Source organism: Pongo abelii, chromosome 17, assembly GCF_028885655.2.
Source record: "Pongo abelii isolate AG06213 chromosome 17, NHGRI_mPonAbe1-v2.0_pri, whole genome shotgun sequence".
NCBI lineage: Eukaryota > Metazoa > Chordata > Mammalia > Primates > Hominidae > Pongo > Pongo abelii.
The window spans coordinates 46006362-46078450 of NC_072002.2; the positions used below are offsets into that span (position 1 = coordinate 46006362).

The window sequence follows — 72089 nt, forward strand, 5'->3', positions numbered from 1 at the left end:
TATTTAAAAATTATGGTACACATATAGCTAGAATAATTTGCAACCATAAACAAAAAAAGCTTCCTGTATTCTTTTATTGAATCTCATCCAAGATAATATTAAGTGAAACCAAGATACAGAATTGAGTATATGGATACAACCATTCATATAGAAGGAGGAAGGAGCGAGGGTATTGTATACACAACACACACACACACATATACACACACGTATTCTCTGGAAGAATATATAAGGAATTGGTAATATTGGGTAATATTGATTCTGGAGAATAAGAATATATTTTTGTAACTTTAGAGCTTGGTACCATATATCATGAAAACAAATCAATTGTGAGTGGAATTAAAAGGCACACCACATAACATTTATAAAGAAAGGATGCAGAATCCTGGGTGGCTGCTCACATTACAATGAGTCTTCCTCAGTAGTGCTCTCGGGTTTGTGATTGTTCTGCCCTCTAGAGGCGGCTTTGAGAAGTGCTTGAGATGAACGTCTCTGTGACCCCCTCATCAGCTTGGTCTAGGAGCACAGGCCTGAAGTGGGTGCTCACAGGATGGTTTTCCTCTGGCTACTTGCCTTCATTTCATCTGCCAACAGTGGTTCCGGTAATGTTGGCAGTCAGTGGCTATCACGGTGGGAAGAATCAGAACTTGAATAAACCACAGCGCTACTATGATCCCGTTCTTAGAGGCAGAATCACACACAATAAAAGAGATTTTGAGGTCTTCAGTCACTAATGAAATACCAAGACCTCTTTATTACTCAATTTGGGTCAAAAAATATCAACTAGAAAAGAAAGTTGGGAATGATTATTCACGTATATTTATGAGTGTAGCCTCTGACGTATAAATGAATTACATACTAATCATGGGGTTGGATTTTAAATCTTGGCATACTCAAAATGTACAGAAAAGACATGTTTTCACTGCAGGCTGCAGCTGAATAATGAAATATGAAAAATACATTTTTGAACTATTTAATTTTTTGAAATTTAAACATATAATTTAGCAATATAGCATCCATATTTCCACCATCACACAATGTTAATATTTTTCTTATTGGCTTCTAATTTCTTTTTTAATTATTATTTTATAATAGATCCCTTTTATTGAGAGCTCACTGTTTGCAAAGCAGTCTACATTTATTATCCCATGAAATCCTCAAACAACCCTAAAAGGTAGGTGTCAGTACCACCGCACTTTGTGATTGTGCCAGACAATCAGTAATAAGATAGGTAAGAATGGCTATGGGGGAAGTCAACTGGGTTCTAGTTATAGTCGCATTTCCGAAAATTATTTAACATGCTGACTTGAACAACCTAAGCGTCTTCTCCATGTGTGCACACAGGGTAGACCTCTGAAGAGTGGCGCTGTAGCTTCTAGGGTAAAGGCTGTGTTAAGTCAAGGCAGGATGACAGTTCAGCTTCCTCCCAGGCTAGTGCAAAAGGCTATTCACTAGGATTAAAGCCTTCTCTCCCAGACTGAATTGCTCACCCCCCAAAACCCCTCCTACAGAAAATTTGGAGTCCCCGTTTATTCCCTGGTAGCCCCTGCCTAATAAGGTGGTGAATTAATTACCAAACATGCAACAAAGGATATCAAAGGTTTGGCGAAAATGGCAACATTTTGGAATAAATGACCGTAACGTGTGCTCTGCCTGCCACCCTAACTAGCGTACATTTTGCAGGTCAGTGGCTTTCCCTATGGCCAAGAGGAGGAAAAGCATCTGTCGGATTTCAGCTTGGAGGAGGAAGGGTTCAGGCTGCCAGAACTGGACTGGCACTTCTGAATATCCCGAGGCAAGGTCCCATAACTTCCTCGGGAAGCTCTACCGCACCCCCACCCACCCCCCCCGCCCCCCCCGCCCGCCCCGCCCCCCCCGCCCCCCCCGCCCCCCCCGCCCGCCCCGCCGCCCCCCCCCGCCCGCCCCGCCCCCACGCCCCCCCGCCCCCCTTCCCGCCCCCCCCGCCCCCCCCCGCACCAGGCTGCTGGAGTCTTGGGACCGCAGACCCCGCGGCCCAAATTCTTCCTCGCAGAGGGGAGGGGAGGGGTGTTCCGGCGGAGCGGGGCGGAAGGGAGGCTTGGGCCGAATTGTGGGATAAGATTGCCCTGGTGACGCGGAGCGGATCTGGACCCGAGCCTAATAAAGGCTGCGTAAATAAAGGTGTCGTTAATAAAGGACGGGACGGGGCGCGCGGTTGCCAGGGGCGCCAGCGTCTCGGGGCTGCCCTAATGGCTCCCGCTCAGTGCGCGGCGCCAGCGCTTGTCTTGTCCCGGCTGCGTCTCTGGGCCCCACGAGCCCCTCCTCACATGGCAACTATTGTGGCTACTAGTCCAGGCGGCTTAGCCTCTGGAGGGGGTCCAGGACCCGCTCCAGCTGACCTCTGACTCCCTGGGGCCAACTGAGCCCTGGTCTTCCCTCTCCTCCGATCTCCCACGCGAATCGCCGCCATGAGCTAACTCCCCACCCCCGGGCAGACCCTGGGGAGCTTTGATTACCTGGGGTCTTCTGCTTCCTCCCAGATGTCAGCCCCGCTTCAGGAATCGACTGAGACTTTGGCTCAGAGTTTGGTTCCATTCCTGGACACGGATTCAGCTGGAGAGCTGCCCCGGGGCCAGAGCAGTTCGCTGCTGCACACCGGGATCTGAATGGCAAGCTGACTCGGTGCAGAAGTCTCCCAGAGGTGGTTGCAATGCTAGACTGGGATCAGAAGCAGGCCCTAACTCGGCCTCTTCGCCTCAAAAGTAAGTTTCTAACTGTAGATCTAGATCAGGCTGCAGATCATCAGGCATATGAAATACTTGTTCCACCTCCAGATAGAAATCAAAAGCAAGGAACTTTACTGTTTCGCCCAAGAACCGGAAGAAAGATCTAGCTCAGCATCAAAGGCTTGCCAAGGTTGTTGTTGGAACTCCATACCGATTTGTATCAAAACCTCAGCGTCAGAAACAAACTCTGCAGGATGGGTATTTAGATTCAAGTATGGATATACTGTATCTGGGTAGCCTGCCTCCAGAACTCCAGGTGAACTCAGATGAGCCTCCAGGGCCTCCTGAGCAAGTTGGACTTTCTCAGTTCCATCTAGAGCCTGAAACTCAAAATCCAGAAACCATTGAAGAGATCCACTCCTCTACTCCAGCAAGAAGCTGCAGCGCAGCTTCCACAGCTCCCTGGGGTGGTAGAACCTTCTTCAACCAAAGCTGGAGGCCCCAGCTCTGCCTTCACAGTCCCTTGAGGGGGTCCACTCTTCAACAGAGCAGGAGGCTCCAGCACAGCAGCTACCTGCCTTTGAAGAGATCCTAGCTCCACCACTGATACATCATGAGGTACATGTTCCATTGAAAAGTTGGAGTGAAGTTCAGCACTCACACTTGCCCAGTGTCACAGTCAAACCTGTGGACATGGAGCTTACGGTAACTCCAGAGCCAGGTAAGGAACTTACAACAAGCCAGGAACAGGCCCCAGCTCAGCCTCCAGAACACCCCAAAGAGGTGGGCTCTTCCTCAACCCAATTATAGGCCCCAGCTCAGACACCAGAGCACCCTAAGGAGATGAAACCCTTTGCAACCCAGCAAGGGACCCCAGCTGAGCCTCCAGGTCCTCTTGCGGAGCCTGAACTTTCCCTCAGTCAACAGGAGAAGCCTTCTAAGTTTCCCAGGGAGGTTGAACCTTCTGAGACCCAGCAGGAGGTCCCAGCTCAGCCTTCAGGTCCTCTATGGGGAGTGCAGATCAAACTCCACCGAATCATGAGGTGACAATTCACCCTCCAGGTGAAGATCAAGCTCATTATAACTTGCCCAGTGTTACAGTGAAATCTGTGAATGTGGAGGTTACCATAACTTCAGAGCCTACCAAGGACACTGAATCTTCTCCAGCCCAGCAGGAGGCCCCAACCCAGCCTCCAGAGGAGATGGAAACTTCTGCAACCCAAGAGGAGGCCCCAACTGAGCCTCCAGGTCCCTCCTGTGGAGCCTGAACTTTCCCCACAAGTGAGCAGGAGCAGCCAGATAAGACTTCTGAGTTTTCCAGGGAGGTTGAACTTCTGAGACCCAGCAGGAGGCCCCAGCTCAGCCTCCAGAACATCATGAAGTCACAGTTTCACATCCAGGTCACCATCAAGCTCAGCATTCAGATGTGCCCAATGTCACTATTAAGCCTCCAGATATGCAGCTCACCATAGCAACAGAGCCTACTGCAGAGGTGGGAACTTCTCCAACCCACCAGGAGGCTACAGCTCAGCTCTCAGGGCCAGTTAATAATGTAGAACCATCTGCCACCCAGCACAGGGCCCACTTCTGCCTCCAGAGTCATCGGAAGAAGCTGGACCTTTACCAGTTCAACAGGAGACGTCAGTCCAATCTCCAGAACCTATTAAGGATGAGAACCCCTCTCCAACCCAGTAGGAGGCTGCAGCTAAGCATCCACAGACCTCGGAGGAGGTTGAATCTTCTCCAACCCAGCAAGAGGCCCCAGCTCAGCTTTCAGAGCTCCCTAATGAACTTGTAGTTCAACCTCCAGACCATCATGAGGTAACAGTCTCTCCTCTAAGTCATGATCAAGTTCTGCCTCCAACATTACACAATGTCACTGTTAAACCTGTGGATCACATGGTTACCATGACTCGAGTTCACTAATCAGGTTGAAATTTTAACCCAATAGGGGGCCCCAGCTCAGTCCTTAATGTCCCCTGAGCAGTTTCAACATTTGAAAGACTAGCAAGAGATTATAATTCGGCAGCTAAATACCCCTGAAAATGATGAACTTCCTCCATCAAGAGCCCACAACTCAGCCTCCAATTCAGCTCTCCTCTGACTTTGTAAGTTCGTTGAATGATGAGATGGTATTTTCACCCCTAAATCTGTCTTCAATATTCGGAAGTAATTCAACTTTACCTAATACCACAGTTAAAAATGTGGATATGGCGGTTACTATACCTACAGCAGTCACTATGGAGGTTGAACCTTCTCCAGTCCAGCAGGACAACCCTTTTATTCCCACTGAGCAGGCTGACTTTTCTCTAACCCAGCCTGATCCCCCTTCCTCACCTCTGGATTCTCCTGAAAGGATTGAATCTCCAGCCCAGCAAGAGGCCCCAGCTCAGACTCCAGACCCCCCGAAGGAGGTAGAACCTTCTCTGGTCCAGCAGAGTTCCCAGCTGAGCCACCAGAGCCCCCTAAGGAGGTTGAACCATCTGCAACCCAGCAGGAAGCCTCAGGTCATCCTCCAAAGTCCACTGAAGAGGTCAGTCCTCCACTGCAGCAGGAGATACCAGCTCAGCCATCAGAGCCACCTGAGAAGGTCAAACCATCTGCAGTCGTAAAGCAGGCCCCAACTCAGCTTTTAGAGCCACATTCAAAGTAATTAACTGGCATTATCTGTCCAAGAGATTGGATGGATAGGAAGTTAAACTTCTGGGAGATGCCTCATTATTTGTACCAGTGGCTCCACATTGTTTCTTGATTAATTGTGCAGACTGAGAAGCTGACAGCTAGTTTTTCCAATTCAAGAATCATCATGGGGATGTTCTCAATTGTTGTAAGTGGGACTTGTGTTGTTTCCATGTCGAGATATTTTAATGCCAGTAAGTTAAACAGATAATAATCTTCAATAGTTGTCAGAGGATTGCAATTGAGAATTGTTAGTGGTGAAGGTTCGAGATAGAAGCTCTTCTTGCTGTCCCTCCTGCTGCTCCCTTGCATAGCACTGATGCTGGAAGTTTCTGAGAGCAGTCTGCAGGTGCTGAACATCATACTTACACTGGTCAACCCGAAGTTTGGCATTCTGCCTTTTGTTAGGGGGCTCCTTGCTGGACAAAATCTCCAGACGTTCTAGATGGCTGAATATCTGGTCTGTGCTTGCTTGGATTTCACCTTCTACTAAGTGCACAGACTGCTTGTCTGCCGTCTCCAAGTGTCCCATGTTAGAATGGATCTCATGGACCTGCTTGTGCATTTGCTGGTTCAGGGGCTCCACGTCACCGGCCCAGCTGGCCCCAACTCCAGCTCTGGCTTCCTTGGAATATGTCCTCACAGCCCCGCTTCTAATTTATTTTTTTAAATTAAGATGCATTGGTTTTTGCTGATCAAAAATTCTGACATATGGCTGGGCGCGGTGGCTCATGCCTGTAATCCCAGCACTTTGGGAGGCCGAGACGGGCGGATCACGAGGTCAGGAGATCGAGACCATCCTGGCTAACATGGTGAAACCCCGTCTCTACTAAAAATACAAAAAATTAGCCGGGCGTATTGGCGGGCGCCTGTAGTCCCAGCTACTTGGGAGGCTGAGGCAGGAGAATGGCGTGAACCCAGGAGGCAGAGCTTGCAGTGAGCCGAGATCGCGCCACTGCACTCCAGCCTGGGGGACAAAGCGAGACTCCGTCTCAAAAAAAAAAAAAAAAAAAAAATTTCTGACATATTACTGACAATTTCAAAAACAGGAAAAGTCTGATAGTATTAGTAGGGTTGACTAAAACAATATGAAATTGACTAAAATAAGTGGACTGTTTTGCAATTAAAAATTTTAAGTCAATGCAAATATTTATAACTTTTAAGTCTCTAAATGATAACCAAAGAGCTTATTTAATCCTGTTTTAAATGATGTTAAATTCTTTGCAGATTATTACATAGGATATATTTTAGTAATGATTTAAAGGAGGAAGAAGCAGCCTATTTTATGTTCATTTTAAGTGTTTCTAATAATCATCATTGAACGGTATTAAGTAGCCAGGAGCAGAGATACTGGGGTTATGGTGCTCTGTAAATCAAGTTAATGACATGCCCTTTGATTTTCCAGAACATAAGCTCTCATTGCTAATACCCCTCCCTCTAACCATTGCTGTTCATCAAAGTTCTTTCCTAGATGTTGTGTCCTCTACAAACTCTCAGTGATGGTTGTTGCATTCTCCTGGTTCAGTGGTCACTTGCATGCTGGTGACACTGGACTCCAGGCTTGCTGGAGCTTCCAATATGGGTATCCCTGGGAGTATCAAACTCAATGTGTCTCTGCACTCCAGCCTCGGCTACAGGCTGGAATTTTGTCTCTAAAAAACAGAACAAAACAACAAACTCCGTGTGTCTAAAAGTGAAATCACTGTCATTCCCCCAAAATTGTTCCTTCATTCACTATCACCCACTTAGTCAACCAGGCACTGGGTTCCGTGCTATTCTCCTTCCTTGCCTTCATATCAAATGCTTCACACCTGTCCAATTTTTCTACCTAAAATGTCAAATTATCCTGTCCTAGATCGGACCCTAGACACCTCTTACCTGCACTATTTCAATCATTTCCTGATTTCTTAACTCTTCCTCCTGTCTTCAGTCTTTGCTCCCTCTGCATTCATCCACAACATAACCAGAAGGATGGATCCAAAATGCAGTTCTGGAGACAAACTATCACTTCTGGTCACACAACTTGGTATATGAAAAAGCATGAAGCCAAATAACCCTACTATATCTTCTGATTTATTAAATATACGTGTATTTCAATATATGGAGAAGTTTGTAGTATATAAGCAGAAGTTTCTAAGACAGTTTTCTACATACCATTACCTGATGCATAAATGTCTCTCACCTGGACAGAGATGTCCTATTCAGGAGTTCACCTCCACATTGAACAACTCCAGACTCACTGAATTCTGAGGGGTGCCAACAGTTCCCTTAGAATCGGCAGCACAGCAGTACTGCCTGGAGGCCCCCTCTTCTGTGCCAGAATTGCGCCTTCCCATCATGTTTACTTTCCTTTTCCTTCCACTGCTGAGAACACTGGGGCTCTCTGCCTGCTCCTGATATTCTGGGGACTCTTGTGTGATTCCCTACTACCACTTAGGTCACCAGGATCCACCAGGACCCTCTTTAACTGCACAGGGCTCCCTCTGATGCCACAAGAACTCTAGGAACCTCACTGCTGCTGTGGAGACCCTATAAAAACAGCAGAACCAGAGTGGGCTGTATAAGGAGCTGTGATTTGGCCCCACTTAGTGGAACCCAGAATTAATTTCCTCCCAGAAATAATGCGGTCATTCTGGTTATGGTTTGTACTACTGCTACTACCACCATTAAATTCAGAGGTGCTGGCGGGGCGCAGTGGCTCATGCCTATAATCCCAGCACTTTGGGAGGCTGAGGCAGGTGGATCACCCGAGGTCAGGAGTTCGAGACCAGCCTGGCCAACATGGTGAAACCCTGTCTCTACTAAAAAATACAAAAATTAGCCAGGCATGGTGGTGCATGCCTGTAGTCCGAGCTACTCGGGAGGCTGAGGCAGGAGAATTGCTTGAACCCAAAAGGCAGAGGTTGCAGTGAGCCAAGATCATGCCATTGCATTCCAGCCTGGGCGAAAAGAGTAAGACTCCATCTCAAATAAATAAATAAATAAATAAATAAATAAATAAATAAATTCAGAGGTGCTAAATAGGACTTTGGGTTCATTCTAAAAAATTAAACTACTACAGAAGCACTATGGGCTGTGGGAAAATGTGCGCTGAACTGACTTACCAGGGACCGTTTGGAGTGTGGTCGACCAATATTTGAGCCCAAATAAATGAATCTTAGAATCAGGTTAATGTTAACTTGATTTTTTTAAAAGTCCACTGGAGGCACTATAATACATGAACTATAATATCCATCTTTTTTGCATTATTCATTTTATTTTACTTTATTTTTTAAGTTCAGGGGTACAAGTTCAGGTGTGTCACAAAGGTAAACTTGTGTCATGGGGGTTTGCTGTACAGATTATTTCATCACCCAGGTATTAAGCCTAGTACCCATTAGTTGTTTTTCCTGTTCCTCTCCCTCCTTTCACCCTCCTACTTCCAATAGGCCCCACCCATCTATGTGCCCATGAGTTCTTATCATTTAGTTCCCACTTATAAGTGAGAACATGTGGTATTTGGTTTTCTGTTCCTGCATTAGTTTGCTAAGGATAATGGCCTCCAGCTCCATTCATGTCCCTGCAAAGGACATGATCTTGTTCTTTTTTATGGCTGCATAGTATTCCATGGTGTATATGTACCACATTTTCTTTGTCCAGTCTATCATTGATGGATATTTAGGTTGATTCCATGTCTTTGCTATATAATATCCATCTTTACCAGTACATGTATTCTCAGATGTTTTCTCTAGCACTCCAGAGCAATGGACACGGCTTGCTTGTGTAGGTCATCGTATTCATGTCATAGGACACACCCTGAGATGCAATTTCCAATATTTTGAGGGAGTAGCATAAATAAAGCTGACTATCTGAAGTCATTTTGTAATGTTATTCCTCTTGCACCTTTACTCCAGCCTCACTGGCTTTCTTGCCATTGCTCATAAACACCAAGGTTGTGCCCACCTTAGTGTATTCCTATTGTTTGGCATGCACATCTCAAGATTTTGCTTGACTCTCCCATAGCTGCTTTTGTTCTGTTTGCAGAAAAACCACAGCTGAGTGCCCAATTTAAAATAGCCTCCTCCTGCCCAACCCATCTAATCCCTTTGTTCTGCTATATTTTTCTTTAAAACATATATTTATTGTGAATATATAGGTTATTTGTTATTTGCTCCTTCAACTATTATGTGAGACCTATGAGGATAAAGAATTTCTCCATCTCCTTCACTGCTGAAAGTGTCCAGCATGGCATATAGTAGACATGCAATGTATATATATTTTGAAGGAATTAATGAATAAATTTGTCAGTCTTAGTATTTCATCTTCTCTCTTTTCTCGGTCAGAATTGTTACAATTCATCTCTTCCAAGTGCAGTGCAGTGCAAAGAACAGTGCAGTGGTTAGAACAGACCTCTAAATTTGGCTAGAATTCTGGCCTCAGCACTTACTAGCTTTATGGTCTTGGACAAACTATCTCACCTCTCTAAGTCTCCATTCCCCTTCTATTGTATAGAGATAACCAAAGAATTTTCCTCCCAGGATGTGATCATTTTTAAGTGAATTCATACATTGAAATATGAATTATACATATAAAGTTCCCAATGTGGTACCTGCATATTGTTTAAGTATTATTAAACTCATGGTTTCATTGGTTCTAGCGTATATTTGTGTGTGTGTGTGTGCGTGCGCACTCACACACACAGTAGTTTGCTCCTTAAATAATACATTTCTACTTATCTTTTAAAATGTACTTCTTGTTAGTATGTTGGGGTGGTTGTTAATATTCTAGATTCTATATTCATAGGTGCCATTTGCTCTACATTTTCAGCTTTGTCCTCTGAATGCTAATCTTGCTCAAATGTCTCATTATTTTCCATTTATTGCCTATTTTAATAAATAAAAGGTCAGGAATTTTCCCAAGTGTGGTTGGTAGAATATCAGTTGCTTTTTTTAAAAGAGGGGAAAAAAACATTCCTAGGGCCTCACTATTGAACAAGAGCCTCCTGGGGTGGGGCTCAGGAGCATGCATTTTAAACAATGTCTAGAGGAGCCTTATATGCCCTAGAATTTGAGGAGCACCAAAGGAGGCTTCTGGGTATTGGCTGCTGGTGCAGATTTGCTCAGTTTCTGTAGGTTAGTGCACCACGGAATGAAGCCCTACTCTCTCCTCTTCCTCATGCCATCTTTCCTCTGCAGAGGGCTGCCTGCCAGAGTTATCTGTGCTGTTTGCACCAGGTGAGCCCAGGGGACCATGCCATAACCTGCTTCACTATATGTTGGCCTTGATTGGTATTCCTGAAGTCTTTTGGGCATTTCTCTTCCACTGCTCCCTTGGTTTAGAGGAGGAAAAACTGGCTCCTTTGATTAAAGGAGAAGAAAAAATTGTTTGGCTGAGGAGCTCCTTTTACTTCCAACACTGTTTGGTGGATAAATCTACCCTCCAGCTCTGTCAGTCTTGGCATCTTCCATGAAGAAAAAAACTCCAGGGAATTTCCTATCTTTGCCAAAGCTGTGCGTCTAGCCCTTGTGCCTCTTAGGTGAGAGGAATTAGCAGGAGACCTCAGTATTACCCCCACTTGCCTCCTACCACCCAGCAATGTACTAAACGTCTGTCCGGCTGCCAGTTGACTGCTGAAGTCTTTCATTTTTGTTCAAATTGTGCTTTACTCCTTGTGGTTTATTGTCTACTCTTCAGCACTTTGTTGGCTTCATCCCAGGTATAATTTTCTGCTTTGTTATTGCTTCTTTGGAGAATTTTCAATGACTATAGGGGAAATATTTATTTGATCTCTGTTAACACTACCATCTTTCTCCAGACAGCAGTTTTTAGAAGATAAATCTCCAGATGGAATCATTTCATTGCTGTTTATTTATTCTTATCTCAAAGAACTAGTTACTGACCAAAAGAGGAAAGAGCTATGCAGCCTCCATTACAGTCTCCAGAGACCTTAGGAGTCTCTGGAAGGAGTTGTTGCTGCCGGGAAGGAGCAGGAGGGCTCAGGTCAGAAGGCATGCTGCAGACCACCTGTGAGTGATTCACGTCCAAAAAAATTTCTGTCTCCAAACCTGAAACTCACATGGAAGGGCTTTTGCCTGCAAAGACCATCTGAGAGCAGCCCTGCTGGTTAGTGAAAGGTTTTGGGACAGGCAGATTTAGAGCTGTTAGTAAATTTGGGAGAGTCTTAGACTCCGGTCAATATTGACATCAGGTAGTCTTATTCATAACGTAATTATTACCCTTTTGAGAAATAAAAAAAATCTTGAGACAAATGAAAATGGAAACACAACATACCAAAATTTAAAGGATACAGCAAAAGCAGTTCTGAGAAGGAAGTTTATAGCAAATAAAAGCCTACATTAAGAAGAAATAAGATCTCAAATAAAAAACCTAATTTTATACCTCAAAGAACTAGAAAAAAAGAAAAGACTAATCCCAAAGTCAGCAGAAGGAAGGAAATAATATCAAAGCAGAAATAAATGAAAGACAGAGTAGAAAAACAATAGAAAAGATCAATGAAACTAAGAGTTAATTTTTTAAAAAAGATAAGCACAATGGACAAACTTTTAGCTAGACTAAGAGAAAAGAGAGAAAGTGCAAATAAATAAAATTATAAATGGAAGAAGATACATTACAACTGATACCACAGAAATAAAAAAGGATCATAAAGACCAGGCACAGTGGCTCACATTGGCAATCTCAGCACTTTGGGAGGTCAAGGTGGGCAGATCGCTTGAACTCAGGAGTTCGAGACCAGCCTGGGCAACATGGCAAAACCTCATCTCTACAAAAACTATAAAAAAATTAGTCGGGCATGGTGGTGCTCCCCTGTGGTCCCAGCTACTCAGGAGGCTGAAGTGGGAGGATCACTTGAGCCCAGGAGGTGGAGGTTGCAGTGAGCTGAGATCACACCACTGCACTCTAGCCCCTGTGCCAAAAAGAAAAAAAAAGAAAAAAAAGGATCATAAGTGACGACTGTTAACAATTATATGCCAACAAGTTGGAAAACCTAGAAGAAATGGATAGATTCCTAGAAACATAAAACCTAGCAAGTCTGAATCAAGAAGAAACAGAAAATCTGAACAGATCTATAATGAGCTAAGAAATTGAATGAGTAATCAAAAACGTCTCAACAAAGACAAGCCCAGGACCCAACAGCTTCACTGGTGAATTCTACCAAACATTTAAGGAAGAATTAATGCTAATCTTTCTCAAACTCTTCCAGAAAATTGAAGGAAAGAGAAAACTTCCAAACTCACTTTAGGAGGCCATTATTACTCTGACGCCAAAGCCAATAAAGACACTGCAAAAAAAATTACAGACCAATATCCCTGATAAACATAGATATAAAAATCCTCAACAAAATACTAACCAAATTCAACAACATATTAAAAGAATCATATGCCATAATCAAGTGAGATTTATCCCAGAGAAAGGGTGGTTCAACATGCAAATACGTAAGATCACATGAACAGAATAAAGAAAAAAATTATATGACCATTTCAAAGATATATAAAAAGCATTTGACAAAGTTTAATATCCTTTCATAACAAAAACTCTCAACAGATCAAGTACAAAGGAATATACCTCAACATAATCAAGGCCATATATGACAAGCCCACAGCTAATATCTCCCTTAATGGTGAAAACCTGAAAGCTTTTCTTCTAAGATTAGGAATCGGGTGAGAATGCCCACTGTTACCACTTCTGTTTAATATAGTACTGGGAGTCCTGGCAAGAACAATTAGGCAAGAAAAAGAAATAAAAGGAAGCCAAGTTGGAAAAAAAGAAGCAAAATTATCTCTATTTATAGATGATATGATCGCATATACAGAAAATCCTAAAGACTCCACCAAAAAAACCTGTTAGAATAGACAAATTTAGTATAGTTAAAGGATACAAAATCAACATAGAAAAATTAGCAGTGTTCCTATATACTAACAACAGACTACCCAAAAAAGAAATCAAGAAAACAATTCCATTTACACTATATCCAAAAAAAAAAAAAATACTTAGGAGTAAATTTAACCAAGGAGATGAAAGACCTGTACATTGAAAACTATAAAACACTGATGAAAGGATGAAGAAGACACAAATAAATGGAAAGATATCCCATGTACATGAATTGGAAGAATTAATATCGCTAAAATGATCATTGGCACCAAAACAATCTACAGATTCAATGCAATGCCTATCAAAATTCCATGACATTTTTCCCAGAAATAGAAAAAGAATCCTAAAATTTGTATGAAACCACAAAAGACTCCAAATAGTCAAAGAAATGTTGAGCAAAAGGAAGAAAGCTGGAGGTCTCATACTACCTGATTTCGAATTATACTACAAAGCTATAGTAATCAATACAACGTAGTACTGGCATAAAAACAAATGCATAGACTAAAGGAACATAATAGAGACCCCAGAAATAAGTTTATGCATTTATGTTCAGTTGATCTTCAACAAAGGTACCAAGAACATACAATGTTCAAGAAAGCACAGTCTCTTCAATAATCGGTACTGGGAAAACTGGATGTCCACATGCAAAAGAAGGAACTTAGACCCTTGTCTCACCCATAAAGAAAAATCAACTCAAAATGAAATAAAGACTTAAATGTAAGACCTGAAATTATAAAACTACTAAAAGAAAACATAAGGGAAAAGCTCCAAGACATTGGTCTGGGAGATGATATTTTGGTCATATGTGACCCTTGATGCACAGGCAACATAGTGAAAAGAGAAATGGGATTGCATCACAATTAAAAGCTTCTGTACAGAATAGGAAACAATCAACAGAGTGAAAAAGCAACCTATGAAAGGGGAGGAAATATTTACAAACTGTATACCTGACAAGAGGTTAATATCCAAGATACATAAGGAACTGAAACAACTCAATATTAAAAAGACAAATAATTCAATTTTAAAACAGGCAAAATACCTGAATAGATATTTCTCAAAAGAAGACATTTACAAATGGCCAACAGATATATGAAAAAATGTTCAACATCACTAATGATCAGAGAAATGTAAATTAAAACCACAAAGAGATATCACCTCACACTGGTTAGTATAGCTATCATCAAAAAGACAAAAAATAGTAAGTGTGGGTAAGGGTGTGGAGAAGACAGGACCCATGCACACTGTTGGTGGGAAAGTAACTTGGCACAGCCATTATGGAAGACAGTATGGAGCTTCCTCAAAAAAGTAAAAATAGAACTACCATATGATCCAGCAATTCCATTTCTGGGTATATATTCAAAGTAAATGAAATCATTATGTCAAAGAGATATCTTCATTCCCTTGTTCATTGGAGCATTATTCACAATAGCCAAGATATGGAATCAACCTAAGTGTCTGTCAAGAGATAAATGGATAAAGAAAACGGGATATATCTATGCAATGGAATACCATTCAGCCTTAGAAAAGAAAATTCCTGGCCGGGTGCGGTGGCTCACGTCTGTAATCCCAGCACTTTGGGAGGCCGAGGTGGGCGGATCATGAGGTCAGGAGACAGAGACCACCGGGTGAAACCCCATCTCTACTAAAAATACCAAAAATTAGCCGGGCGTGGTGGCGGGCGCCTGTAGTCCCAGCTACTTGGGAGGCTGAGGCAGGAGAATGGCATGAACCCAGGAGGAGGAGCTTGCAGTGAGCGGAGATCATGCCACTGCACTCCAGCCTGGGTGACAGAGTGAGACTCCCGTCTCAGAAAAAAAAAAAAAAAAGCAAAAAGAAGGAATTCCTGTTATTTGCAGCAACACGAATGAACCTGGAGGACATTATGCTAAGTCAAATAGGCCAGGCACAGAAAGACAAATACTGCATAATCTCACTTATATGTAGAATCCAAGAAAGTTCAAATCATAGAAGTGGAGAGTAGAATGTTGGTGGCCAGATGCTGGGGCAGAGTGGGGCTGGGATAGGAATGAGGAAATGTTGGTCAAAGAGTACGAATTTTCAGTTAGACAGAGGGATTAAGTTCTGGGGATCTCTTGTACAGCACGGTGACTATAGTTAATAATAATGTATTGTCTACTTGAAAATTGCTAAGAGAATAGATTTTATAATGTTCTCACCACAAACTAAGTATGTGAAGTGATAGATATGTTAATTAGCTTGGTTTAATGGTGTCACAGTGTATACATATATCAAAATATCACATTGTACACCTTGAATATATATAACTTTATTTGTCAACTGTATCTTAATGAAGCTGGGGAAAAAATCAATAAAAAGTAAACACACACACAGGACAACTGAAGATCACTTTTTATTTTGTAGAGACAGAGTCTGGTTGTGCTGCCCAGGTTGGTTTCAATCTCCTGGCCTAAGTGATCTTCCTGCCTTGGCCTCCCAAAGTGCTGAGATTACAGGTGTGTGCCACCACGCCCAGCGGACTATCACTTTTACTTAGGAATATAGGTCAGAAATATTTTTTTAACCAGCAAATCAAATCAAACAATATATTAAAGAATCAATTTAACAAAACAGGATTTAATTTAGGAATTCAAGAATAGTTCGAGCACTGGAAGAGCATGATTTAATATTTTAAGAACTGGAAAGAGAATAAAAACATGATCATAATAACTGAAGCTACAAATTCAACCAGACATTTTTGCATTCTTTAAAACTCATTTAAGATAAAGAGAAGCTTCCAAACATGTTGAAGTTTATTTTCTAGAAATCAATCGTAAACATTTCAAATAAACACAAATTATTTTCATTAAAATAGAAAAAAGAAGAATGCTGTCTACGGCCCCTAATGGTCAACAGTCATTGCAGGGAGTATAACAGATAATGTGGCTACTGCCCCTAATGGTCAACAGTCATTGCAGGGAGTATAACAGATAATGTGGTTACTGTAGCCTTGTAGTATAGTTTGAAGTCAGGTAGTGTGATGCCTCCAAGGCAACAGTAACCAAAACAGCATGGTACTGGTACCAAAACAGAGATATAGATCAATGGAACACAACAGAGCCGTCAGAAATAATGCCACATATCTAAAACTATCTGATCTTTGACAAACCTGACAAAAACAAGAAATGGGGAAAGGATTCCCTATTTAATAAATGGTGCTGGGAAAACTGGCTAGCCATATGTAGAAAGCTGAAACTGGATCCCTTCCTTACACCTTATACAAAAATCAATTCAAGATGGATTAAAGACTTAAATGTTAGACCTAAAACCATAAAAACCCTAGAAGAAAACCTAGGCATTACCATTCAGGACATAGGCATGGGCAAGGACTTCATGTCTAAAACACCAAAAGCAATGGCAACAAAAGCCAAAATTGACAAATGGGATCTAATTAAACTAAAGAGCTTCTGCACAGCAAAGGAAACTACCATCAGAGTGAACAGGCAACCTACAAAATGGGAGAAAATTTTCGCAACCTACTCATCTGACAAAGGGCTAATATCCAGAATCTACAATGAACTCCAACAAATTTACAAGAAAAAAACAAACAACCCCATCAAAAAGTGGGCGAAGGACATGAACAGACACCTCTCAAAAGAAGACATTTATGCAGCCAAAAAACACATGAAAAAATGCTCACCATCACTGGCCATCAGAGAATGCAAATCAAAACCACAATGAGATACCATCTCACACCAGTTAGAATGGCAATCATTAAAAAGTCAGGAAACAACAGGTGCTGGAGAGGATGTGGAGAAATAGGAACACTTTTACACTGTTGGTGGGACTGTAAACTAGTTCAACCCTTGTGGAAGTCAGTGTGGCGATTCCTCAGGGATCTAGAACTAGAAATTCCATTCGACCCAGCCATCCCATTACTGGGTATATACCCAAAGGACTATAAATCATGCTGCTATAAAGACACATGCACATGTATGTTTATTACAGCATTATTCACAATAGCAAAGACTTGGAACCAACCCAAATGTCCAACAATGATAGACTGGATTAAGAAAATGTGGCACATATACACCATGGAATACTATGCAGCCATAAAAAATGATGAGTTCATGTCCTTTGTAGGGACATGGATGAAATTGGAAATCATCATTCTCAGTAAACTATCGCAAGAACAAAAAACCAAACACCACATATTCTCACTCATAGGTGGGAATTGAACAATGAGAACACATGGACACAGGAAGGGGAACATCACACTTCGGGGACTGTTGTGGGGTGGGGGGAGGGGGGAGGGATAGCAATGGGAGATATACCTAATGCTAGATGACGAGTTAGTGGGTGCAGCGCACCAGCATGGCACATGTATACATATGTAACTTACCTGCACATTGCGCACATGTACCATAAAACCTAAAGTATAATAATAATAATAATTAAAAAAAAGTACAACAACAACAACAAAAGAAAACAGATAATGTGGCTACTGCCCCTAATGGTCAACAGTCATTGCAGGGAGTATAACAGATAATGTGGTAAAGTAAGAGAAATAAATATGTAGTTTAAATATGGGGAAAAGCCTTTTTGATATCCTTTTCTATTTTGATTATAAATGTGCTTAGGTTCTTCAAAAGATGTGATCTGAGAATAGCACATATTAAGGTCATGTCTTATTACTACAGGCTGTTCCAGAAAGGCCATGGGGCTTTCTCTGTTTATGGGAACAGCTGAATATGATCAAAACTGGATGGGCCAAGTGCACAGGGCCTATGCTGCCAAGACATGCCTTCAAAAATAGGAAGTGAAAATCCAGTCCCATGCTTATGTATCAAATATAGCACCGGCCCTCAAATTCAAACTGCTAGAGTATACTCAAATTGCTTCATTTAGCTAATTTTGGGAGTATACTAATGACCAAAGGACACTTTACTATAAAGTGACATTTGTTAATAGAGTTCCAGACTCTAAAATGCAGTTTCCAGGATACTTGTAATAGAACATAGGGTAACCTAATAATTCGACCATTTAGTCACAAACCTATTTAATCCAACATTTTTTCGAATTCATTTACTTAAGAAATTAGATCATTCATTACAATTAATTTGGCAAGCAAAGACAGCCAGCTGCTCAAATGAGATCCCAAATTTTCTAACAAATTGAATAAACACTAATTTGTTTATTTGTTGATATGATTATGGAATTAGCAAAATGGCCTATTCCTCAGCATGAAAAATTCAGGTCCAAATTGTTTCATTGAGGCTTATTTCTGTTACAAGTCAAATGAAAAAGAGAATCTATTATTCACAAATTATTTTTAAAAATCATTATTAAAAATAAAGACCATCTGAGCATAGTTTGAAACTTCTAACTGCAGGTTTTCATCTCCATGTGGTCCTCACTTTTTCTCTAACGTGGAGCCCACAGCATACTTTAAATGGCACTCATCCTTCTGAGACCTGTAGTCTCAAAGTGCCTTCCCCATATTATAAAAATATTTATTATTTATGTATTTATTTTATTTAAAGAGACAGAGTCTTGCTCTGTTGCCCAGGCTGGAGTGTAGTAGTGCAATCATAGCTCACTGCAGCCTCAAACACCGGGGCTCAAGTGATCCTCCTGCCTCAGCTTCCAAAGTAGCTAAGACTATAGGCATGCACCACCATGCTCAGCTAAGTATTTTATTTTTCGTAGAGATGGGGTCTTCCTATGTTGCCCAGGCTGGTCTCAAACTCTTAGGCTCAAGAGATCCTCCCACCTAGGCCTCCCAAAGCGCTGGGATTACAGGCATGAGCCACCACACCCAGCCAGAATCTTATTTTTATTTATTTATTTATTAATTTATTTTGAGACAGAGTTTCACTCTGTTGCCCAGGCTGGAGTGCAGTGGCGCAATCTCGGCTCACTGCAACCTCTGCCTCCTGGGTTCAAGTGATTCTCCTTCCTCAGCCTCCCAAGTAGCTGGGATTATAGGCACACACCACCACACCTGGCTAATTTTTGCATTTTTAGTAGAGATGGGGTTTCACCATGTTGGCCAGGCTGGTCTCAAACTCCTGGCCTCAGATGATCCACTGCCTCGGCCTCCCAAAGTGCTGGGATTACAGATGTGAGCCACCTCACCCAGCCTTTATTTTTAATAGGATAAATTTTCATAAAGACCTTATATTGTATACCCTTTATACACATTTCCACTATTTGCTATAGCTTTTCATAATTTCAGGAAAATGCCAAATAAGTTAAGCTTTATTTTTTTATCATTTACATTTAAAGCACATTAATTTACAGAAATGATACATTTTGCTCCAAAAAATATTTTTTGTGCATCTGAGGAAAGGGAAATGCTTATTTTTATAAAGAGAAGGCACAGTACTGAAGAATATTTCAAACTTCTTTTCAATGCTTTTAACTCCCTGCTTTCCTTGAGACAAAGACAGACTTACCTGTTTGGAGATAGAGGGGGCAAATAATGGGTTCATGTTTGATTCTCTCTCACTCTTGCTGCAGACTCATTTCTCTTCTAGCTCACTGCCAAGCCACGAACAGTGAGCTACACAGTGAGTGTACCAGGGAAGGGCCTAGGGCTGCTGCCAGGAGCCCAAAGCACTGTGCAGTGGATAAGTCTTGAGGCAAGCTAGGATTTTCCATATGACTGGAGAGACAAGTATCTTAATCTCAAATCAGGTTGAATGGGTGCAAAATCTCTAGATTTGTGGTAGGACAGGAATATAGGAAGATCTAATCCAACTCAGCATACTAGAGGCCTTATGTTTGGGGACAATTATTTGATGTTGTTCTCTCAGCCTGTTAAATATAGTGAACTCCATGTTCCTCTTCAAAGAATCAGTATGTCAGTATGTTCAGTTCTCTTACTCTGTGTTCTCCATTTTAAAGTTTAACTTTCTGGTTCTCTTCGCCCCCTTGCCTCTAGCTTCAATAAACAACTTTCCTGCCAGTTCAATCAGTAGTTCACATCTGTTCCCCTGGTCACCGGCTTTAACCTGTGTCACCCTTGGTCACCTGCTCTGTCCTGACTCATCCTGAGTCACCTGTTCTGTAACCGCCTTTCCTGCCAAACTGCTCACCCCGCCACTCTGGCTCATACCCCTGCTCTCTTTAAAATAGCTAAGGGGAATTACCTTAGACTGTGTGGTCTAACCTTAGCCAATAAGGGAACAACACAGCAGTAGGAGCTACCTGTGTCAGGAATAAAAACCCCTTCTCCTCCCTTGTTCAGGTGTGCTCTTGCCATTGCTCCATCCACCAGTCATGCCCTTCTATAGAAGTAAAAATTGCCTTGCTGAGAAAATTAACTTTATGTTAGAGTGCTATTTCTTTGGCAGCACCGAAAATTTATTTATAACAAGCCTCATATGGCTCCTATGTCATTTTTTTTCCAAATTTATTAGAAGGCCAGAAGAAGTATATTTATGTTGGCACAGGCCCACCCCAACCCCCACACAATCACCAAATCACCCACTTCATAGTCTTGAAGAGTCCAAATTAAAAGACTACTGGAAATTATATCTCTGCATTTAACCTGAAATAACACTGGCCAAGGGGGGAAGAACAGATTACTGAAATTCTGAGGAAGCATCTAAATTCAACACTAGATGTCTCTATCTGATATTTTGAATTATACATAAAACCTTTTTTTCTGTTTTATATTCTTCCTAAAAAAAAAAGTAATAAATGCCAAATATTTCACCCTAGATTATCATTAGCCAGATGACTTTTTTTTGCAATGCTTCTCCTTGCCATTCATCTAGTCTCTGAGAACATAAAGTCTGAATCACTGCAACCATGTAATGTTTTGGAGCAAGGGTTCTCAATCTTGGTTACACATTAAAATAGCTTGGCAAACTTTTAAGAAATACTGTGCCTGATTCTCCCCCAAAGATCGGATTTAAATGGTAGATGGTAGAGTCTGGACAGAAATATTTGTTTAAAGTTCTGTAAAACAAAATTAAATTTCTAAGACCCCTCCCCCACCCCCAACTATCTGAATGTGATATGGCTCCGTTGTCTGGAGAAACACCCAGGGTCCTTTGTCTCTCACCAAGAAAATTAGTGACATGGACACACATGGAGTGGTTTCAAGAAGTGGAAAGTTTAATAGGCAAGAAAGAAGAAAACAGCTCCCCTGTACAGAGGGAGGGGGGCTCAGAACGGAAAAACCCCACGTGCAGCAGAAAGCAGTCAGTTATAATGGGAGGCTGGAGGAGGCGGTGTCTGATTTGCATAGGGCCCAGGGGATTGGTTTGACCAGGTGTGTCATTCACGTAGCCCGTGAAAAAACCGGCCCTGCCACCCTAGCCTTTCATAAGCAAATGCCGGTTGCCATGATGCCCTGCACACGTGGCTTTATCTGGAGGTTGCCATGACACCTGGCACACATGGTGACAAGGTAAAGAGGGCAGGAGACACCATATTGAATGTACCTGGCTTCCAGCTGCCAGTATTTGCATATCAGTGTTTGCCAGTCTGGTTTTTCAAGTCGCTTTCTGTTAGAAAAGAAATGCTTTTGGGGTTGATTTTCATTAAAGGAAAATTCCACTGAGAACTTTCACCCTTTCTAGATGCCTAAAAATTATTTCTAAATAACTCCCATACTATTTCCACCATCAGGGGAAGTAAATCTAACTGCTGTTAGGGGGTATTGGATGACGATTCTTTCTGGCTACTTCCTGCTGAAAAAGGGGCATCCTGTGAGGGACAGCAGTTGGGCCTCCTCCTGAGGTTGATCTAAGGGTTCTCAGAAGAATGGTGTGTCCACGTGTGGTTCTGTCTGCAGCACCATTTGGACTTTGATTGCTTCTAGATGAAAAGAGATGCATTTTACAAGAAGATTTAAAATGTAGAGTTAGAACATGAATATTAAGATTACCACTGTTGGCTGCATGCAGTGGCTCACACCTGTAATCCCAGCACTTTGGGAGGCCGAGGCAGGCAGACCACCTGAGGTCAGGAGTTCGAGACCACCCTGGCCAACATGGAGAAACCCTGTCTCTACCGAAAATACAAAAAAAAAAAAAAAAAAAAAATTAGCCGGGCATGGGGGTATGCACCTGAAGTCCCAGCTACTCAGGAGAGTTGCTTGATCCCAGGAGGCAGAGGCAGTGAGCCGAGATCATGCAACTGCACTCCAACCTGGGTGACAGGACAAGAATCTGTCTCAAAACAAAAACAAAAACAAGATTACCACTGTTAGTGGAGGTCTTATAGACCCTAACTATGACGGTAGAGTTTGATACCGGTTACACCAATGGGTTGTAATACTGGCTGGCCTCCACTAGATGGCGCTGTATGTTACCAGAAACATTAATATAAAAGTAACATTTTCCTTGAGAAAAGCATACATTTCCCCCTTGACTTGCCAGTAGAGAATAATTTTAGGCTTAGACCATTTTGTAACTTGCAATATGATTGGGAGAAATACGTTATTGGGTGGCTATGATAACTTTAGTGTTAATCTTGATAATTCCTTTCCTTTAATTACTAAACTCTTTCATGACTGAATTTCACAGACCCTCTTACAACATACTCAAATTTTCTGACCTGTTCTAAACACCCTTCCTTTAAACAACCAGTTATTTTCAGCTGCAGTGAGGGTCTGACTTAGGAGCAACATAACACCCCTCCATGTGAGGTCAAATACCTGAGTTAAATTTTGGAAAGTTTCTATATACCTATCAGGGTCTTTAGAAAATCAGCCTAAGTCTCCCTTTATTTGCCTAAGGTCCTGTAATAAGAAGGGAACTTGAAGGGGCCCCAAATAAGGGGGACTCTCAGATGGTTCCCCTGGAAGTTGCTTCTCTAATTTGGGGGAATTCATCTCTTTGGGCCTGCCCAATATGACCGCTAAAAGAGCTGGGTTGATCTTACAACACTTGCAAAGGTTCAGTAAAAATGTCATTCCCATGTGCAAAAAAAAAAAAAAAAAAAAAGCCACTTTTCTCTTCAAAGTTCTGAGGTTAAAGAAGTTCCAGTGTTTCAGAGTGCACTCCAGAGGGGTGCAAGCTGAAGATAATCTGTTACCTATCTAGAAAAAGAAGTGAGAGAGGGCATCCCTGTAGTCTCCTTCCTTTCTGTAAGTGACCCAGGGTGGAGAAGAAGACAGTGGGAGCATCCCCTCAACTATTTTCCCTCCCTGGTTCCTTGGTCCCGGCACCCTGTTAAAAGTGCTGCCCATGGTTGTAGGCGTGACACTCCAAGCCATGGCACCAGAGAAACTAAGCTTTGGGGGCTAGTCATGCTCACCCTGGTAGCTCTAGTCCTCTGCTTACGATTTCCCTTTGACTTCCTAGACTTGTGTGACCTGCGTGCCTCCCTAAAAAAAATAGATCTTGGGAAAGGCAAGGCCCCTTTAATAGAGGGAATGTGGTAGATTGCCTGCTATTGTGGCCCGTGCTAAAGCATTTACCCTGAGACAAGTGGTTCCAGTTAATTTCTGGACTTAAAATCCCATTACTAATTAAGTACTGTCTTAATCAGAGACAGAGTAGATGCCTTAAGGGGCCATGGGGACCTAATGGTGATTTTCCTGCTGATGGGACAGTACTGGCACCAAAATTTGGCTGCGGAGGACATACTACTCCTAATTGTTGAAGGCAGAATTTTCTCATTCACAGGAGCAGCATGAAACCTGGTTTCCAGTAGAAAGGTGCAAAAAGGAAAAATTGGGAAGCTGCGGTGTACCACAGAGGACCAGCACAGTGTCTTATAAAGAGGATCTCTATTTCTACTATGTAACACTGTTGGCTTAGAAATACCATGTGCTGGGCCAGGCATGGTGGCTCACACCTATAATCTCAGCACTTTGGGAGACCGAGGTGGGTGGATCACCTGAGATCGGGAGTTCAAAACCAGCCTAGCTAATGTGGAGAAACCTTGTCTCCATTAAAAATACAAAATTAGCCAGGCATGGTGGCACCTGCCTGTAATCCCAGCTACTCAGGAGGCTGAGGCAGGAGAATTGCTTGAACCTGGGAGGCGGAGGTTGTGGTGAGCCAAGATTGTGCCATCACACTCCAGCCTGGGCAACAAGAGCGAGACTCCATCTCCAAAAAAAAAAAAAAAAAAAGAGAGAGAGAGAAAGAAAAAAAGAAATACCATGAGGAATGTTAGTGAAAAACAAATGTTAGTGAGGAATATTAGCGAAAAAAAGAAATACCATGAGGAATATTAGTGAGTGACCTCGCCGTAGGGGAAGGGGAGACCTCTGTTCCTAGATTACAACAGCATTTCCCTGAGCTATATCCATGGTTACTACAGCATTTCCTGATTTTGCCTAACGGATTACTTCTTCCCTAGGCTGTAAAAATTCCCACACATTTGACACACAGAGAGAATAAGAGACATAACGACCGCTGATAGAAAAAGAAGGAAAATTTTGGCCTGGCGTGGTGGCTCACGCCTGTAATCCCAGCACTTTGGGAGGCCGAGGCGGGTGGATCACCTGAGGTCAAGAGTACAAGACTAGCCTGGCCAACATGGAGAAACCCTGTCTCTACTAAAAATACAAAAATCAGCCAGGCATGGTGGCCGGCACCTGTAATCCCAGCTACTCGGGAGGCTGACGCAGGAGAATCACTTGAACCTGGGAGGCGGAGGTTGCGGTGAGCCGAGATCTCGCCATTGTACTCCAGCCTGGGCAATAAGAGTGAAACTCTGTCTCAAAAAAAAGGAAAAGAAAAAGAAGGAAAGTTTTGCAATAGGGTAGCTGGGGATCTTTTACCAACACCCAGAGCAGGCTGTCAGAGGCTGGGTCCAGTCCAGAAGCCTTTGAATAACACCAGGGTGTGCCCCAGCCAGAAATTCTCAGTTATTTCAGAACCTGTCCTGGCCTCGCACAATGGCAAAGTTTCCCTATGAATAAAAACTGGTTTGAAGCATGGCCAACATTCCCAATGACCTACGGGGTATTGGGGGGTTCTCCATGTCCTCCCCAGCAAGTCTGACGTCCTTTAAGTCTTATAAGAATGTCAGCCACAATAAGGATATCTAGACAGCTGACAGATGCCCATTAATTTATTTGATTTGATTTAAAAATAGAGGCCAAGAGCCTCGGAATGATGGGATAGATTTTGAGTTCACTCCTCTACTTACCGCTCCAATGAATGTGGTACCTTGGATTCCCAGCCAATGCACCGACATGATATGGCTCCATTGTCTGGAGAAACACCCAGGGTCCTTGGTCTTGCACCAAGAAAATTAGTGACACAGGCACAGGTGGAGTGGATTTAAGGAGCAGAAAGTGTAATAGGCAAGAAAGAAGAAAACAGCTCCCCTGTACAGAGGGAGGGGGGCCTCTGAATGGAAAAAACCCCACGTGCAGCAAAAAGCAGTTGGTTATATTGGGAGGCTGGAGGAGGCAGTGTCGGATTTGCACAGGGCCCAGGGGATTGGTTTGACCAGGTGTGTCATTCATGTAGCCAGCGAAAAAACTGGCCCTCCCATCCCAGCCTTTTAATATGGAAATGTGCGTCGCCAGATGTCCTGCACATGTGCCTTTATCTGGAGGCTGCCATGACACCTGGCACACATGGTGACAAGGAAAAGAGGGCGGGAGACACCATATTGAATGTACCCGCCTTCCAGCCACCAGCATGTGCATATCAATGCTTGCCAGTCTGGTTTTTCAAGCCACTTTCTGTTAGAAAAGAAATGTTTTGGGGGTTGCTTTTCATTAAAGGAAAATGCCACTGAAAACTTTCACCCTTTCTAGCTGCCTAAATATTATTTCTTAATAACTCCTGTATTAGATGGACCCCTCCTGTCTACCAAGGATATTCCAAAGTTAACCTGCAGTACTAGTTTAGACCATAATGAGAAGGGGGTAGTCAGACATGCCTCATTATACGCTCTTGCCTTTTGGAATTCAAGAAAAGCTGACCAGCGTCAACATCAACACAGACCTTAAGTCTGATAAGAAACATTTACAATCTATTTGCCCTGGAGCCTGCTACCAGAGGCTTCATCTGCATGATAAAACTTTGGTCTCCACAAATCCTGATTATCGCAACCTAGACATTCCTTTCTATTGATTCTAGGTTGTTAGAAAATAATGAACTCTTTCAAACAATCACCAACCAGAAAATTTTTAAATCTACCTATAATCTGGAAGCCCCCCACTACCTTGCTTCAAGTGCCCCGCCTTTCCAGATTGAACCAATGTACATATTACATTGTAATATTACAGGTTATATTAATGTGCATGTCTCCCTAAAAAGTATAAAAGCAAGCTGTACCCCAACCACCTTGGGTACATGTCATCGGGACCTCTTGAGGCCTTGTCATGGGCGTATCCTTAACCTTGGCAAAATAAACTTTCTAAATTGATTGAGACCTATCTCAGGTACTTTTGAGTTCATAGTTCATTGGGTGGCTCTGATGTGAAGCAAAGATTGAAACCCTTAAAGTTGGTGGTAAATGGCTTCTAAACTTAACTATACATTCTAATCACCAGTGAGGTCCTCAACAGACCTACTATAAGACTGGAAAAACAAACACTGTTTTTCCCTGTACTACACTCACACTCAATACACTTCTGTGACCAGATGTGTGGGGTTTTTCCCACACTGATCAGTTCTCTGACACCAACTGGGTGTCCTACAATGCAATTCAGTTCTGACACTAACTGGAATCTGTGCAGACCCCACAGGTTAAGGGTCCAGTCCCACACAACTGTCCCCCAGTCCAGATGATAGTTCCAAGTAGTAGGTCCCCAGGTTACCCACAATTTCTCTCTGATTTGGCTACAAATCAGAAGTTCCCACAACCCCCTTCTTGGGTTCAATAATTTGCTAGAGTGGCTCACAGAACCCAGGAAAATAGTTTATCTACAACTGCCAATATATTACCAAGGAAATTTTGTATGTTTGTTATTTACTTATTTTTGGGAGACAGGGTCTTGCTCCGTCACCTAGGCTGGAATGCACTGGTGTGACTATAGCTCACTGCAGCCTTGAATTCCCAGGCTTAAGCAATCCTCTTCCCTCAGCCTCCTGAGTGGCTAGGATTACAGGTGCATGCCGCTGTGCCCAGCTAATTTTTTATTTTATTTTTGTAGCGACGCAGTCTCACAGTGTTGCCCAGACTGGTCTCGAACTCCTGGGATCAAGTGATCTTCCCACTTTGGTCTTCCAAAGTGCTGAGATTACAGGTATGAGCCACCACACCCAGCCACAGAGGATATTTTAAATGATATAAATCAACAGCCAGAAAAAGAGACACAAAGGGCCCAATCTAGAAGGGTCCCAAGCACAGCAGCTTCTGTCCTAGTAATGTTGGGGTGTGCTACCTTCTGAGCATATTGATGTGTTTGCCAGCCACATAAACTCTCCAAACCCTATGGTTCAGGAAGTTTTATGGAGGCTTCATCACACGGGCACAATCAATTACTACCTCAAATCTCCAGCCACTCTCCCTTTCCTGGAGGATGGGGTTGGGACTGAAAGTTTCAAGCCTCTAATCACGGCTTGGTCTTTCTGGAGACCAGCCCCAATCCAGGTGCCTACCAAGAGGCACCTCATTAGAGCAAAGACACTCCTATCACCCAGGAAATTCCAAGAGATTAGAAGCTCTATGCCAGGAACTGGGCCAAAGACTTATTAGAACAAAAGATACACTTAGCACCACTATTGCTCAGGAAATTACAAGTGCTTTAGGAGCTCTGTGCCAGTAACTGGGGCAGAGAACAAATATATCCATTTTTCATTATGTCACACCCACTCAATCAAAATTTCTGAAATTTTAAAAATATGAACCCCGAAATCCATATTTTTAAATAATCCAACTGAGACATGCCTCAGCATTTAAGAGTCACCAGACTGGTTTCCACTTTAATCTATCCTTCATGATCTTTTCAGACGTGCTGTCATCACACCTTCTCTTGGATCTCCAATTTAAGTCCCAATCTCTTCATATCTAGATTATTCTAATGAGTCAGTGTTTTCCCTCCTTCAACTCTTTTTGAACGCTGCCACAAGATTTGCTCCAAAAATGTGACTTTACTGCAGATATTTTGACAGAGGATTCATTTTGCCACTGTGCCACATCAAAGGATCCTATCAAAGCATAAAGTCACTTTTTACAAAACAGTTTAATACTAACTACAGAACTTTACCAGGCAGTCCTGCCCCAGTCCCTTTCTAACCTTCAACAATTTGGCTCAGAGTCTTCTCCCAGCTCTGTCCCTTATTCCTCACTCGGATCCATCACTCCTTCCCTAATTCCATTTGGAGCCACCTCATTCCCCACTCTCGCCCCTCACCACCACCCCAGGGATACAAATCAACAATCATGTGAGGCTCAGGGATGGGGTGAGGATTGATATTTTGCAGATTATCGGTGACCTAAAAGCCTAACATTTGTGATTTTCCCCCTAGATTACACCAACAGCCCCTCTTCCACCACCATCCAAGGTTCAGACTCCACATGTCCTATCAAAGCCACCTGTGGTCCAAGGAATAATTCCAGGGGAACACTTGCCATTCTTTGAGGGATAAAGCAAGCCATAGATGAGGGATGTCTGGTCACAGAAGTAGAAAAGGCCATTTTCAAAAGAGAGAAGCTCGGGGAGCATGTGAACTCAAGCCAATGACGATGCCAACCATTGCTGCAGAAAGCTGTGTAAGTGATAGCTTAGTCCAACTGCTTGCACAGGACTCACTCAGGCTTCTCACTGCAGGGAGCCCTGTGTTCCTGTGGTCCTCACTCTCTGGTCCAGCAAGAGCAGCATCTGGTGCCCCTGAGGCAGCTGCTCCATGTCTCAAATGCCCTGGCCGCTTGTGGATTAGCCTCAGCCCCTGCAGCAGCCTGACAATTTTGCGGGCTCTGTTTACATCTCAGACTCACTCCCTACCACATGCAAACTTCCTTTAGGTCATATTGAATGGGAGTAGTGAGAGAAGGCATCCTTGTCTTGTGCAGTTTTCAAGGGGAATGCTTCCAACTTTTGCCCATTCAGTACAATGTTAGCTGTGGGTTTGTCATAGATGGCTCTTATTATTTCGAAGTATGCTCCTTCATAGCCTAGTTCATTGAGGGTTTTTAACACGAAGGATGTTGAATCTTATCAAAAGCATTTCTGCATCTATTGAGATAATCATGTGGTTTTTGTCTTTAGTTCTGTTTATGTGATGAATCACATTTATTGATCTGCATATGTTGAACCAAACTTGCATCCCAGAGATAAAGCCTACTTGATCATGGTGGATTAGCTTTTTGAGGTGCTGCTGGATTTGGTTTGCCAGTATTTGGTTGAGGATTTTTGCATCTATGTTCATCAAGGATAGTGGCCTAAAGTTTTCTTTTTTTGTGGTGTCTCTGCCAGGTTTTGGTATCAGGATGATGCTGGCCTCATAAAATGAGTTGGGGGAGGAGTCTATCCTCAATGTTTGGGAATAGTTTCAGTAGGAATGGTACCGGCTCTTCTTTGTACATCTGGTAGAATTTGGCTGTGAATCCCTCTGATCCTGGGCTTTTTTTGTTGGTAGGCTATTTCTTACTGATTCAATTTCAGAGCTTGTTATTGGTCTGCTCAGGGATTCAATTTTTTCCTGATTTAGTCTTGGAAGCATGTCTGTGTCCAGGAATTTATCTGTTTTTTCTAGATTTTCTAGTTTGTGTGCATAAGGGTGTTCATAGTAGTTGCTGATGGTTATTTGTATTTCTGTGGGGTCAGTAGTAACATCCCTTTGACATTTCTAAGTATGTTTATTTGGATCTTCTCTCTTTCCTTTATTAGTCTAGCTACTGGTCTATCTTATTAATTTTTTCAAGTATCCAACTCCTGGATTCGTTGATCTTTTGTATGGTTTGTCGTGTTTCACTCTCCTTCAGTTCTGCTCTGATTTTGGTTTTTTCTTGCTTTCTGCTAGCTTTGGGGTTGGTTTGCTCTAGCTTCTTTAGTTCTTTTAGCTGTGATGTTAAGTTGTTAAATTGAGATCTTTCTAACTTTTTGATGTGGGTGTTCAGTGCTACAAATTTTTCTCTTAACAATGCCTTAGCAGTGTCCTAGAGATTCTGATATTGTACTTTTGTTCTCATTAGTTTCAAAGAACTTCTTGATTTCTGCCTTAATTTTATTATTTACCCAAAAGCTATTGAGGACCTTTTTTTAATTTTCCTGTAATTGTATGGTTTTGAGCAATTTTCTTTGCATTGAATTCTATTTTTATTGTGCTGTGGTCTGAGAGTGTGGTTGGTATGATTTCAGTTTTTTTTTTTTTTAATTTGCTGAAGATTGTTTTATGTCCGATTCTGTGGTTGGTTTTAAAGGAAGACATACACGTGGCCAAAAAGCATATGAAAAATGTTCAACGTTACTAAACATTAGAGAAATAGCAAAGACATGGAATCAACCTAAATGTCCATCAACAGTAGACTAAATAAAGAAAATATGATACATAGGCCGGGCACAGTGGTTCATGCCTGTAATCCCAGCACTTTGGGAGGCCAAGGCAGGCAGATCACTTGAGGTCAAGAGTTCGAGACCAGCCGGGCCAACATGGTGAAACCCCATCTCTACTAAAAATACAAAAATTAGCCAGGCATGGTGGTGGGCGCCTGTAATTCCAGCTACTTGGGAGGCTGACCCCACAAGGTGGAGGTTGCAGTGAGCCGAGATCATGCCACTGCACTCCAGCCTGGACAACAGGAGAGACTCTGTATAAAAATATATATATATATAAAATACATATACACCATAAATATGATACATATACACCACAGAATACTATGCAGCCATAAAAAAGAACAAGATCATGTCCTTTGCAGCAACATGGATGGAGCTGCAGACCATTAGCAAACTAACACAGGAACAGAAAACCAAATACTGCGTGTTCTCACTTGTAAGTGGGAGCTAAATAATGAGAACTCATGGACACAAAGAGGGGAACAACAGACATTGGGGCCTACTTAAGAATGAAGGGTGGGAAGAGGGGGAGGATCAGAAAAAATACCTACTGGGTACTATGTTAGTACGTGGGTGACAAAATAATCTGTACTTCAAAACCCCATGACACAAGTTTATCTATATAACAAACCTGCACATGCACCCCTGAACATAAAATAAAAGCTAGAAGGAAAAAGGCAGGTTATATTGTCTCACTCCCTGAGGTAGTGGCCTCCTCTGCTCCTTCACGCATTTCCTTTACAACATAGAACTTTCCAAATTTGCGTGATTCTTGTATTTTCTCTTCTATAATGCCACCTATTCCTCTCATTTGCCTCTACAGAGCCTTCACATCACGTATCTTCTCATTAATGCTTTTCTGATCTGTATTCTCACCCAAATTTCTTCACTACTTCCTCTTGGCAGAGTAATCTGCGTAAGAATAAAATAGATGTAATCTAGTAGTCTTTCTTATGCTGATGAGAGTTGTATGATTGAAGCACATTTTATCATTCTAACATAATAGGAGGAAGAGTCATCATCTGCTGACATGACACAGTCTGTCAGCAAGGGATTGAGAAGAGTGAACAGTTTGTTCTGTTATAATTTAAGCATACTGTAGAGGATTTCATACCATAGTTTAATGTTGCAAATACAGCATAAATTCTGTGAGCACAGGCAGTAAGAGAAGCATATTTTTATCTAAAGTACATTAATGCTATTTCCCAAGTAATTTTCAAGGGTTATAAAACTCCAAAATTATCAGGCAGATTGACTGCAGCATAAAAGTCATTAAGAAATTTCTTCATTATAAGTGAAGTTCATTATTAGATCCCACAATAATTGCTCTATGACATTCTATAATTAAGTAGCACATGGAATGATGATAATACAGAGTCAGTACATTAGATGTAAATTCTCATGCACACTACAATTCCCCATCATAACAACTTAAAATGACATGCAATTGAAAACAAACTGCAAGTAGGTTGAAAACTACAGTGATCCTTAATGATGTTCACTTCTTAATAAACTTTGAGAAAAAAGAATGAAATGAAACATCTTCCAAGAGCATCTTCCATTGCTCTTACCTAGTACAGAGTAGTCACTAAATAATTATTTTTCACATAATGTCTCGAGCCTCATGTTAGCTAGCCTTACCATCATTTCATTCTTCCTAGAATAGTACTATGAGCCTCTTCTCTTTCTGGAGCTGAAACTAACTCTTCAAGGACCAACAGATTACCAAATTTTTTCCTAGTTAACTCCCCTTTTTAGACATTGAGTAATCATAGGTACATTGTCTTTTCAGTTCTGCCTGTAATTATAGAGCTTTAGGCAAGTTTTCTGGTTTTCATATATTAAACAAGAAGGTTCAACTGGAAGGTCATAATCCTAAAGCTTTAATGTGCTACACCTTACATTATTTTGATACATATCAGGAGGTACTATGCACATCTACCTTTCTTAGTCCTCTCTTTCTCTTCCCTTTTCCTCTTACCCTTCACTCTCATGCCCTTTCTTCCCATTTTCCCCTACTCCCAAAATGGATAAAGCTAAATACAGACCCATAGGGGCGCTGAGTTCTTCTGGGCATAAGCTCTGAGAAACAGACCAGAATTCCTGCTCTGATTCCTAAGATAACTGTTATAAAATCAAGAATTTGCCCAGGAGTGATGATCACTGTTAATGGGATGATGGCAGGAGGGGTACGAGTTGTAAAGAGGAAGGTGGAAGGTGATAAATGCGAACTTGGGACACAATTTGACTGAACTGTAGTGCAGATTCTTAGGAAGCAGGAGAGCACTGGTTACCTCTGGCAGGTTGCCAAAGCTTCAGTGAGAACTAGGAGACAAAGCAAAGTTATTTTATAGAAATTCAACTTAACGAACTTCATGACTTTGCCTACAGCCAGCTGTAATCACATCCATTCATGTCTATGCAAAGTTAAGGACATCCCAAGACTATTATCAAAAAGATAAGAGATAGCAAGTGTTGGAGAGGAAATGGAGGAACAGGAGCCCTTGCACGCTGATGGTGGGAATGTTCAACTGGTACAGCCATTATGGAAAATAGCATGGAGCTTCCTCAAAATGTAAAAATAGAACTGCCACATGATCCAGCAATTCCATTTCTGGGTGTATATCCAAAGTAAATGAAATCAGTATGTCAAAGAGAGATCTTCGCTCCCATGTTCACTGAAGCATTATTCACAATAGCCAAGATATGGAATCAACGTAAGTGTCCATCGGCAGATGAATGGATAAAGAAAATGTGGTATATATACACAATGGAATACTATTCAACCTCAAAAAAGAAGCAAATTCTGTCGTTTGGGACAACATAAGTGACCCCAGAAGACATTATGCTAAGTGAAATAGGCCAAGCACAGAAAAGCAAGTTCTGCATGATCTCACTTACGTGTAGAATCTAAAAAGCTGAGCTCATAGAAACAAAGAGTAGAATAGTGGCCACTGAGGTTTAGGTTGAGGGTTTGGGGGAGATGTTGGCTTAAGGACATGAAATTTAAGTTAGACAAGAGGAATAAGTTCAGAAGACTATCATACAACATGGCAATTATACGGTTGACCATTGAACAACTTGGGAGTTGGGGCACCAACCTCATGTGCAGTCAGAAATCCATGTAGCACTTTTGACTCTTCAAAAACGTAACTACTAATATCTCACTGTTGACCAGAAGCCTTGCCCATGACAAGCAGTTGATTAACACATATTTTGTATGTTACATGTGTGGTATACTATATTCTTAAATAAAGTAAGCTAGAGAAAAGAAAATATTAACAATATTATAAGGAAGAAATGGAAGGGGATCATCATAAAGGTCTTCATCTTCCTCATCTTCACGTTGAGAAGGCTGAGAAGGAGGAGGAAGAGGAGGGGTTGGTCTTGCTGTCTCAGGGGTGACACAGGCAGAAGAAAATATGCATGTAAGTGGACCCACGCAATCAAACCTGTGTTGTTCAAGGGTGAACTGTAGTAATAACAATGTATTGTATACTTGGAAATTGCTAAGAGAGAACATAAATATTCCCACCACAAAAAATGATAAATGTGAGGTGATGAATATATTAATTAGTTTGATTTAATTATTTCACAATGTATACATATATCAAAATATCATGTTGTACATCATAAATGTATATAATTTTTATTTGTAAAGTAAAAAAAAGTAAAAATAAATTTAAAAAAAGAAGTTAAACACATTCAGCAAGTAATGATATTCTGTAAGATGGGGCTAAGTATTTCTTCTCATTTAAGAGGAGGATTCTCTGCAAAAAGCAAATGATAAATACAGGCAGTCCTTAAATACACATAATTACCAAAAATAACAATAAATTAGGAAATATTTATTTGCTCTGTTGAACTCCCCAAAATATCAATATTTAATAAATCAAAGCTAAATTTATTAGAATTCTTTCTGCCAAGAAAGAATACATCCTTGACAATCTTGGCAGCACTTCACAAGGGGAATCAGAAATAGAATACTTATAGGGCTCTGAGGTCTGAGCTCAAGTGTTTTAAAACAGGCTGTTCAAGGAATATATATATTCTCTGCCTTGAAAGACCTGTTACATATATATAAGGAAATATATATATATATTTCTATAATGTATCAATACAAAGTTAATTATATGTATAATATATAAAAATTGTTTATGTATTATACATATGATTGTTTATATATTTAATGATACATAAAAATGTTTATGTGTAAATATATGTTTATATAGTAGTTTAAGTTGGCAGTCATAGCAAAGCAAGGGTCTTGAATAGATAAACTGTGGTTAAAAAGCAAGGGTTTGCCCAGATAAGCAATGCATTGTCTCCAATAAATTGGTCTGTGAATTTTGGAATTCAACGTATTGTCTCCAATTACTTGGTCTTGGGATTTCCTGAAGCACAAAGTAAAATTACTTATTGGTGTGCAACCTTATATTTTCTGAATAGGTGTTTTCAGGAACAAAAAAACAAAGTCATGTTGACATGGGTAGTTTTCTTAGTCCATTTTTTCTTGCTATAACAGAATGCCACAGACTGGGTAAATTATAAAGAAGAGATATTTCTTTCTTACAGTTCTGGAGGCTGGGAAGGCCAGGGTTCAGGGATTGCATCTGGTGAGGGCCTTCATGCTGATGGCAACTCTCTGCAGAGTCCCAACGCGGTACAGGCCATCATATGGTGAGGAAGTAAGAGTGTGCCAGCTCAGGTCTCTCTTCCTCTTCTTATAAAGCCACCAGCCCCATCACGGAGGCTTCATCCTGATGGCCTTATCTAATTCTAATTAGCTCCCGGTGTTTCTACCTCTTAATACTGTTACAATGAGGATTAAGTTTACAACACATAAATTTGGGGGGAACATATTCAATCTGTAGCAGTGGCCTATAGTCTTTTATAAGAATCGACATACTTGTAAGGTATTTGCCCGTGTTAGAATTAATGAGTATACAAGGTGAAGAGAAGACATGGAGAATCTAAGAATGCCTGAATTGTTCCACATAAGAGCAAGCGTGGAGATACTCAAATAAGAAATATGGGAACTGGAGAAAGTAAGAAGAGCTTGGCAAAGTGAGTACCGGGGAGAGAAGAGGAGAATTAGTTCGGTGGTATAAAGGAGAATGTACAAAAGAGACAATAAGACAGTAAAGAGAATGGACATGAGAGCATCTGTGAAGATTGGAACTGTGGGAAGAGGGAGAGTTATCTAAATATGAGTACTAGGAAGTTTTTGTGGGTGTATGTGCATTGTGCAATATTAATTCCCTGCTTCCAAATCCTCAAGAACCATTTGGTAAAAACTTGCATGAAAGTCCAGTTTGTGCTTCTTTTAGATGTGTAACCATTCAGAAATTGGCTTCCAGGGGAACTGGGACATTTAGGTTGCTCTTTAAAAACAGGAAAGGTTGCCTGTACATTCCAAGTCATTCTTCAATAAATAACATGTCAACTGGCTGATTCTAAGATTACCCTGAGATGAAATTTGATGTCTAAAGTTAGAAACTTTGATCATAGTTATCAGTATAACCAGTCAAGAAGAAAAGAGACCTCAAATAGTAGGGGAAATAAAATGGGCAAAATAAAGTAAAGTTATTATATCCAGGCAGTGAAAACATTAGAGAAAAACCAAAATAACAGGTCAAAATCAGAAAGGAAGAATTATATGTTTGAAAGCAAAGAGTAGCCAAAGATTAAAATAGAATCAACATTGTAAATGTCAAGTGGAAGCTATTTCCACACCAAAAAGATATTGGGAGAAATGTGAAAGGTGAAATAAAAAGGAAAAGAGAACAATGATAATAGTTTTGTGTCTTGAAAGCCTATCTGTAGATGCCATATTAAGTGGCTGACTTGGCATTTTATTTTATTGATAATTAAAAGCAACCATTTGCAGTAAATATGTTATTTTTCAGGTGAAAGAAAAACCCAATAGTCACTTGCCTAATGACATATAACTTGTCAGTAACAGAGTTAGAGTTTGAACACAGGTATAGCTCATTCTTTTTATTTATTTATTTATTTATTTGAGATGGAGTCTCGTTCTGTCACCAGGCTAGAGTACAGTAGCGTGATCTTGGCTCACTGCAACCTCCACCTCCTGGGTTCAAGCGATTCCCATGCCTCAGCCTCCCGAGTAGCTGGGATTACAGGCACGCACCACCATACCCAGCTGATTTTTGTACTTTAAGTAGAGACGGAGTTTCACCATGTTGGCCAGGCTGATCTCGAACTCCTGACCTCATGATCCATCCGCCTCGGCCTCCCAACGTGCTGGGATTACAGGCATGAGCCACCGCACCTGGCCAGGTATATCTCATTCTAAAGCTTATATTCTTCATTATTTGTGGTCTATACTGCTGGTTACTATACACCACAAATCTAGTGTGTTATCTGGTATGTTATTATAGAAATACATGTGTGAAGTTTACCACCATTAGCTACAGATTCTGATGGGAGAAAAAAATTTCCTTAATGCAGAATGTCAGATACCACTATACTGACAGAAGGTTAACTAAGGCTCATGTGAACCCACAGTCCTACGCATCAAACCAAAATGTAAAAGTAGTCTGAAAAAACTCCCATCCCACAACTGCCTGATGCGTGAGAAGAAACCCTTTTATTTATTTATTTATTTATTATTGGGGGGGGGTCTTAAAAAACAAACTTTATTACAAATTATCAAAAAAAAAGTGTTAACTCTGAAACATTTAACAGATTTCGTTTAAACTCATATGGTCATAAAACACAAACTATCAAACAAAAATAGCATTGTGCACTTAACCACTTTCAATAATGAACATTTAAGAGGAAACACTTAGAGACTCCCACACAATTTGGGAGCCATTAGGCAACACATATTTAATATTAAGCAAATATAGCATTAAAACCTAAAAATCCTCAAATTTCAAGAGAATGCCTGTTCAAGTCTTTGATATGCATTTGCACATGAGAAAAGAAATATTTTAATTTAAAAGAAACCAAGTCTAGGTGCTTACCCTTTCTTCAAATGTAATCTCCTGTCCACCCTTCATTTCATGACTGCATACCCCTCACTCTATTTCATCTACACTGAACCAGTGTTAGTTCAACACGATTGGCTTCACTCGAAGCCCTCTAGATCCCATTTCATATATCCCATCGACCACCACTATTCTCTTACATGTTTGCACAGCCTTATACTGAGTATTACATTGTAACTGAGCTTGGGAATTTCAGGTATCCAAAGGTAACTATATATACAAACGATAGTTTTATTGCACAGTTCTCAATATAGCCGGTGATTATACAGCCAACCATGTTAAGATGAATATCGACTATTTAGACACAAACATCAATTTTCTCCCCAACCACTAATGAAACAAGAAAGACACACACATTCGCCACCATATCAAGGTTGTGTTTACTCTGTGGTGCAGTCCTGAGGGCTCATACCACTCTCAGTGTGTTCAATACAGAATCCATAACATTTCTGGTGGCATCACACATGAAGTATAAGACACAAGACCATAAGTGTCCTGCACTCATGAGCCATTTGTGCCACATACGTAACAGAAAGACCACTTTTAAAGCTTTTCAGATATTCAATCATGTTTGCCTTTTCAACTTTTTTATTTTTATTTTTTATTTTATTTATTTATTTTTTTGAGACAGAGTCTCTCTGTTGCCCAGGCTGGAGTGCAGTGGTGCAATCTCAGCTCATTGTAACCTCCGCCTCCCAGGTTCAAGCGATTCTCCTGCCTCAGCCTCCCGAGTAGCTGGGATCACAGGCGTGTGCCACCATACCTGGCTAATTTTTTGTATTTTTAGTAGAGATGGGGTTTCACTGTCTTGACCAGGCTGGTCTCAAACTCCTGACCTCAAGTGATCCGCCCGCCTCAGCCTCCTAAAGTGCTGGGATTACAGGCATGAGCCACCGTGCCTGGCCTGCCTTTTCAAGGTTATTACCACACTAGTTCACACTGAAGGTAAAAGCAGTAATTAGAATCTCTTATTAACAACACATTTTGACTTCAAGTTCAGACAAAGCTGTTGGTTACAAGTTCTGCTACATTTTTTGTCAAATTTAAGAAGTCTATAGGACAACACAAAACCATCCCTGGTAATGTATTTGCAGTTTGGTCTTCAAAAGCTGTAAAGAGTGACAGAGAAATAAAAAAAATGCTGAGTTAAAATCATTAAAAATATTTATTAATAATTGTTTTTAAATGCCACTTATTTGAGACAGCAGAAACCAAAGTGTTTTCCTTAGAATTCTCACTTAGCTTGTATTTCACAAAAGTGCTTTAGAACTGATTTCTACCACCTGTATGGAGTGTAAAGACAAAAGGAAGCCCAACAAAACCAAAGGCCCAATGGTGTCTATTCCCAGGGCCAAGGTATAACCCCAGGCTAACCCACCTGCCCTGGGCTGAGTAGCTGGACATGCCTGTGAGTGCTCAAAGTCACACACATGAATGAGGGTGTCAGGCACCAAGGTGCCTTTATTTATTCATTTCTCAAACTCAATTCCCTTCAAATCCTGACTCTATTTAATAGGCCAAAGGATGCTACTCATATTTATTTGGTGCCAAATTATTTTTTTTTAAATCCTTACATCTGCACCTTGAAAGTAAACTGCAATATCCGGCACAACATTGTCAGACAGAGCTGCTATATGGCTATTTAGCTTTATTACTGTCTGGCTAATGCTTAATAAGTTTCATCCTTTACAGCTGGAAGAAGGATGTTCACTGTATTTAACCAGCCATAGTGCATTTAGAGGTAAACAGGTTTTATGGACTATTTGCCCAGAAGCTTTCAGTAAACTACCAAGGTGAGGCCTTTATTTTGGTCAGTATGTGCACATATTCACATGCAATTACCCAGAAAGAAGAAAAACTGGTTAACAAGAAACCTACCATCATGTCAGATGCTGGAAATCAATCTTTAGCTACATAATATTTACAGAAAGGGTTTTAAGATTCATAATCCACTTTTTCAGTCTGTCTCTTATATTTCATTAGTCAATTGGAAGTGGCATGAGTTTCATCTGGAAAAAATATTTTCACATTTTCTAATACCTTTGACAAAGAAGTTTTCGTCTGTTAAGGGATGAGAATGCTATTTGGCTATTACCTACGTTTAGAATTCAAACTAACCCTTCAAACGTCTTTATTTAGATCATACGCTCTCAAACTATCTTATTGTTTTACTGACACAATGGTAAAACTGGGTTCCCAAAATGTCAAAACCCTAATGGAGTCTCTATTTCCAAGGGTAAAATAAAAGACAGCGAATACTATGGGGTGAAAACTATCCTGAGCCTTCCCCCCCCCCCCACTCTGTAACATTTAGAAACTAGGGGGAAAAAAGTGGGATTGCATTAATAGACTTCCAAAGCAAAATGTTATGGAAGTGTTTATTTTTTAAAAGGAGAGTTTTAAGAGAACAGGATGCTTGAATATGACCAACTCCTACTCCACGGGAAAAATAACCACAGACCTTTGCTGAGATGGCATCAATAATTCAAAGAAAGCAAGCTAAACAGAATTTGATCCACACACAATATGAAAACTTCTTAACAGGATGGAACACCTATAACAAAATTTAAGTCCCTTCATCTTTCAGCAATGAAATAAGTGAAATTAACTTAAGAATATTTTGGAAGGGTTGAAGGTCACAGTCAGAATCAAACAGAAAACTTTCAAACCTAGAAAGCAAAATGGGAATTTCATAGCTCCTTGATCTACCATATCTAAATAGAAATAGTATAATGACTATCCAATAGGTGCTTAGTTTCAAAACTAATACAAGCAATGTATCATGAAAACCCTATACATAATAAGCTGTTTTTCTTCTCTGTTCTGCCCCTTTGTCATATGCTTGAGCTTAATGAAGACTATCCTCTGCAACTGCTCCTGAGGGCAGAGAAGAAAGCAATGGAGTAACAAAGGAAGCCTGAGGAACCCCTAGCCCCTGAGGACCTTCTCTCTGGCCGGTCATAGCAACTTATGTTTCAATGCAGGAGATTTCAAGACTGGTTTGAGAAAAAGAATCTTATCTTGGGAATTAGGTTCCCTGTCAAGGGCCATCAGATGGACAGCTATTTACCAGGCAATTAGCCTAAAGCTCTCAGGTAATGATAAACAAAACAAAACAAAACAGAAAACAAAACAAAAAAAAAAACCCATATATTTTCCTATTGGAACCTTTTATTCTGTTTTGTTGATGCTTAAGGAAAACAGCTTTGCCCGTAACTCACTGTGGCCTGGAGTTATGACACCAACTTGTATTTGGCCAATTAAGAAAGAGGCCAAACTGCATTCTTCTTAGAAGGTCTATTCAGTTGATAAATGGCACTTAACTGATAGTTTTTTTCATATAACCTTTAACAGGAACTCATAAGTTGCGTTGATTATGCCCCAAGAGATAAGGGACCGATGGTAATTCAGATGGGCACCTCTGAAAAGATTTATCAGTTTTCTGTCCCGTTCCAGCCAGATTTTTTGGAAAACCTTGGGGAAAGACTGAAATTCCCCACCAATCTGAGACTGTATGCGAGTTTTTACAACATTAATTGGAAAACACAAGAATCCCAACATGGCACCCAATAGACCTCCACCGATAAAATCATTGACCAAATGAGCACTGTGAGTCGTTGCGGTAGGCAGATGCTCCTTAATGGGACCTCGAAGGCCAAAAAACAAGACATTGCTGAGTCCATTCCGGAAAAGAATGGGCACCAAGCCTCGATAATACTCTCCAATTCCATGACATTTCAGTGCCTTGAAAGCCTGATAAGTGTTGGTAAATTTGTCATGATGCCTGTGGTCTTGAAGCAATGTCTGAACTCTTTCCAGTGGAGTGAAAATTGCTTCTGTTGTCCCTGCAAGCACTGCCGCCACGCCACGGGTTGCAAACTCTGGAGCACCGACATGCTTGCGGAGAAGGCAGGATAAATCCTCATACAGACCAAACATAAGTGCAAGTGTAGTTGTCTTCTGCATCAATGGGGGAAGGATTCCACGATACAAATTTCGAAATCCATCCCTTCTCAACTGAAGTACCGCATCCCGGGTTTTGATGCCATACAGCTGTTGTCGAAAGAGGACCTTTTGAATGGGATATGTGATTGTGACGTTGTTGAAGGCTGCACAGCAGCCACACACGTAATGCTTCATTTCACCAACATTTGTAATATGAGGTGATATATCTTGTTTTGAAGATGTAAGTATTGGTGGCCTCTTTTCATGAGCTTCTGAATCTATCACGTTGCTTAAGATCTTTTTCACGAAGGGCATTTTTTAACCTGTGACATCATCTGAGCCTGGAGTTTGGCAGGATGATAGCTTTGTGATAATGTTCCCAATTTCTTCCATTGTTATTGTTCTGTTAGGTTCTCTCTTCTCGAGTCCATTTTGATAACTGGATTTCCGTTCTCCAGGCGTCCATTTCCCCAACCCATCGCCGCGGGCGCCCCGCGGGACTGCGAGCAAGCCGGGACCTGCGCAGGCGCAACCATGACCGACCCCGGGGCGGGGGCGCAGCGCGACGCTCTCGGCGCTGTTGGGATCCGAGAAGAAACTGTTTTAAAGCAAGCATGGCAATTTCTTCTAAATAAGATGGATAAAATTAAAAACTCATTAATCCAAAGATCCTAAAAAATCAACAAATTCCTAAATATTAAATGGTATAGACACTACAAGTGTTTCTTAAATCACATAACCTTCTCCACGGACACCGTGAAGATGTGTTTCCAGTGGCTTCCCTAAGAGAGTGTGAAACTTTTTAAATAGTGTACACATACAAGAAAAGTGGATTTTAGTGTAATCTTTCAGAAGAACAAAACAAACATGGTATCTAAGAGTACAAAGGCACAAAAGTTGAAATTTCATAGTCACTCAGGCCTTGGAGTACTGTATTTTCTTGAAAGGGAAAAAAGTAGGCCAGGTGCAGTGGCTCACATCTGTAATCCCAGCACTTTGGGAGGCCAGGACGGGAGGATCGCTTGAGGCTAGGAATTTGAGACCAGCCTGGGCAACATAGCAAGACCCCTGTCTCTATCCAAAAAAAAAAAAAAAGAAAAAAGAAAAGAGAAAAGTAGGTGGTAAGGAGAAGTAAGGAGAAGATGAATTTTTTTTTAAAAAAAAGTTCTGTATACCACATGAAATTTTACTGGGAGGAAAGTGTCTGAGGTTTTAAGAGGCATAAATTAAATAACTTTGAAGCCCATTTTGCTCTAGGACTATCCATGTGTTTTCTAGAGTGACCAATGTGTATATTTCATGTATGTGAATAAGAGATGAAAGGAAACAAAAATAACTTCTCTCCCAGGAACTGTGGAAGGCTTCAGCCAACAAAGTAGGCCACAGCATCAGACTATATTGCCTGCTGATGTGTACTGCCTAGTTTTTGAATGGAATCAAATGACAGCTTCCTTGAGATTAAATGACAGTTTCCCTGACCATCATCTTAAAGCACGCCTATGGTGGATCGCTGTAGAATGAACCATAAACCCGAAGTTCTCTTTAAGCTTTAGTAAAACGAAATAGTAAAAGCTTTTCATGGAAGGAGAAAGGAGTCTCCAACATTTATACTGATTGATTTTGGCAGCAATGACTTTCATTAGAAATGTAATTGCTGGGTATGCAAAAATTAGCACTGTTGGGGCTAGAGAGATCTTTGTTTTCTTTTGTTTTGTTTTGTTTTGCTTTTTTGCCTAATATTGATAGTGTTCTCTCGGGTTTGCCATAGCCCTTCTGTCAAGATGCTGGCAATCAGTATATCATGAAAAACAGACTGCCCTTTCTCGCATTTATTGAAGAGAGATTCTCATGATCCTATGGTAAGATAACAATTGCTTTTTTTCAATCCATCCTCCACACTGCAGCCAAAGCAATCATCTTAGTAACAAACGTGACCATGTTTTCCCCCACTTAAATCTTTAGATGATTTTACACCTGAAGGACAAAGGTTCCCCATGGTCTGATATTTTCCTACCCTTGGTGCCATTTGCCTTCACATTTCTAAAGGCACCTTCCGTCCCCGCCATATCAAACTACTTGGGGTCTCCAGAATGGAGGATAATGTGCCATCTGACACTCCTTTGTCTTCATTGGGTTATTCCCTCTGCCTGAAATGTCCTTACTTCCAGTTCCTACTCAGCTTCTGGAAGGCTTCGCTAACTTCTCAGTCCAAATGAGGAACCCTTCTCCACAACACACTCTATACATACTGTGAGTGTGGCACGTGTCACAGTGTACAATGTCCACGATTCACAATGCTGAGGGCTTCTTGAAGACACAGTCCACTTCTCATTCAACTTTATTCCAGTTTGCATCCCCAGTGTCCAGGCATCTGGTTAGGTCTCCAACTGCTAAAGAGTGTAAAGAGTGTTGATGGCTCCTGTATTACTCATGGGTCTTGGTTATAAGAGCCAAAAATACCATTCCAACTGACGCAAGCAAATCTAGGGGGTAAGGAAAGGAGAAGGAAGGAGGAAGAAGAGAAGGAGGTAAGAAATCAAGAAAGGATTAAAAAAGGTGGCATCCGGACAATATTTAAGGCAATTTTCCAGCTTCTCTCATTTGCACCAGTAGGAGTGGGCCGTGTGGCTGCAGAGGGGAACATTTCCTAATACCATTCTGGATCCTGGTGATTTTGGTGGGTACTTACCTCCTTCTGCCCCCAGCACCCACCAATTGCCGGATGAGGCAAGTGAATTCCTTTGCAAGAGAGGGAAGGAAGGCAGTTTCAGTGATAAAATAACAATAAAAAGTGAAGCGGGGGGAGAAATGTATTAGTTCGTGTAATGAAAAAGTTGAGAAATCCAGAAGTAGCAATCACTTTAGGCATTGCTGGATCCTAGAGGTTCAACCACCATCACAAGTACTTAACATCCCTCTCCACGTATATATTTCCCAGCTATACATTCCTCAGTTTTAACTTCATTTTCAGTCAGCTCTTTCTACAGAGTGACATCCTACCTGAAGCTTATTCTGCTAATTTAGGAACTGAAGGGTGAAGTGCTTCACTTTCCCAACAGTTCCTGCAAAACAACCCTAGGATTGAGTCTCATTGCAGTTAGTTGGTCTGAACCAATCACTGGGATCAGGGAGATGGAAAATGATACTAATCAAACCTGAGTCACTTGCCTCATCCTGCACTTATCAGGTAAAGGGGGCAGAAGGAAGTAAGCCTCCCATCCCACCCACCACCCAAACCACCGGGACCTAGAAAGGTATTAAGAAGTGTACCCCTCTGAAGCTACACAGCCCACTGCCATTGGTGCAGATGAGAGGAGCTGGAAAATTGCTTTGGAAGTTGAGCCATCGCCACCTTTTTTTTTGTCCAAGCTTGCAGTTTCTTGGGCAATATAACTATATGGTTTGAAATCAGGCAACTTGGGCAGGCACAGTGGCTCACACCTGTAATCCTAGCACTTTAGGAGGCTGGGATGGGGGATCACCTGAGGTCAGGAGTTCGAGACCGGCCTGGCCAACATGGTGAAACCCTGTCTCTACTAAAAATACAAAATTAGGCGGGTGTGGCAGTGCACACCTGTAATCCCAGCAACTTGGGAGGCTGAAGCAAGAGATTCGCTTGAACCCAGGAGGCAGAGGTTGCAGTGAGCTGAGATCGCACCATTGCACTCCAGCCTGGGCAACAAGAGTGAAACTCCATCTCAAAAAAAAGAAAAAAAAATCTGGCAACTCTACTGACCGATGGCCCAAGTCAAATATGTTTGGTCACAGTCCTAGATTCCAGACCCTTTATTGTGGGATTTTTGTCTCAGCACAGGCCCTAATGCTCTGCCATCCCACCTAGTCCATGCTGGCTGCCCCAGGGCAGAACCAGCACCCGCAAAGCACAGATAACTTGGCCCTTGCCCCTTGGTTATGTCTGATGGATGACTCTTTACAATGGAGACCATTGTCACCTTTCTCAGGCTGCTAAATGTCTGCAAGATGTTTGGGAGAAGCCTAAAAGAACAGGAATGAAGCTTCTCTCTGATTCTTATCTTCTGCTATGTTTTCCACACCCTAGGCTTTGTGAGAAGTAATATTAGTTGATGACAGAGAACCCCACTTTTCAATTCAGTGAAGCTCAGAGACATCTAATCTAACTTTCTATTATTTTATTTATTTAATTTTTTTGAGACAGAGTTTCACTCTGTTGCCCAGGCTGGAGTGCAGTGGCACCGTCTTGGCTCACTGCAACCTCCACCTCCCAGGTTCAAGCGATTCTCCTGCCTCAGCCTCCCAAGTAGCTGGGACTACAGGCGCATGCCAAGACACCTGGCTAATTTTTGTATTTTTAGTAGAGATGGGGTTTCACCATGCTGGCCAGGCTGACCTGGCCTCAGGTAATCCCCCCAGCCTCAGCCTCCTAAAGTGCTGGGATTACAGGTTTGAGCCACCACGCGCAGCCAGGGACATCTAACTTTCTAAGTTGATGGCTGTAGGAAGAAAGGGCCTCCCATAGCAAAGCTGTTTTTTCTTCCCTTGCTGCTTTCAGATTGCCCAGTTCTAACAAAACTTGTTTTTCTGGTAGGACCTAACTGAAGGGTACAAAATAAATTCATCTTATTCCATCAGCCTGACATTTTTCTACCATCTCTCTTTAACTTTCAACCTCAGTAGCCCCATGGTCAGAGCACCAAGATAAAATAGGATAATTTCACCACTGCCTTGCTATTACTGCACAACAGAAATTGCCAGCTTCCTGCCCAAAATCGAGAGGTCCTCACTGCCCCATCCCACCTTGACTGAGCCAATTCTCTATTTGACAATCTGCAGCATGTACTCTCTCACCTCCACATACGAATTTAGAAAGTGTTCAGAGTCTTGTATTAATTTGTTCAGGCTGCCATAACAAAGTACCATAGACTGGGTGGCTTAAACAAAAGAGATTGATTTCCTCACAATTCTGGAGGCTGGAAGTCCAAGACCAATGTGTTGGCAGGGTAGGTTTCTCCCAGGGCCTCAATCCTTTTCTTGCAGATGGCCACCTCATTGCTTCATCCTCACATGGCCAACTCCCAGTCTGTGTGTGTCGGTGTCCTGATCTCCTTTTATAAGGACACCAGTTATAGTGGATTAGGGCCTACCCTGATGAGCTCATTTTAACTTTATCTCTTTAAAGATCCTATGGAAATACAGTCACATTTTGAGCTACTGTAGTAGATACTGTTAAGACTTCAACATATGAATTAAGCAGACACAGTTCAGCCCCTAGGAAGTCTTTCAGTGACAAAAATGCCACTCAAACTGGCTTGAGCAAAAAGAAGAAATGAGTTGTCTCCCATAACTGAAAAGTCAGTAGGGATCGGGCTAGGCTGGATGCAAGGTCATATAACATCAGCACGAGCCATTTGTCTCTTTTGATTATATTTTTGTGGATTGGCTCTTTCTGCGGTGCGGTGATGGTTGGAAACAGCTCCATGTGTACAAATTGTCAGTTTGGCAATGTTATTTGATATAGATTCACTTTACATATAGTTCCAGAAAAAGCTTAGGGTGGAAACTCATTGACCTAACTGGAGTCACATGTCCAACAATGAACCAGTCCTTATGGCCAGAGGAATGAAATATATCAATTGCCCATACCTGAATATCAAGCCCACATCTAAAGAAAAAGCATCAGCCCATCCAAACTAAGTGAGCTCAGACAAAAGGCAGTAATGTATAGAGGTTAGCATCAAAGAGTCTGGAATTTGACCCCTGGGTTCAAATCCACACTGACCAGCTGTGTGACCTTGGGCAAGTTACTTAACCTCAATTTTGTAAAGCAGGAGTATAGGAAATCCAACACCTATAATAATACTCGTCTGTATTTCTAACTGTGCAAGATAACAATGTACTTTCACTTTTTCTTTTTTCTTTTTTTTTTTTTTTTGAGACAGAGTCTTGCTCTGTCACCCAGGCTGGAGTGCAGTGGCATGATCTCGGCTCACTGCAAACTCTGCCTCCCGGGTTCATGCCATTCTCCTGCCTCAGCCTCCTGAGTAGCTGGGACTACAGGTGCCCACCACCATGCCCGGCAAATTTTTTTTTTTTTTTTTGTATTTTTAGTAGAGATGGGGTTTCACTGTGTTAGCCAGGATGATCTCGGTCTCCTGACCTCGTGATCTGCCCACCTTGGCCTCCCAAAGTGCTGGGATTACAGGCGTGAGCCACCGCACCCGGCCTACTTTCACTTTTGCTTGACCACAAGTCAAAAGTCATTTTAACCCAAAATGCCCTTAATCAGAAAAAAGAAAAAAAGCAACAACTTTGGAGACTTCTTGATGGTCCTAACAGGAGAAGACAAAGCAAGGAAAGGAAGAAAAAATACATCCATTAGAATGTTTTTCACAGCAAGTAATAGAATACCTGCTAAAGTGGTATAACAATAAAAATATTGGTGTCTCACTCACCAAGAAGTCAAGAGGAGGGCTACCCCAGAGGTCACACAGTCTTAGCAATGTCAGAGCTCTGACTCCACATCTCTGCCATTTCTTTGGCCTTCCCCCATGCAACATGACAGCTGTAGAAAATCAAGTATAATGTCCTCTGATGACACTGTTCAAACTTGAAAGGAAAATAGATTTCTCTTTGTAACATGTTCTTCTTTTAGATGAGAGGAAGACATTTCTTTGGAGCCCCTAGAAGACCTCCTCTTACATCTTCTCTGTTGCATGCCCACCCCTAGATCAATCACTGGCAAGGAGAATAGAATTCCCAGATTAGCTGAGACTGGCCAGGGCATATGGCACTCCAAACAAAATTGGTGTCCTGTTAAGAGGAAATAGGAGTGGCAGATGAGGAAGTAACCGATGGTGTCTCCTAATGACACAGAATAAGAAAAGACAGGAATGGAGAAAGAAATCAAAAGAACCAAGAAAAACAGTGATATACAAAGGAGGCAAGTGGATGAGACCACGTTTGCTGTGGAGGAAGTATAGCATCCTCTCCCTCAGACACTTTTCCTTGTCACCTGTCATCCATCAATTTCTTAGTAGCATTGGGGGCATTTATGATTCACACCAAAGGCAGCACAGCACAGTGATACAGATAAAGCCCTGGACTAGCATATTAGCTGTCTATTGCTATGCTGGGGCTCAGAAAATAGTACCCCAAAATAAAGGCCTTGGATGCAACCTCAGAAGCAAAAATTTTTCTTTGTTCTTCTCCTGCCCTCTTATCTCTCAGTCCCATCCTCTCCCGAGGCTAGCCATAGAAACTAGAATTCCTCTTCCCCAAGGCGGGTCATAGAAACCAGAGCCCCTTTTGGTCAAAGTCAGCCATAAAGCCTGAAAATGTCACTCTAACTTTCCCTCCATCTTTCCATGTAAAAACTGGTCCTAGGGAAATTATCTGACCTAACTTTTTTGACTGTAGGTCCTAAGATCTCCATTCCAGAGAGGGCCCTGCCCCACACCCAGAAGGAAGGAATGCTGCTCAGACAGGCCAAGAAGAATCTAGACGGGCAGGCCTTGTGGGCTTTCCCCACTCAGTCTATTAACCTTAGATCAAACCCTTTTTGTCCAATCATATTCCCATATGGATGTCTATATTTTGTTGAACCTAAGCATAAAAATGGACAATGTCCCCTGTATCTTTGGGTCTTCATTCTGAAGGCTCATGTGTACACATGTTAAAGAAAGTTATATGCTTTTTCTCTGACATAGCCAGCAAGTCAGAGGTGGCTTCTGGCAGAAGGCCTTAGTTCTTCCCCACGGGGCCTCTTCAAGGGGCTGCCTAGGTTGTCTTGCAGGCTGACTTCTTCAGACTGAGCGATGCAAGAGTGAAGGTAGGAGTGACAATGTCTTTTATGACTTTGCCTTGGAAATCATCCATCTACACTTCCACCACATTTCGTTTGTTAGAAGCAAGTAAATAAGTCCAGCTCATATTCAAGGAAAGAGGAAAAGCCTATTGAGGAGAGGAATTTTACCATATGTTGACAAATTGGTGGACATATGTTAAAACCACCACAAGAAACTCCCATTTCAAGCTATCATAGGTTGACTTCCTTCAGGTTTGGAATGACTCAGCTTTAACCTGACTACATCCAGTCTGAGTCTCCTGGTGTGGTCCCTTTCTGCAATAGTTACATTGTTTCTGAATTGCTTATTCTGCCTACCACCTTATCTTTGCCTGAACAGCACAGGGCTGCATTTGACCCTCTTTTGAGGACCCCTTTCTTCCTAACTAGTTGTTAGTTTATCTATTCATTTATTTCTTTGTTATTTTGCTTTCCCCTTTTTCCTTCCTTCTTCCTTCCTTCCTTTCTTATTTCCTTTCTTCATCAATTATCTATACACAGGTACTGTGAAGAGTAAAAACATACATAAGACATGCTTAAAAGGTATTCTGAGTTAGAGATTTTCATTCATAATATAATTCCACTTATCAGCCAAGCAAATTCACCAAATATCTGAATCTGGTAAACATAGATTCGGATTTCAAGATATTTGTATTATAGTAAATCTAGGCATCGACAGCATCAAACATATTCTGCCAGCGTGAAAAGTCCTAACAAATTAAGCTGTTTGGCTTGTAATGAGTACAGACAAAGAGAAGGAAGGGGAAGGGGGAAACTGAGTTGAGGGATTTTGTGGAGTGCTGCTAGGGAGTTTAAGAAATTCTTGGAAATCAGAAGGGGACAAATTTAGGAAAAAAAGCGGAGAAAGATTCTCTGATTAAAAGAATGTTCTAAGACATTGAAGTATTGGCAGAAGAATAGACGAATAGATCAATGGAATGGAAAAGAGAGGCTAGAAATAGACTCAGACAAATATAGTCAACTGTTCTTTGATAAAGGAGCAAATACAATTCAATGGAAAAAGGATGGTCTTTTCAACAAATGATGTTGGAACGTCTGGACATCCACATACAAAAAGAGAAAAAAAAATGAATCTAGGCATAGACCTTATGCCTTTCACAAAACTTACTCAGAATGGAATAGACTATATGATGCAAACTATAAAACTAGAAGATCACGTAGGAGAAAATCTAGGTGACCTTGGATTTTGGCATGAACTCTTAGCTACCACACCAAAAGCATAAAAGAAGAAATTGGTAAGTTGTACATCATTAAAATTAGAAACTTCTGTGCAAAACATCACTGTTTAAGGAATTAAAAAAATAAATCACAAACTGGGAGCAAATCTTTGCAAAACACATAGAAAAGGTCTGTTATCAAAAATATACAAAGAACTCTAAAAACTCACCAATAAGGAAACAAGCAAACCAATTTTTAAAAATCTAAACAGACAACTCACCAAAGAAGACATACACGTGGCAAATGGGCATATGAAAGGATTCTCAAATTATATTAATTATTAAGGAATTTCAAATTAAAACAGCAATGAAATATTACTATATAACTATTAGAATGGCCCGAATTCAAAACACTGGCAATATGCTAGTGCAGATGTGGAGCAATAGAAACACTCATTCATTCCTGGTGGGAATGCAAAATGGTACAGCCAGCCACGTGAAAGACCCGTTCTTACAAAATTAAGCATAAAAATAACCCCATTAAAAATTAGCAAAAAACACGAACATACACTTCTAAAAAAAAGACATACGAGTGGCCACAAAACATATGAAAAAATGCTCAACATCACTGATCATCAGAGAAATGCAAGTCAAAATCACAATGAGATACCATCTCCCACCAGTCAGAATGGCTATTTTTAAAAAGTCAAATAACAACATATGCTGGCAAGGCTGAAAAAAAGGGAATACATTGTTGGTGGGAATGTAAATTACTTCAGCCAGTGTGGAAAGCGGTTTGGAGATTTCTTAAAGAATTTAAAACAGAACTATTATTTAACTCAGCAATCCCATTACTAGGTATACATTAAAAAAAAACTTTCTATCAAAAAGACATATGCACTTGTATGTTCATTGCAGCACTATTCACAATAGCAAAGACATGGAAACGACCTAGATGTCTACAAACAGAATTTGATAAAGAAAATGAGGTACATATACACCATGGGATACTATGCAGCCATAAAAAAGAATGAAATCACATCCTTTGCAGCAACATGGAGGAAGCTGGAGACAATCGTCCTAAGCAAATTAACGCAGGAACAGAAAAGCAAATACTACATGTTCTCACTTACAAGCGAGAGCTAAACACTGGGTGCTCATGGACATAAATATGGCAACAATAGAAACTGGCAACTATGGCCGGGCACGGTGGCTCACACCTGTAATCCCAGCACTTTGGGAGGCCAAGTCGGGCGGATCACAAGGTCAGGAGTTCGAGACCAGCCTGGCCAATATGGTGAAACCCTGTCTCTACTAAAAATACAAAAATTAGTGGGTGTGGTGGTGTATGCCTGTAGTCCCAGCTACTTGGGAGGCTGAGGCAGGAGAATTGCTTGAACCTGGGAGGCAGAAGTTGCAGTGAGTCAAGATTGCACCATTGCACTCCAGCCTGGGCAACAGAGCAAGACTCCGTCTCAAAAAAAAAAAAAAAAAGAAAGAAACTGGCAACTACTAGAGTGGGGAGGGAGGGAGATACGCAAGGTTTGAAAAACTATTGGGTATTCTGCTCAGTACCTGGGTGATGGGATCATTTCTACCCCATACCTCAGCATCGTGCAATATACTCAGGTAACAAACCTGCACATGTACCCACTGAATCTAACATAAAAGTTGAGGAAAAAAAAATAAACATACTCTTACCGTATCATCCAGCAATCACACTCCTTGGTATTTATCCAAATGAATTGAAAACTTATGTCCACAAAAAATCTGCACACAAAATGTTTATAGCAGTTTTATTCATAATTGCCAGAAATTGGAAGCAACCAAATGTCCCTCAGTAGGTGAATGGATAAGTAAACTGTGGTACATCCACATAATGGAATATTATTCAATGCTAAAAACAAAAACAAAAACAAACAAACAAAAACAATGAACATCAAGGCCGGGCGCGGTGGCTCACGCCTGTAATCCCAGCACTCTGGGAGGCCAAGGTGGGTAGATCACATGAGGTCAGGAGTTCGAGACCAGCCTGGCCAATATGGTGAAAGCCCATCTCTACTAAAAATGCAAAAAAAATTAGCCAGGCTTGGTGGTGCGTGCCTGTAATCCCAGCTACTCAGGAGGCTGAGGCAGGAGAATCGCTTGAACGCAGGAGGCGGAGGTTGCAGTGAGCCAAAATCCCACCATTGCACTCCAGCCTGGGCGACAAGAGCAAAATTCTGTCTCAAAAAAAAAAAGAAAAGAACATCAAGCCACAAAATTCATGGATGAATCTTAAATGTGCATTGCCAAGTGAAAGAAGCCAATCTGAAAAGGCTACATATTGTACCATTCCAACTAACTATAAGACATTCTGGAAGAGGCAAAACTATATGGGCAAAAGATTAGCTGTTGCCAGGAGTCAGGGAGGAGGGATGAATAAGTAAAGAGAGAGAAATTTTAGGGCAGGGAAACTACTCTATGATACTTTAATGATAGATACAATATCAGTATATATTTGTCAAAACTCATAGAATATACAACACCAAGAATGAACCCTAACGTAAACTATGGACTTTAGTTAATAATGATGTATCAATATTGACTCATCCATTGTAAAAAACTCCACAGTGCCTTAACAGCAAGATGGTCAAAATCATACACAAAGAGAAAATTTGGATAACCATCTATCCACTGTAAACCAGACACTGCTTTGAATTTGTAGATGTAGAAAAGGGCTCACAAGGCCATCTAGTCCAATATTGCTCAAACTTTAGCCTGCATATTAATAGCTTGTGGTGCTTGTTTAAAATGCAGATCCCGACTACTCAGCCATAAAAAGAAATGAAATAATGGCATTTGCAGCAACCTGGATGGAGTTGGAGACCATTATTCTAAGTTCTCACTTATAAGTGGGAGCTAAGCTATGAGGGTACGGAGGCATAAGAATGACACAATGGGTTTTGGGGACTCGGGGGGAAGGGTGGGAAGGGGGTGACAGATAAAAGATTACACATTGGGTGCAGTGTACACTGCTTGGGTGATGGGTGCACCAAAATCTCAGAAATCACCACTAAAAAATTTACCCATGTAATTAAATATGACCTGTTCCCCGCAAAACTATTGAAATAACAATAAGTAATTAATTTAATTTAATAAAAATAAAATGGAGATTCCAGATCCTGCTTTCCAAATTGATTCAATTGGTCTGGGGTGAGACCAGAGAATATGCCTTTTCACAAGTCTCCCCTTATGGCTGACAGAAGATACAGTAAGTCAGAAAGTTAGTGGAAAAACTTGAATTAGAATCCTCAGAGATCTTTCCAGATCTTCACTGTCTCCTAATGAGAAATGTAAAATGCAAATATAAGGAAAACAGACCCTTATTTTGATTCTGAGACATCAGGACTCAGCTACTCTTGAGGCTGAAGCAACAGTCAAATAACAGATATTATAGTACCTTCCCTGCCCTATAGGACTAGGTTTTTGTATCTTACGCAACACATTAGACATATCCCAATTTTAGTATTAATTGTATGAATTTTTAACTTGTCTCTTCCTCTTACCAGGTTATGAATATCTTAAAAATAGGAACTGTGTCTTATTCACCTTTGTGACCCCCAATACATGGGCCTGTCATACAGCAGAGCCTCAATAATATTTATCGAGTAGACATTTGGATTAAAGTTCCCTTTTTCAAAGTATTTTAAAAGACAAAACGTACAGAGTTAACATTGCATTTTTAATCAATATTACAGACATTTTAATTATAGAAAACAATGTGATATACTGCCCCAAATGGTCAATTTGTGTAATCAAAGCAACTAAGTTGATGTGTAAAATAGGGTATGTGGTATTACCCAACATGGCTTCAGCTTGGCACTTCCTCCATTAAAACCAACTTTTTAATGGATTAATTCCCATGCTAAACAAAGTCCCCAGTTCTGTAATATTTTATTTGAAGCACTAATACTTTCATTCAAACCAGATTTCAAGGTCCTCCTTCCTTAGGATTGTCAATATTCATATTTTAAATAAAATCTTCATTTGGCAAATTAAAATCATTACCTCCCAGAGAATGAGTTAATGGTGTTACAGAGATCCATCCAGGTGCTATGTAAGGGGAGAACCTATTTATGCTTCAGACCCCAACAGAAGTGACTCCTCCCCACAAAGATGTATTAATAGTTAAAAATAGGCCAGGCACAGTGGCTCATGCCTGTAATCCCAGCATTTTGGGAGGCCAAGACAGACGGATCATCTGAGGTCAAGAGTTCAAGACCAGCCTGGACAACATGGTGAAACCCCGTCTCTACTAAAAATACAAAAATTAACCGGGGCATGGTGGCACACACCTGTAATCCCAGCTACTCGGGAGGCTGAGGCAGGAGAATGGCTTGAACCCAGAAGATGGAGGTTGTGGTGAGCCAAGACTGCACCATTGCACTCCAGACTGGGCAACAACCGAGCGAAACTCTATCTCAAAAAAAAAAAGAAAACAAAAACAAAAACACGAAGTTCTCAGCACAGGCAGGGGAAGATCTGTGGCTTGTGCAGAATTCCTCGTGCAGTTATAGAAGCAGGTAACCAGAAAGGCATATTGGAGAGAAGCAAAGACTTCTTGGTAAAACTGAGGAACTTAGATTCAATTCCTAAAGTAAATGTTGGTATTTCCAGATGTCAAGACTAAGAACTGTTTGCAAATACAAATCCATAATCTCTTATCTGAAACCCTTGGAGCAGTTGTGTTTCAGAATTCAGAATTTTCAGCATTTCAGAAAGGATACTGTGAAACCCAACTAATGTGGAACACCCCTAGCAGGATGTGTAGCAATGTCTCATATAAAACAAATTAAGACTTCCTCCACGAATTATTAGTAATATCCCATATGAAGGGGTAAGGAGCGTGACTAGCCCTCTCTGGCTTGAGCATGGTTGTGCAGTCAAATCAGATCAGGAGAGGGCAGTTTCACCACCAAATGGGTTTCATTTTCAGAGTTCTTGGACTTTGGAATTATGGATAATAGACTGTTAGTTGCTATAGTAAAGAGATCTAACACAAGAAAATGATACGTTAGTGTAGCGGAGGGTAGGAAACAAGAATGTGGGAAACAGGAAAATATAAGCAGACTCTGAAAGAGGACAACAGACCACACAGGCAAACTAATCATTTTCTTAACCACAGTGGCTGAAGGTCTTCGTGACATGGAACTAGAAGCTGGTTTCAGAAACAACTGCATTTCTTTAAAATTACTCTGTAACAGGAAGAAAAACAGCCCTCTCCCACACATTTGGGGACCTGAGAATGATAGATGCCCACCCCAGCTCTCTTTCTCTTAGAAAGCTTACCTGAAAAATTGCCTAAAAATTCAACACAACACCGAAACTACAAAGAACAAACTTTTTATTTTAGAGCCTTTGATTGGCTTAGGAATGAGCATTACTACGGGCTTTGTTCTTTAATATATTTCAAGGCACAGTCTGAAAAAAGCAAAGGGAACAAAGGCAAGTGCCTCCGTTGTTGACCCTTTACTTAACTCTACTTTTTGGCTGGAGCAAGCATCCTGAGTATTTTGCAGATAGAAAAAGGTATATGGATGTATTATACTGGCATAGCTGTGAGAATCAATGTTTGTCCTGGGGAGCGTACTGTGTGTTTATGTGTGTGTGTGTCTAATTGATATATTTACTAGTTACCCGTTGGAAGTTCTGAAAGGATGAAGAAACATGTTTGTGTCTGCCATTGCCATGGAGACCACAAAGGGGAGCCGACTTGAAGTGGCAAAGCCGACAATGGACCGTTCTTTGGAGCTGAGAATTGCAAGGGCCCCTTGGATTGAGCTGCTCAAATTCCAATATCCCAGCTCCACTCCTCACTGGTGCTGCCGAAGACTGAGTAAGTTAGACTTGGGAAACCTCATGCTGAGGATTAGCACATCCCATAAGCTACTCAAGATGGTGATGGGGTTCAGGACATGCTACCTCAAAATACGGCACCTTGGCATTTGAGGAAACAGCAGAAGCAAGATGGCTACTGTGATCTTCTCCTGCCTTTCCCCACTAAAGACAGGCCATGAAAGAATTATCTGGCCTTCCTCTGAAGTAGGCCATAAGGCCCTCATGTGCCCTATACCTGTGTAAAAAGTAAAGTAGAAGTTCCTCTTCAAAGACTTTCCTCCCTGTCTAATTAGGAATAAATAGTAACTTCTCTTACAAGCAAAATTTATTCAAAGACCCATGGTAACATTCTTAAATATCTGCTAGCTGTAATAAAGAAATCAATGTACTTTATATTCTTAGCTCCCACAATTTAGCTTAAATATTTGCCTTGGCGTGCTTATACTGGTCCAAGCAAGTGTTAGGTCATAGCCTGTTCTTCTTCCTTCTTTAAAAGTGTTTTTACCTTTTTCAGCATTCTAAAAGTTACTTCCTCCTTCCTTTGTTCTCCTCTACCTTTGCCTGTTTTAAAAAGTTCTAAGTTGCTAACCAATCAGGATAAATACAGAATGTGAGGTCCCGTTACAGCCAATGGAAACCAGACACAGCAGTAGGGTGGACGCATCAGGTTATAAATGTCCCTGTCTCCTTTGTTCGGTGTACTCTCGTGGCAAAACTGCTGGCGAGTGTATCCTTTCTGCAGGAAGTAAAAATGGCCTTACTAAATAAATTAAATTTATGTTCAAGTGGTATTTCTTTATGGCACTGGGGAACAAGCATTTCAAACACCTGGAAGAAAGGAATGTCACACTGGGGCACACAGAAGAATCTGAACAACCAGGCCTTGCTAAGTTCTCCCTAGTTTATTACCATTACATCATATCCTTTTGAAAGTTGCACATACCAGGATGAAAGCACTTTTGTCAGACCCAGACAAAACAGGGCTGGGAAGGCCTGAAAGAGCGGAGGCTCATGCTACGTGTCTGAGAAAAGAACTGTTTTCCAAGGGCTCTCTAAAAACCCTTCATGCATCTTTTGCTTTGATAAGGCTCATCACTAGACATCCTTTAGGACTGCAGTAATTCGGGGAAGACACACTCGGAAGAACACTTGCCGAGCAATGGCATCTCCACCAATGAACTGACAACAACTCTGGCTTTGACCCTCTAGAACTAATAAACTCTGCTTCTAAGCAGCTTGTTTAAATTTCTTTTTGCTAATAAAACTTCCCCTTTACCCTTCTGTCACCGAATGCACTGGTGGCTTGCCATTTACTTTATGCATCCTAGATTATAATCCTTATTTCTATTGCCGAATATTCCCAACATATTTAGAGAGAATTTTTTCTAGTGTCTTTTTTTTCAGGTTGACACTTTTGTCCCCAATCTTATTTCTCCACAACTGTCCACCTTTTCATCCAATTTAATATAAAAATACAGAAACTTCCCTGTTTCTTTGGGTCACATTTCTTGAGGGTTCCCACGTCACATAAAACATATAATAAATTTGTGTGCTTTTCTCCTGTTAATCTATCTTTTATTACAGGTGCCTCAGCCATGAACTTAGCAATGGGTGAGAAATCTTTTCTCCTCTACAATGGCAAGGTGGGAGTTGATGGGGAGGGGTGGCAACCTAGAGCCAAATTATCAGCCTCTATCAGGATTTACAAAAAAAGGGGTAGGCTTCTAAGAAGACTCTCTCAGAGAAAGTTGTGAACTGGAACACAGGGGAGGGAGGTTAGGATTTGAGGAGTTCCACAAGGTGGACCACCTTTGAGAGATTAAATTTTTGTGCTTTTCATTTGGACTACAGGGAAAATTAAATGAAGCTATTACTGATGTGGAAGGAATAGCTTCCTGTAACAGGAGACTGTGGCTTCCTATAACAGGAGACCTTTACAGTTACCAGCAGGTATGTGAATAGTGGCCCACTGCAGAGTTAGGAGCAGAAATGAATCAAATTTCCTCATTTCCTGTTATTCTGGAGCAGTGCTTCTCAAACTGTAAAGTGCATATGAATCACCTGAAGATGTTATTGTTGAAATGCAGTAGATCTGGTGTAGGGCCTGAGGCTGCATTTCCAACAAGCCCCCAGATGATGCCAGAGCTGCTGCTCCTCCAACCACACTTTGAGTACACTCAGACAATGACCACTGAACAAGGGAGGGCAGCCAACTCCGGATACAAGTAGGGGAAGCAGCATGTTGGGTTCCTAATATTTATCCATCGTTGTATGGTGAGATAATTATGGTTCTTCGATCTCAAAAAGCCTGTCATTATCTTCAAAAAAGGCTAAATTAATGATGCCTCTAAGATATTATTGTAGATTGCTATTTGGAGCAGGGACTCATTTGACTATTTTCTTTGAGATTTACTCTCTCAAAGTGGACAAAAATTTCTCTAACTAGTTGCCGGCAGTGTTTACTAATCATTGCATTAACAGAGGCAACAATGGTCAGAAATTATTACTGGGATATTGAAACCACCTTTGCAAACATTGTGACACTGAGAGAAGTCTAGCATGGCTGACTCCATCTTGCTTCTAGCCTCATAGGCTGGCTGTCCTCGCTCATTCCTGGGCATAGGCCCATCAGACCATGGGAGGAATTTAGTTTATAGTTTAACTTGGAAGCAAGAATGATAACAGTACCTCCTTAAAGCTGACCCCCTCCTTGTTCAGGGACTGAAACCACATTTGTAAGACTAATGAAAGATCACAAGATTAAGATTATGGGAGGAGCCCAAATTCTGCTACAATGTAGGCATTTGTTAAATGATAACCAGCACTGTTCCCTGGCTTGCTTTTCTAGAATCCCTTACTGCTCAGGAGTCATAAAGCTGGAGGTCACAAGATATGTAACTTCCCCAATTGCTCCTATAGATGACATCACTATTGTCAAACCTAAGATTGATTGGTCTTTGAGATATTTTTTAGACTTTTGCATTCTGATGACCAACTGACTCCACCTGGACCCATACGAAGGAACTGACTCAACTGGTGACTCCCACCCAGAAATTGACTCAGCACACCAAAACCATCTGGACACTCCTATGACTTCATTCCCAACCAATCCAGAGCATCCGTTCCCTACCCCACTGCCCAACAAATTATTTACAAACCCTAGCCTCCAGGCTCTCAGGGAGGCGGATTTGAGAATTATCTCCTGTCGTTCTGCTTGGCTGGCCCTATGATCATCAAACTGTTTCTCGGCTGCAGTACCACTCCCTCAGTGAATTGGCTGTATCTGTGCAGTGGGTTAGATGAACCCATCAGGTGATTACAATATTTGTAATTCCTAATAAAAACTACAAGAAGGTTAGAATTTTCTGGGGTGAGCCAAATTAAGAAAAAAAAAAGAAATTCCAAATTATAGGGATTATCAAGCAACATTAGCAAAGATTCTCATCATGTGACTATTATCCTAAGAACATCACCTGGATTGCAGCCTTGTGAAGCCATGAGAAGAAAACCCAGTGAAACTGTGCCTGGACTTCTGGCCTATAGCAACTGTGAGATAATAAAATAGGTGTTTTTCTAAGTCATTAAATTTGTGGTAATTTGTTGCAAAACAATTCTATGCAGCAATAGAAAACTAATACATTTACTGAACTTTTTTCCTACCAACTCTAATCTATTAAGCCTACTGAATGAATTTTTCATTTCAGCTGTTGTACTTTTTATTCTATAATTTTTCTTTAGTTCTTCATTATAGTTTCCATTTCTCTGATTATTCCTTAAAACCATATTTTCTTTAAGTCCTTGGTATATTTATAATAGCTTTTTAAAAGTGTGCATTTGTTAAATCCAATGTCTGAGCTATCTCAGCATCTGTTCTACTTTTTTTTCTTAGCTCTTGCTCTTCTTTGCATGTCTGCTAATTTTTTTTATTGTTTAGTAGACATTGTTGGTGATACATTTTATAGATTCTGAATTTCAATATCTCATTCTCTAAATAATGTTAAGTTATGCTCTTCGGCTGTTAATTATGGTTGATCACTTTGAAGTTGTATGGGCTTCCTTAGGGAAAATCTGTGGAAGACCCAAGATATTTACTAAGCCCACAGAAATCTAATTCCAACCTCTGTTTACTCAGTAGATTTTGACAAGGCTTTGTTTTAGAGGCTTTTTTTTTAGAGCGATCTAGAATAGGCCTTGCTCCAGGACATAATCCTCATTCCTAAGGCATGGCCTTTATAAATTCCTGGGATATTAATGAGGTCACTCTACTCTGGCTGGAACTCAGTTTCAATGTCTCTCAGCACTGTTTGATTTCTCATATTGTTCCAAACTCAACTGTACAGCAGCAACTCTCTGGTAAGACTCCCAAAGGTTCAGTCTGTGCATGTACAGCCCAATCCTCAGATAAAAACTCAGAGATCCCACAAACACATACCTGCACCTGCCATTTTGCACAGGTGCCTCCTTCCCCATTCCCAGCCCTACCAATTCCAGGTATCTTGGCAGCCCAAACTCTGATCTCGGCCTCCTTAGCTCCACAAGACCGCTCATCTTGGCAAAGGCTCCACCTCCCTATGCCACAGCCTGGAAATTGCCCCCAGACACAGATTCTAGATGAATATAGAGCTTACCTTGTGAGTTTTTCTTATTTCAGTGATCACAGTCTTCTACTACCTGTTACCCAATGTCTAAAACTGTTGCCTCATACAATTTTATTGTTTTTGTTCAGCAAGAGGCCTAATCTGGTACTAGGTGCTCAGACATGGCTAGAAGCAGAAATCTTTTTTCATCCCTTTTTAAAAACTGTGGTAAGAACACAACATGAAAGTTATCTTTTTAACACATTTTTAAGTGTACAATATAGCATTGTTAACTATAGGCATGAGGTTGTACAGTAGAGCTCTGGAATTTATTCATCTTGCATAATCCAGGCTTTATGCAGATCAATTAGCCATTCCTAATGATCCCTTTCTCCCAGCCCCTGGCAACCACTATTCTACTGCTTGCTTCTATAAGTCTGACTACTTTAGCTGCCTCATGTAAGTGAAATCATACGGTGTTTGTCCTTCTGTAACTTGACATAACGTTCTTAAGGTTTATTCATATTGTTGCATATTATTGGATTTTCTTCCCTTTTTCAAGGCTGAATAATATTCAATTGTATGTGTATACCACATTTTTAAATCCATTAACCTATCAATGGACTCTTACGTTGGTCCCACACCTTGGCTATTATGAATAATGCTGCAATGAAGATGGGAATGCTAATATCTCTTCAAGATCCTGATTTCTATTCTTTTGGATAAATACTGAGAAGTGAGATTGCTGGATCATACGGTTGTTCTATTTTTAATTTGTTGAGGAAAGCGATTTCATTGATGTTACACCAAAATCACAAGCAACAATCAAAAATAAGCAAGCAGGACAACATCAAACTGAAAAGCTTCTGTATAGCAAAAGAAACAACAGAGGAAAAGGCAACCTATGGAATGGGAGAAAACATTTGCAAACCATACATCAGATAAGGAGTTAATTTCCAAACTATGTAAAGAACTATGACTCACTTGCAAGAAAACTAATAACTCATTTTTTTAAATGGGCTAAAGACTTAAATAGACATTTCTTTCATCCTTCCTTTTTAAATGATTGTTTTTCCTTATTATCAATTTTAATATTGAAAAAGCTCTTGTTTTCCAAGTTTTCATTGCCTGTGATGCAAAGGCTCATCAAGTGTTTTAAACTTGGAATAGTTTTTTTATATATAAAATCAGATTGTATATATGCAACAAAAAATGCTGGAAAGCACTATTACTACTTTGTCATTTCTTTAAAGTATCATTATGACACGTCTATCATTATAAAGTATTTCTCAGGCTGGTATATATCACACAGAAATCTTATCTTTTGATACAGTCTGAGTGGCCAGATCAAGGTCACTTTAACTCATTGCCATTCCTTAATCCTGCAATGAGCAACGAGTGGTAAGAAAGGGAAGGAAAGACGGTTAGGTAGTCTGCCAACATACTGGTCTTCAGATGAGGAGAAAGGGATGTAGAAGTATGGGGCTAAGGGAGTAGGTGACCCAGTGGCTGCCGGCCTGCCAGCCAAATGCGCCAATGAGAGCCAAAGTGGACAAACAGAAGCTTGGGTCCTCTGATGCCCCAGGAGGGAGAAGGGAGGAAAAGAACATGATTTTCTTCCCTAATGCCAGGCGAAATGTGACATCCAAGTTGAGCATATCCTTCCTAAGTTCAGGAGTCCATGTAAGTCAGGGATATTAAATTAAGGACTGACTAATGATTATTACTGTCGCAACAGCACTTACATGTCAAAACAGGCATATCTTCACTAATGTGCTTTTTAATGTTTTCTTTTTTTTTTTAGAGACTGAGTCTCGCTCTGTCGCCCAGGCTGGAGTGCAGTGGCGCGATCTCGGCTCACTGCAAGCTCCGCCTCCTGGGTTCATGCCATTCTCCTGCCTCAGCCTCCCCAGTAGCTGGGACTACAGGCGCCCGCCACCACACCCGGCTAATTTTTATATATATATATATTTCTTTTTTTAGTAGAGACAGGATTTCACCATGTTAGCCAGGATGGCCTCGATCTCCTGACCTTATGATCTGCCCTCCTTGGCCTCCCAAAGTGCTGGGATTACAGGCGTGAGCCACCACGCCCGGCCTTTAATGTTTTCTTTTAAAACACTTGTTACATTAAGAATTGACACCAGGCAGGCATGGTGGCTCACACCTGTAACCCCAACATTTTGGGAGGTCAAGGCAGAAGGATTGCTTGAGCCAAGGAGTTCAAGACCAGCCTGAGTAACATAGTGAGAGCCCGATTCTACAAAAAATTTAAAAATAGAGGGATAGCATTAGGAGATATACCTAATGCTAAATGACGAGCTAATGGGTGCAGCACACCAGCATGGCACATGTATACGTATGTAACTAGCCTGCACATTGTGCACATGTACCCTAAAACTTAAAGTATAATAATAATTTTTTTAAAAAATTAGCCTGGTGTGGTGGCGGGAGCCTGCAGTCCCAGCTACTTGGGAGGCTGAAGCAGGAGGATTGCTTGAGCCCAGGAGTTCGAGGCTGCAGTGAGCTATGATCTGGCCACTGCACTCCAGCCTGGGGACAGAGCAAGAATAAAAAACAAAAAAACCAAAAAAACAAAAAAACAAGCAAACAACAATAAAGAATTGACACCAACATAAACCTATGATGCCATAATAATCATAAAATTCAAATATCAGCAAAATGTCACTCTGTCATTGAAGACTTAAACAAAATTAGCTGAAACATTCCTACCTACAAAGTGTAGGAGATTTAATGCTCTCTAAAGATTTCTGCAACTTTCCCAGGGTTTACCTTCTCATGTGCAATTCTGGCTCATGGTTTCTGCTCTGGCAGGACTCACGAATCTCGGTATACCTTGTATACCAAACTAGATGTCAAATTCAACTCCTTGTCCTTGGTTTACACACACACACACGTGCACACACACACACATGAACTCGTACAAGGCATTCGTGTGTATAGCAGAGTTTACTGAGGTTTGGAGTTGACAGAGGCATTCCCAATTCTGCATTTCCAACAACTTAAAAATTAGAGGAAGTCTGTGCTTATATTTCCTTTGGCTAGCTTGCCATGTTGTTCTGTGGCCTGCATACCTCCAACACCATTCTCCTCTCCATTCCTTCCTCAGAAAATCCACAGAAATTTAATTTCCTCACTTTATTATGTAAAACAATTAAACTTACCCATGCTGTTTGGTGATATCAAGAAAAAAAAGTAGTTCCCAAACTAAGAAATGGAAGAACTGTGTATTCTGCACCTTTGGAGCTTGAATAAAATAATCATAGGCAATAACCTGTTTAAAATATCACTGCATTGGCCCCATTTGATCTTTTCACGTTGATTGGCCTAATCAGCACCTCAGTCAGGGGATGAAACTTTGTTATTCCAATTAGTAGCACCACAGATGTATCTTCATCATTTGCTTATAGATGGTTTTTCTTTCTTTACTGGTAGATAGCTGCCTAGCATCTCAGACCACCTTACCGCAGACTTTTTTCTAACCACGGACAGGGTCATGATGAAATGACCTACAAATGTAGGAAATGAAACTGCAAACTATTCTTACATTAAAAAACATTAGCTACCTATGCAATTATTCTCTTTCCTATTTAACCCCTTTATTATCAGTCTCTCTGTCTTGTTATCTCTTTTTCTCCCTCCCGTTTTCACTTTACAGGTTCCACTGACACTAGCAAATTAATAAATTTTGACACAAACTCAATATCTAATTTGTCTAAGGACAATGAACTCTTCTAAATAAATGATCAAAAGGCACATGGGAAAGATGCTCAACATAATTATTCATGTAAGAAATGTAAATGAAATCCACTATTAAGTTACTACTCCCTACCTATTAGAATGGCTAAAACTTAGACTTGACCATACCAAGTGTTGATGAAAATATGGAGGAATTCGAAGTCTCATATACTACTGGTGGTGATATAAAATGGCACAGCCACTTGGAAAACACCAACAATTCCTAAAATGGCTAAGCTTACACTTACTGTATTATGCAGCAACTCTGCTCCTAGGAATTTGTCCAAGAGAAATGAAAACATATGTCTATACAAGGACTTGTACACATAGCTGTTAGCTATGTGCATTGTGATAACATAAATCTGGAAATGACCTAAATGCTCAACTACAGGTAAATGAATAAACTGTAGCATATCCAAAAAGTAGAATACTATGTAATAAGAAGAAACAAACTATTGATACAGATTGCAACATGGGTGAACTGCAATATAATTATGCTGAATGAAGGAAGCCAGACCAAATAAAAAGAGTACGTGCTTAAAATTCCATGTATGTAAGGTTATAGGAAATGCAAACTAATGCATAATGATAGAAAGCAGATCAATGCTTGAGGAGAAACAACAAAGAATCATAGGGAACTCTCATTGGGTGGGAGGGTAAAAGATATGTTCATTATCTTGATTCTGGTGGTAACTTCACAGGTGTACACATATATCAAAACTTATCAAATTGTATATGTTAAATATGTGCAGCATATTATATGCCAATTATACATCAGTAGAGCTGTTAAAGATCTTGGCTATCTTCCATAACCATTCCCTAAATGACAATAAGAGAATGTTCTATGGAAATAGAACTACCTATGTTTTCATCTTTGTTTCATTTTCTAAATACGTTTGATATTGTGATAAAATGAGAATTATGGGTGATTTTTATTGTTTTTAAATGAGTTTTTGAAATACCTATGAAATGTTATAATATACATTTTTTTTTATTGGAATAGGTATTGGGCTCTGTAAGAGTTCTCAGCAAGTTTAGAAAATGACACTTGTCATGAGTTAGATTGTGGCCTCCCAAAATTCATATGTCCAAGTCCAGACCCCAGTACCTCAGAATGTGACCTTATTTGGAAACAGGATCTTTACAGAGATAATCAAGTTAAAACGAAGTCATTAGGTTGGGCCCTAATCTAATAAGACTGCTGTTCTCATACAAAGGAGAAATTTGGAGACAGGCACAGATACAAGAAGAAGCTGTGTGAACATGAAGACAAGGCAAGGTGAGAGGCCCAAAGCAGATTCTCCCTCACAGTCCTCAGGGGGAGCAACCCTGCAAACATCTTGATCTTGACCTTCCAGCCTCCAGAACGGTGAGATAATGAATTTTGGTTACTAAAGCCATCGAGTTTGTGACAGTTTATTACAGCAGCCCTAACAAACTCATACAACACCACTGTGAAGCAGAGAGACCACATTCTCACCTGGAACTCAGGACCAGCTCCTGCACTTTTGAAAGAACCCATGAGGAAATTATCACTTGGACCACTCAGAGTAAGAAGCTAATTGCCGCAAAAATAAATATATATGGCTTGAGAGGATTAATAATTCTTTAACTAAGTTACAAGGAAAAGAATGTCGGTGAACAGCAGTGATCCTCTGGTTCCTGTTACAAGTGTCTTAAGAGGCAACCGGGGAGAGTCACTGGAAAGAAACTTGGGACTGAAAGGCAGAAGCTGACAGAACTTTGACTTACAAGTCACCCAGGCTGGAGTGCAGTGCCGCAATCTCTGCTCACTGCAAGCTCTGCCTCCCGTGTTCACGCCATCCTCCTGCCTCAGTCTCCCGAGTAGCTGGGACTGCAGGCGCATGACACCTGGCTAATTTTTTGTATTTTTAGTAGAGACGGGGTTTCACCGTGTTAGCCAGGATGGTCTCGATCTCCTGACCTCGTGATCCACCCGCCTCTGCCTCCCAAAGTGCTGGGATTACAGGCGTGAGCCACCGTGCCCGGCCTATATGATGTTATTTTTTAATAAATAATTTAACTTATAGTGATCTTAAAAAGCTGCTATTGAACACCACTGATTATCAAAAATTAGATATTATATTTATAACCAAGAAAAGTGAGAGAAATAAAAATAAAATCAGAAGTTACAAATATGGCACTTATGCCCATGATTTTATTCATTTTGCTCATTAATGTTTAAAATACTTAGTTAAAATTATAAAATAAAATGTTTAGAAATAAAAATTCGACATGGGTGAAGATAATAATCACCTCATAAATGGAGAGCTTCACAGCAGCTGATTTTTAAGAGCATGCTCTTCTGTTTTTAATCCCACTTTCAGGGGTGCCTGAGAGCTATCTGAATGCTAATCGTGACATGACTCTCATGGAAACAAGAAATTCAGCCTCCCGGCAATCTCTTTACCAGAAAAATCTATCAGGTAGCTCAAAACAATAGCCATTAAATTTATGAAATACTTAATGTAACCTTTCTCCAATACATTTCTATGAATCTAATTTTCTCAATATCATAGTCAATGACTTTTGTTTGAAAAATGCAACAGAACATTTCCAAGTACCAGCCATTTCTACCCAACCCCAGCGAGCTGCTATCTGTTCTTGGAATATTGCTCTGAAAGTGAACAAGTGAAACTAGAATACATCCAAACCCTTCTCTTAATCAATTACTTCTAAGGATATTTTTAAAGAAAAGAAAGTGAAAGTTTCTAATTTCCTCCAGTCATCCCCAGAAGCCAGTGTAGTTCTGGTCCTGGGTTTTTTGAGAAGTCTGAATGTCATAAAATTTGATGACTCTCAGGAAAGACTCATAGCCAAATCTCCTCCTACGTGGGTCTGCTATTGATGATTGAATTTTCCACCGTTAAAGAAAAATTACTTTGCTTAAAATATTGTCCTTTTTAGAAATGTAAAAAATTCCGGGCAGGGCGCAGTGGCTCACGCCTGTAATCCCAGCACTTTGGGAGGCCGAGGCGGGCGGATCATGAGGTTAGGAGATCGAGACCATCCTGGCTAACACGGTGAAACCCCGTCTCTACTAAAAATACAAAAAATTAGCCGGGCATGGTGGCGGGCGCCTGTAGTCCCAGCTACCTGGGAGGCTGAGGCAGGAGAATGGCGTGAATCCGGGAGGCGGAGCTTGCAGCGAGCTGAGATCGCACCACTGCACTCCAGCCTGGGCAACAGAGGCAGACTCCGTCTCAAAAAAAAAAAAATATATATATATATATGTGTGTATATATATGTATATATGTGTATATATATGTGTATATATGTGTATATATGTGTGTATATATGTGTATATATGTGTGTATATATATGTGTATATATGTGTATATATGTGTGTATATATGTGTATATATGTGTGTATATATGTGTATATATGTGTATATATGTGTGTGTATATATGTGTATATATATGTGTATATATATTTGTGTGTGTATATATATATACACACACACATATATATATAAAATTCCAAGAAAACTAAAACTAAACAAAGGTCTATATTTAATGCCTCAGTTGATAAATGATAGCTGACAGAAGATATTGATTGGATGTAAATACACATAATATTTTATATCCGATTACAGCAGGGTTTCTCAATCTTATTGCCGTTGGAGCTAGATAAGTCCTTGTGCTGAAGTTGGGGATGCCTAGGAGGCTGTCCTGGGCATTGCTTTTTTTTTTCTTTCTTTCTTTTTTTTTCTTTTTTGAGAGGGAGTCTTGCTCTGTCACCCAGGCTGGAGTGCAGTGGCGCGATCTTGGCTCACTGCAAGCTCCGCCTCCCGGGTTCACGCCATTATCCTGCCTCAGCCTCACGAGTAAATGGGACTACAGATGCCCGCCGCCACGCCCGGCTAATTTTTTGTATTTTTAGTAGAGACGGGGTTTCACTGAGTTAGCCAGGATGGTCTCGAGCTCCGGACTTCATGATCCACCCGCCTCGGCCTCCCAAAGTGCTGGGATTACAGGCGTGAGCCACTGCTCCCGGCCTATCCTGGGCATTGTTAAATATTTAGCAGCATCCCTGGGCTCTAAACACTAGATACCAGTAGGAACTCCTCAGTTGTGACAACCAAAACTGTCTCCGGATAATTTTAAATGCCCCCTGGGAGCAAAACTGCCCTTGATTGAGAACCACTGGAATACTGCTTTATATGTAATGAGGCTACTAATACATGCAGTAACATAGAGGAATCTCAAAACCATTACGATAAGTGAAAGAAGTCTTGCCTGAAAGAGTATTATTGTATGATTCCATTTATATGAAGTTCTAGAACAGCCAAAACTAAGCTATAGTGTGAAAAAAATCGAACAGTGGTTGTCTATAGGTGAGTGGACACAGCGGCCCATGGGATGAGATACGAGGGGACTTTCTGGGATGATGATAATGTTTTATAGCTCAGTAGGAATTTGGGTTACACATGTGCATGCATTTGCCAAAAATCAGCAAGTATACACTTTAAGATTTGTGCATCTTATTTTATCTAAAGGAATGACATGGATGCTGAAGTATTTAGGGGGAAATATATGGATGTCTTCAATTTACTTTGCAATATATTAAAAAAGATGACTTGGTGGATGAACAGAAGATGTAGAGAGATATGTGATAAAGTAAAATGTTAATGGTAGAACCTTTGTACACAGTAGTATATAGTATACAATTTTTTAAGTTGTTTAAATGTTTAAAATTTTTTCATAGTAAAACACTGAGGAAAAAAAAATTATGTGGCTAGTAAGTGGTGTTCAAGTTCCTAAGTCAGCAACTTTATAAATATTTGTGCTGATAAAGCCAGCCCTTTGCTCCCTCACTTCATTCACGTCTTCATTCAAACACCACCTTGTCAGTTATTTCTGACCCACTTCTGTAAAATAATGCCACGATCCCCTGCCAAGTCCCCAACTCTGTCTTCTGCATCATCTTTCTTTATAGCACTTACCATAGCCTGACACATATTTATTTCCTATTTATCTCCTTCTGCCAGAACATAAGCTCAATGTGATCAGATTCATTGTCTGTTTTACACACTGTGGACTCCCCAAGGTCTAAAACCATGTTTGATACATAGTAGAAGTTCAATCATTGTCGAATGAAAACAATGCTGAAAGGATCAAGAAAATTTTTCATGTGCAATTGCTGTGTGCAAGATGCTGGACCAGACGTATAAAGCAAGATTGGATATACTCTGTGTTCTCAAGGGATCTTCAGTCTAGTTGGGCAACACAGGACGCTGATAAATAAGATCATAACAATACACAGCAGTATATGCTAAGTACCAAAGGAAAGCTAAAGAACAAAGCACAAAGGCCCCTTGGAAGAGAGGAGACTTAAGCTTTTTCTCAAAGGAACAGTAATGACTGCCTGGTTTCCTTGGAAATTATACTTGTCATTATAAATTAATACATTGGGATGCCACTTTTGAGGGTTGTGTGATGTATCAGTTCCCATGAATTCGCTCAACTTGATGGATGCTGGCATAATAATGCTGTGGGAGTTCCCAAAGCGTTATTGGGATAATGAGATGGATAATGAGAGGAAGGGGTAATGAGAGGAAGAATTCGAAGACCCAGAATAACTAATAGAATCAGTCTCAGAAGAAGGAATGTGATTTACAGCCCAGGTAGAGAAATTTACTTGGGGCAGGAAAAAGAAGATTTCTCCTTCTGAGCCTACAGGGGAAGAAGTTGTTTGTAAGACTAGAATTAAGTAGGCGGAAGACAAGAAGATAATGGTGTCTATGCCTTCATTTCCCCTGAAAGGGGAAAAGGACTTGGTCAAAGCCTGAGTGTCCAGGAAATGGATAGAGGCAATACCATCTAGTGGTTAAGAGATCCTGCAGACAGAATCCTGGTTAATGCCAATTCTGTTACTTAGTAGCTGTGTTACAGTAGGTAGGCTGACATGAGCAGTGCGGGAGGGGTCCCCCCCACCCCCAACAGGAGTATCAGGCGACCATCAGGAGATGGTCAGGCAGTTCTTAAACGTCTCTCTAAAATAATAATTGGTTGCAGCCAGCGCCAGAGAAAGGCAGTCTCCTAGTAGACAGAAAACACCTGAAACTGGTGATCAACACCTTCCCGATAAGGTCTCAGGAACTGGGTGGCTGGGCTCAAGCATGTGCACGAAGAGGTAAAATGGCAGAGTTTAACTGGTATATGACCTTCCTCTAGGAGCACTCCACTGGTAAGGAAAGAATGCCTTAAGTGAGCATGCGCACAACTTTAGTAAACACACTGCACGTGCGGCCCCTCCCACATGCTGGCAGGCCACTGTGCATGCCGACAGCACCCCCCAGGGGAAGAATCAGGGGAGAAGTAACGCAACCCCAGAAGCACGCCCAATGTACTAAACCCCAAGTCAAAAGTCAAACTGCGCACTTGATCTCTAAAGTCACCCACTTGGCCCTCCAAGTGTACTTTACTTCCTTTTGTTCCTGCTCTAAAGCTTTTTAACAAACTTTCACTCCTGCTCTAAACCTTGCCTGGGTCTCTCAGTCTGCCTAATGCCCCTGGGTCAAATTCTTTCTTCTGAGGTGCCACGTGACTCAGATACGTTCCCTAGTGGTAACAGCTATGTGATCCTAAGCAAGTCGTATAACTTATCTGTGCCTTAATTTTCTCATCTATAAAATAGGGATGTGAGATTATAATAGTATCTCCCCTACAGGGTTGTTAATTTAAATAAGTTAATACATGAGAGGTGTTTTGAATAGCGCTTGGCACATAGTATTGTTTGAAGGTCTAAGGAGAGTGGGAAAGGTTCGTGAGAGCTTTGCAAGAAAGCATTAAGAGAGGAAGGTTAGGCCAGACGCGGTGGCTCACACCTGTAATCCCAGCACTTTGGGAGGCCGAGGCAGGTGGATCACCTGAGGTCAGGAGTTCAAGACCAGCCTGGCCAACATGGTGAAACCCCGTCTCTACTAAAAATACAACAATTATCTTGGTGTGGTGGTAAGCCCCTGTAATCCCAGCTACTCAGGAGGCTGGGGCAGGAGAATCACTTGAACGTGGGAGGCAGAGGTTGCAGTGAGCCAAGATTGTGCCATTGCACTCCAGCCTGGGCAACAAGAGTGAAACTCTGTCTCAAAAAAGAAAAAAAAAGAGAGAGGAAGGTAAAATGAATTTTCTTTGATGACCAAATGAGGTCATAGACTGTAGATTAATTGTTGTACTAATCTAAAGACTTAGATTTTTCTCTAGAAACACTCAGCCCCCTGTTGGAGAATAGAAAGTGGACTT

At 41.0% G+C, this 72089-nt stretch overlaps 1 protein-coding gene and 3 long non-coding RNA genes across 4 annotated transcripts; 2 read left to right on the top strand and 2 right to left on the bottom strand.

The window, feature by feature from the left end:
• Positions 1-339: 339 nt before the first annotated feature.
• On the bottom strand, positions 340-1389 carry LOC129051536 (uncharacterized). Its single transcript, XR_008515893.2, has 2 exons — positions 1316-1389; positions 340-622 (listed from the first exon to the last, which is right to left on the bottom strand). It is a non-coding gene; the product is annotated as an uncharacterized LOC129051536 (long non-coding RNA).
• A 611-nt stretch (positions 1390-2000) lies between these two features.
• Positions 2001-42715, top strand: LOC129051535 (uncharacterized). Its single transcript, XR_010137573.1, has 5 exons — positions 2001-5532; positions 23858-24058; positions 27298-27390; positions 28616-28859; positions 42065-42715. It is a non-coding gene; the product is annotated as an uncharacterized LOC129051535 (long non-coding RNA).
• Positions 40813-42157, bottom strand: SLC25A52 (solute carrier family 25 member 52). Its single transcript, XM_002828148.5, has one exon. It carries the CDS (start codon positions 41919-41921, stop codon positions 40998-41000), a length of 924 nt encoding a protein of 307 aa, XP_002828194.3. The 5' UTR covers positions 41922-42157; the 3' UTR covers positions 40813-40997.
• Positions 42716-43385: 670 nt separating the features above from the next.
• LOC129051534 (uncharacterized) lies at positions 43386-57719 on the top strand. Its single transcript, XR_008515891.2, has 3 exons — positions 43386-43465; positions 56282-56484; positions 57574-57719. It is a non-coding gene; the product is annotated as an uncharacterized LOC129051534 (long non-coding RNA).
• The last annotated feature ends 14370 nt before the right edge of the window (positions 57720-72089 follow it).

What these genes read in the sequence shown, in the direction of transcription:
- SLC25A52 (XM_002828148.5), bottom strand. Translation starts at nt 41,921, where the DNA reads ATGCCCTTCGTGAAAAAGATCTTAAGCAACGTGATAGATTCAGAAGCT.